A 72,089-nucleotide genomic window follows, 5' to 3' on the forward strand; every position below is an offset into this window, starting at 1 on the left:
CCTGTGAGGTCGAGTTGTGTGGGCCCCACCGTGATACATGTTGACCATCAACACCGTGCATTTGATGGGTACCCTCTAAATTATGGGATATCCCAAAAATCAGCCATATACGGAACTCAGGTGGGCCATACCATCTAAAATCATGTGAAACACCGTTAAAACATATAAAAGCACTTGGTGGGGCCCACCTGAGTTTTTAATTTTGCTAAAACTTGGTATGAACCCTCATGCAAGTGGGACACACATAACGGATGGGCTGGATTTGCAAACCACATCTCTGTGGGCCCAAAAAACTGATTATGAATGTTTTAATGATGCACAACCCCTCCCCACTTCTGTATGTGGTGTGGCCCATACAAGTCACAGATTGACTTGATTTTTGAGACCTAGGCCCACGATGGAATGGTGCATCTAATTGATGGGTTAGATGTTCGAAACGCATCACAGTGGGGCCCACACAGCTCGACCTCATGGGGTGGACTTGCGAGGTTGAGGGCATAGTACCTTTTCCATATATATATATATATATATAATTCTCTTAATTAGATGTAGTTCTCAAGTCCAACAAGCTGGACCACAAGTTACAGTCCAACCAGATGATAATTCCCAAGTTATTAAGTGCATATGACATCCAATCCTGTCAATAAATTGGCCCTACTATGAGCATCATAACTCCCAAGTTATTAAGTGCATATGACATCCAATCCTTCCAATAAATTGGCCCTACTATGAGCATCGCCTAATACAAATTTCGGCCATATCCGCTTAACAATTGGGCCACACCAAAAATAAAAAAAACAAAAAAATAGTCCACCTATTCATAAATAGAAAAACACGAGTGTGGCCCACTCAATGAATGGCTGTTTTTGCGCTTTCCATAATTTGGTCCTTTGATCTGTCCTCCCCGTTGGACGGCTTAGATGTCATATACGCATGGAAGGTTGGAAGTTACAAGCAGGTTGGACCTTAACTTATAGTCCTTGACATGAGACCTCTTCTGTGATTATTAAAGAAATTTATTAAAATAATAGGTGTTTGCCCAAAAGAAAAGAAAAAGTGCACTATCAACTCCCATTTACTATGGTGTTGGAAAAAGGTTCCATTACGGTGGGCCATCTTTGATGATTTAATCTGATGAATGGATGGATTTAGGTCTACTTAAACTTTTAAGTACACCCCTTTGGTTTTAAACACATGGGCAATCCAATCATCGATCTGAATCGTTCATTTGGTCAGGTCCAATCTCTACAGCCTATCATGAAAATTCCAAACTGATTGGAGTGTCCTTCCTACCCGAACAGTGTCCGACAAAATCAACAGCATTGATTGTTTATTGGTTAAAAAGGTCCAGTCATCAACTCAGGACATCCATTCTGTAGGTCCCACTTTGGGAATTCTCTTTCTAAAGAACCACTTTAAACGATCGGATCGTGGCCACTATATCTGTATTTTGAAAAACTGATGGTTATAAGGGGAGCGAAGGTTGAACGGCTAGGATCACCTGAAGAGTATGATTTTGCCCTCAGTCGATCCATCTACTCAAAACTTATGATTTGAAAGATTGCTCCCTAGTGATCCAGGCCGTTCACCTAGATCTGACCAACATAGATGGGCCGCATGACAAAAATCTCACTGATCAGAGATCCTCATCATCCATATAGAAGTGTGATATAAACAACGGCCAAAATTTGAACACAGAATATGAACGGTGAAGATCTCTAATCAGAAATATTTTCAGCATGATAACCCATCCACGTGGCAGCTTGAGAGAGCCCTTGGAGAAAACAGGATTTCGGTGAGGTTTTAACATTGGATACTCCCTCATTATCGTTACTTTTATTTAGTGGGAATGTTTTAAGTTTGTATGCGCACTGTGTCCATCCAGACTCTGTGCGCACATATCTCCCACCTTCTAATAATGGGTGGCGGGAAGAGGAACGTTAATTGCACTTTCCTCAAACGTGCAAATGAGGCAGCATACGTGTGACAGATCAAAGCTGTTCAGCTGCTGATTGTAGCACTTTAAATGCCATTTCTTCAAAATCAGGCCTATCTGAGGATCAGATGACCCACAGGTATGGAAGGTAAATGAACGGTTAAGATAAATTTGACCATTGTTTTGAATTTTGTGTGCACGTGTGGACAACCTGATGACCATATTTTCCTTATTTTGAATGCACCTAATCTACAAAGTAAGGATGATGACCGGATCCGATCATACACACGTGTGACTCGTTTGCACAGACAGCGAGTTGCAATTAGCATTTCTAAGGTAGAGAATCCACACATCTTTAAAAACTGAGGCCGGTGAGTCTGCAACTGCTAATTCTACAATCCCTGTGGACCCCACCGCTTTGATGAATGAAATCCATTCCGTCCATCATGTGTTCCCCTCATATTCTCCTCTGATCCCCAGATATCAAGCAGATCATAAGCTCAGGTAAGCCACACCATGTAAAATCATGCCTAAAACCTATAAAACCACCTGGTGTGGCCCACCTGAATTTATGAACGGACTAATTTTATTGGGAATTTCATTCATTTGGATACTGATATTATGAATTGATTTGATGGCATATAAAAGAACAGTGATAGCGACAAATGATCTGGAGCATTTTAAAGGTGGAGCGTCCCCATCCTGACCTTTTCTTACGGTATGACCCACCTGCATTTTGAAACAGACTAATTTCTTGCATTCCAGCATAACTTGAAGAGTTGCAGCTGATGGACGGAGTGGATGTGGGCCCAACATAATGGTGGGGTCCACACAGGAAATTTTATTAAGTAGTTGTAGTGGAACTGGTCTATTCAAAAATTAGCTTTTTGAAATACTGGGTAGATTCCCGCCCACCATCTTTAAACGATGAGAGATGTGTGGCCACCGACTCTCTCAATCTCAATCTCAAGTTGCAGCTTTCCGGATGACAATGAGCAATACTGAATTTTGGGGCCCACCAAATAACCAAAGTACATGATGGGTTATGATGACTGGGCCCACTTAGTTGGGCTCAAATTCCTTATAAATCATAAAAGTATGTTAACGTAAGAGTGACACGTGTCACAAAATGATGCCAGGAAAAGCCCTTTTTGAGGTGACAAATCCCTACCTTCATCCGTATTCTAAAAGGTGTGGTGCTTTGCAGGGTGACAATGGGCCGGGCTGGGCCGGGCTGCACTACAAGGACCAAGGGCTGAGGCCCAAGCCCAAGCCCAAAAAAATTGTTGAACCCATCTGAATGAAAATTGATCAAAATTTATCTTCTCCACTTAATCTTCTTAATTCATTTATTAGTCAATTGAAAAGAAGTAGACATTTAAATGAAACCACGTCTCTAAAAGTAAGATCGTTGGAGTATTGGCTCATTTTCACACCACTACAATGTGAACCTATGCTACGACGAACCCGTATCAAACCTAGGTATTAGAATTTGGATATAACACTAATATTAAACTGTCAATTCATGCACTTTTCAAAAGCGCGTTCAACTAAGGTATAACAATGGAATAAAGTATTATAACTAAACAATAAAACAATTAATTACAAAATACAAGATATTTTATATGGAACACTCCTGCAAGAAAAAACCACGGGACAAAGTAATAGAACTCAAGTATAATCAAAACTTAGAGTTTACACGCTCACCTTTGTTAATTATAGAAGTATCCGATCTCCCATTGCGATTCACAACCCCTTAAAAAAAATCCTTTCCCAAGCCTTTACAAGTATTTAGAAGTCCTCTCAACTCACAAACACTTGCTCTTAGAGAGAAAATGCTTGATATAACAAACCTTAATCCCAAATAAGACTTAAATAGCCCGATTTGTGCTAATATATGTAATAGGTCATATTGGACCGAATGAGACCTTCGGTCGAACCGGACTAACTTTTCAATCGAACCAAAATATGCAAATCTTCACAGCGTGCAACCAGAGAATCCTCCATTTTTCGTTTGAACCGAAAATAACCTCGATGGAACCAAGACATGACTCCTCTGCATAGCAGATTTGTAAAATCCAAGGCATCTTTTACAACAATCTTTAACTTAACTTGCATTCAACCAAGTCGCCTGTACACCTCTCATGTAACCTCCACCTTGAGCGTATACCTTTCCCTACATTCTCCACCTGGAACACAACTTTATCTGCACACCTATGCAAGGGTGCTCAATTCAATCAATGACTAGTGAGATTGATCAAGCCCAAGCAGTGTTTGAACTTCTTTATTGTCATTGGCTTTGTCAATATGTTCACGACATTCTCATTTGAATAATTTCTTTAAAACAGAATCTCTCTTGAAGTAATGAGTACTCGTATCTTGTGGAACCTTACGTTGATGTACTTGGTTAACACGTGATACACCCAATTCATTGTTAGATGGATATCATTCTGATTATTTCAATGTAGCTGAATTGCCTTATGGTTCAACCCGAGTTCTTCTATCAGACCTTTCAACCATAATGCATGATTAAGAGGGTTTAAGCATGATTTTAGGTTGAGAGTGAATGTTACTATATAATTGAAGAATTTGGTCAATTTGAACATATAAATAAAATAGATTTATAGACATCTAATGGTTAGCGCATACCAAACACTCTCTAAAACCCCTCATTTCTTATAAATAAATACTATCTTAAGAGAGATTGAGCAGAAGAGAGCTTTGAATGTCCTTATTATTGCAGTCGTGCCTTAGAAAGTCATTGTGCACCCTAATTCATTGGCAATACAAATGTGGTGTGATTGATCTTGATAACTATTATGAGAAAAATAGATCAACCAATAAGATAAAGTCAGGTCGAAACTTTGTACGCTTCGCCAGGTCGAACAATGAAAAATACAACTGAAGATTCGACCTTTGACCCCAGACCGAGCAGGAAATGAGGTCAAGGTTGGTCACTTGTTAGTAGGTCAGAAGACCCATTAATTTCCCGATGCCGAAAGAAGCTCCATTACTACTCGCCAAAGGAGTCGGGTCAGCGCAACCCCAGGTCAGCATAACTCCAAGTCGGCATAACCCCAGGTCAGCACAAACACTTCTTCTGTTGGTTCCGACCTGGTTCCAACAGTGTCTACCCAAGATCCCAGTCGAGGAACTAGGAAAGTGATCGAGCTGACTTGGATCTGCTCAAGATCCTAGCTGAGAGTCTCGGAAAGATCCTCGTGACGTACACGGGATACGAATCTTACTATAACACATCCCTATTAAACAGGGAGATCTCCTCTATGCCATTGCCTCTTCTTACCTATAAATGAGAGCACATCCAATCGTGAAAGGTATACACAATCTTTAGCCTCGAACCTCGTTTACGACCAGACTCAGATTCCTTACCTGAGGTCCAGGGAAAGTTAACCAGATTTCTGCATCAACAATAACCATGAATCTCCTTAACAATGTAATATGCCTTAAATAATATCCAATGTTCCTTAAACTTAGATGAATTAGGTTACGTGAAAAGTAAATCCTCTGTTTTTTAAGAAAATAAGATTAGACAGAGTAGTTATCTATTGGAAAAAGTTATTGTAAAGCTTCGAAAATCGGCACCCGAGTACGTATACTCTAATTGATCTCAAGTTCCCGGGTGTTAATGTAACGCCCCGACTTTTCAGGACTCGAGTATGTTACCCGTATCCCAAAAACCCGAGTGTTAATCTTAAAGGATGGTCAAATCCGAGTATACATTTTTTTTTCAACTATCAGAGTAAGCAAATAAGCGTAGTATGGACAAATCAAAAATAAAGGAAAGTTTGCATTTAAATTTAGAATAAAAATATACAAAAGTTTACCCATAATGACTTATACAAACCAATGTCTTGATATAACAAATACACAAATTCACATAATTTAATACATGAAAAATAACAGAAGAATGTAAACATAAACCGCAAGAATGTGCAGTTCCTCTTAACAATACGATCGTGCATCCCTGGCACTTGTACCCAGCTCCTCATCCGTCTGAACCTGAAAATCACTTAAGCCACCTGTGATACCTATACAGTTATATATTTGATGGATGAGTGGGTAACTAAATGTGAATTCTCCTCAAGCTTACACACCGCTGCATTAGGTAAGCATAGTTATAAAGCAAAGCATACAAAACAATACATGATGCAAGTCTTATTAGATGCATGGATGCGTGAATGCAATCATCACCCTGGGGATGTCATCCATACGGACAGTGGGCTCGTCACCCATGCAATCATTGTCCCATGTAAAACATCCAGACGGACATTGGGCTCGTCGCCCATACAATCATTGTCCCGGGTAAAACATCCAGACAGACATTGGGCTCGTTGACCATGCAATCATTGTCCCGGGTAAAACATCCAAACAAACAAAAACGTACATTACGTACGATAGCAATAGATGTTGGTCTGTGCCATGTATGTATGATTAGCCAACCCGTTAGTAGTCCAATTACAACCAGCCAATTTAAATAAGCTCAAAGGTCACTATGGGAGCTTGTCACCAGCGTAGGCCGACAGCTCGGGCATAAGTCTCATACCACCATCCCCGGCTCATGACACTACCATCTTATGATGTTTAATGGAACCCCGTCGACTAATGACCAATCATATTACAATATATGAGGCTTACCATCGCAATGTTGCACAGTATAAAACATTGAACCCATACAAGGAAAATACCAAAACAAAGCCACGTAGGGCCAATATCAAAACAAGCCACATAGGGTAAATATCAAAATAAGCCACATAGGGCGAGTATTAAAACCATGTGATAAAAGACCATCCTTGAAAATCACTTAAACACAACAACCCCAGATGGTAAGCCCACATCTATGATCCATCTAAACCACCACTCAATAACCACTAGATCGACGGTCCATTGCAATCACCGTCAATCGAGTTATATCCCAAGTATGGGTGTACATTTATAAGTAGGAATTTTCCACCAATGTACCAGTTTAAATTCCACAAGCAATCCACAAGTAATCCAATAGCATGAATTAAATATACATAATAAACAGTAAGCATGTGATGTAGCAACTCAATTCCAACAATTAACACATGTGGTTACAGAATGGAGATATCATTTATAAATTAAAATAAAACTATAACTTAAGCTAATGGGAAAATGGAAAGCTCAAGGGGAAGAAATCATCACCTTGTGTATCGAATCGCTAACTGGCGTTGCTAAGAAAAGCGTGCACCCGCAGAATTGAATCCTACAATGGATTGTGAAGTTGTACGTGAGATCAGGTTTCCACAAAGTCTTTATGGTCAAGGTTAGTATGACCTAAGGTTTAGATTACTTGTTTTTAGGGTTCTAATGTAGGAATTAGGGTTTTATCCTAGGTTTAGTTAAATGCTCAGATTCTAGGATTTGAACGTTAATTGAAGTATAATCACAATATCACCATTATCCTTAATGATATGATTAAGATTAGCTATGCGACGTTAATAATCCTCGCGATGTAGTAAATAGTATGATCTACTATCAATAATTATACATACGATTGATAAATAAAGTACTAGTATTTAGTAACAGTGGTCTTCATTTGTAATAGCAACTATTAGTATGGATAACCTACTAACAGTTAGGATCACAACTTATGTTTTAGATTACTTAGGTCTAGGCTAGATTTAGGGTTTGGACTTTAGTTGGTGTGAAAATAATTATAATATAAATTTTAATGATTATAAAATGTTGTTAACATTAGTGTTATGACTTATATTAGCCTACGTGACACTAACAGTCATTATGGTTGATTGCTTGCCTCCAAGTGTAGAGGTTCGTAAGTAATATCCTGTGAATACAGGGTCGATCCCACAAGGAGATGAATTGCGAGAAGGAAAAAATCAAATGCAAAACAAACTAAATAATAAAAACTAAATTGATGATTTGATTTTGAGATTTTTGAATGGATGTAATTCAACTGAATAAAATAACACCCAAGCTTCAAAGTTCCACACATAGGTTAATGTTCTAAAATCATGATGACTTGGATAACACAACTAGGATCTGAGCACTATGGTCAGCCTAATCGGAAAATAAAACAGTTTAAATATTTTAATAAATGATATAAAAGATTAGAAAATAATGGATTTGCACCATTGACATATATTCTCAAGCGCCAGTGATTTTAAGTATTCAATATCTATAGGATAATGAATATTAAATAAATATAACAGGTTGAGAACATCTCCTATCTAAGAAATCTGATTGATCTAGGGTAAGCCTATCCATCAATGTGGATCTCATATGATGGAAACATATGGATCTCACAAGAGGTTACAAAACAAAACTTAAATAATAGATAACATGCATACACCATTCTTCTCATCATTAAAACAATCAATCATCATAACTTAAAGAATTATTAAACCCATGTGCTTCCCTTCTAGCTTGGGCTAGAAGGAACTTACAAAAACATAATTAAAATAAAAAAGAAAAAATAAGAAGAAAGAAATAAATACAAATAGAAAAGATCTAAAAAAAAACTTATAAAACTCTAATAAAATTAAAAGCTCTTAAAAACCCTAAATTTTGCTTTGAGATGCCTTGAATGATACTTAGGAATGCCTTAGGAAGCCCTATTTATAAGTAGGGAACTCCAATTTTCGTACAAAGTTGAAAAACTCTAGAAACTGCCTCAAATATACATATTTTTTCAAAATAGACTTCTCGCTGCATAATTCGTTTAAAACAGACTTCCTGCTATGCAGTTTCCCAAAATAAACTTTACAACTTCAGAGTACACTTTTTCAGGACGATTTCACGATTCTTCACTTCAAATCTTCGATTCTCTTCATTTCTCACTTGGTTTTCTTGGATCTTTGGTATGTGAATTCTTCAATCTTGGTCTCCTAAGATCCATCCCTTGCCTTGGTGATTTTTTAGCATCAAATTCTTACTTTTTAGCACCATTTTTCAATCCAAGCTCTTAAATTCACCTTACAACATATATATGAGTAAAATAAAATATTAAGATGACTTATGTTTATAAAACCAAGATATACATGGGAAAAATTATGCAATATTTGAGTCTCAATAGTGGTGAAAATACATAGTATGTTCTAACATCAATATTAATATTTTAAAAACGGTAAAATAAGATATTAGTATTTTAACAATGATAATTCTTATGTGTATTAACCAATGTTAGCATGGATAAATTACTAATGGTTTATATCAAAATTTATTAATCTTAAAATGATGATAATAATCACAATGATAATTGAGACAGTTTCAGTTTGGAAAGAATGTGCGGGCTCACCTAGGTCGACTCAGTGGTGTATCTCGGCCTTAGACTTGGATCCATCATGATCAGGAGTGACTTGCTCGAATTGAGCGTTTGCATCAGTCACTGTGAATCCGGGATTAAGTTGAACCATTTGCAAGAGAGGTGGCATTACAACACCAATGTAAGGCAGAAAATCCTTTCCCAGGCACATGTAAATGCGGGCCCACGCCTGAAGCATATAACAAGCAGTTGGATCATTGTCGTTGTTGCTTAGAACACTTGTTTGAAGACCCTTAAATACATCACTAACCTCCTTGACATCATCGTTGAACTTATCCTTGCTAACAGCCAAACCTATGACACTAATGCACTCTAGAGACTTTGCACGAACCATTCTATCTTCACTGTCCGTTGCATTACAGAGGATATGCTTCAAATAAGATATCACAACCTCATAGTAAACTGGGAAAAGGGACTGAGCTGAATAGGCAACAGTAGCCCAGGTCGTGAGTCGTCAGCTGAGTCAACTCAGTGGAGAGTTGCATGTCTTGGGCCCAACTCGAGTTCGGGCCGAACCCAAATGGCAGCTAGATCATCTCCCTCGCTCTCTTCTCTCTCTTTCTGCTCCTCTTCTTCCTCTCTTCTCTCACAAACTCCTTTCTTCTACTGCTTCCCAGGGATGAACTGGGCCTAACCAGGCCAGTACGACCTGACTCGAGTCGGGCGAGTCGCGCCAGCGACCTGGTTGTGCCGGGTTGCTGCTGCACACACCCACACTCCCTCCTTTTCTCTTCCTTTCCCCTCATTGCACCTTTCCTCTTCCAAAAGGTCCCACAGCACCACTAGATGATCTGACTCGAAGGCAGCATGCCTGAACCGAGTCTGGCTCGGTTTGGAGTGGCAGGGAAGACAACAGGCTTCCAAGACAGACTCCCACCCATTTTTTCTTCCTTAATCCAATAGCATGGGGTGGTTCGCATGAACCCTAGGGAGCTTACGGGTAAGCTCTTTCAAAGCTTTAGGACCGTTTGGGTGGTGGGTTCGGATGAAGAAGGTGGCAGCCATTTTTTCTAGATTTCTTTGCAATGGACGAGAAAGAGGCATTTATGCCTCCTTCACATGGAAACCCTAACTCTTCTAGTCCGTTGGATGAAGGATGAATGGCCCGGATTCCACTGGATTGAAGTGGTTTCAAGATTTAGCTTGTAAGGCTGAAACCGGCCATGGTTTCGATTTTCTGTGGACGAAAATCCTCTCCCACGTGGGGAGCTATTGGATGGCTGAGATTGCTCTAAATGCACGGCTGAGGTTTAAAGAAGGGTGTTCATGCGGATCGTGGGGAGGAAAGAGTCCTTTCCCGCTATGGTTTCCGTTTCCGAAAATGCCGCACGCAGCTCTGTTTGGCCTCGGTTTGAGTGCCCAAACGTATGGGAAAAATTGTGAGACCGATGTGGTTTTGGTCAAGCCCACAGTCTGAATTATTTGGATGGTTTGGATTGGACTTAAGTGGCCCACATTATTCACAACGGGCTGATCTTGGGGCGGCTAGAAGCACAAATGCGCTTATACGCTTTCCCACTTACACCTGTCCTCGTGAGCACGTATGTGAGTTTCCACATACGGGTATTTTTGGTCAACCTTGCACTGTGGACGCGATAGACGGTTCAGATCACGCGTCGGGGTGATGGAGGTGAGCCAATGATCGCTCAAACGCAGACAGTCTGTTTTAAACGGTTGCTAGCGGGAAGCAAAAAGGAAGGAAGAAGTTTCCTTCTTTGGAACTAGCGGTTCAAGCCGGTTTGACCAACCCCTTTGGTTCAGTGCATAGCGAGATCCCCTACACCGTGTATACATGCAATCAAATGTGGGGGGTCCACAGATGGATTTTATGAAATCCACAACGTCCATTCTCTCTGGGGGTCTCATTTGGGACGTCGGGACAATGATCAGACCGGTTCAAGGTTCAAGTGGGCCATACGAGTTGATTCCTAGCTCTGACGGTGGCTTTCCGTTGATCTAACAGTCGAATCATCCCGAGATTGAACATCAACGGTTAAAAGGTCTTAATGGGTCATTTGTAAGGTTCTCATAATGTATTACTAACCAATTCTAATATTAATATAAGTTTTATTACTATTGTATATTACTTATAATTATGATGATTAAGATCTCATACACATACATAAACATAATTTTAATATTAATGTACTACTATATACATGCTATTGATCACATGTTTATCAGTATATAATTCACAATATATAATATTATATTATACATATGAATGAATTTAAGACTGTACAATATACCTTTAATTAAAATCATATTTGTATTTCATAATATTGTTAAATAATATAAAATCTTATTAAAATATCTAATAAATTTTATACACATATTTATAGAAAATATTTAGTACTACATCAGTATTTATAATTCAATTATACATTATAAAATTCTCACTTATTGTAATATTATTTTCATAATATTTTGTATACGTTAGTTATATACATATCACTCTATTACAACACATTTTTGTACCTTATTTATATGATAAGTAAATTATCAAGTACATCCATAATTCTTTTGATCTATGTATGTGTAAAACTTATAATATAACAAATTTTATATATATATATATATATATATATATATATATATATATACTTATTAAATATTACTGGATGGTTTGATTCTTCTATCAAAGTGATTGAGATCCTAAAATAGACGTCTCTGGACTATTTTGAAAATTAATCAAATTGATGGCTTGATATACGAATGAATGTTATACAAGACGGCTGAGATGAATAGATTGAGGATTTCTGAGTGTCGGTATGCATGGATGACCACATGTGTTTCTACACACGTGTAAATAGATTTAGACTTCCCTGGTGACACCCGTGTACTGAAAAGTAAGGGGCGTTACAGTTAACCAAATGAAAACGCATGTGTGACCTCGTTCATATTCACATTTATTTCACGTACTAACAATCAGAGTAGCGTAATTCAATTTAGTGGATCCAAAGTGAGGTAGAGATAACAACAATTAGAAATATAGGGCTAACAGTAAAAAAAAAAATACAATTATAATAGTGGTGATCGTCTAAAATGAGAATTATACAAGCCAAATGAATATATCCAAGAGGATTAAAGTGTAAAGTTTTCAGTTTTCGCCCAATCCTCCAAAACATGATGGAGATGGCATAAACTGATATAATCTTAACTGTCTAAGGTCTCGCAAGTACCTGCATCAATAATATGCCCGGTTGGTATTTTAGACTACCGTCCCAGGTGGGAGTGAGTAACTAACTCAGTGGTTCCATTAGTTCTAAGTTACACATGTTATTGACTCAATCAGCGCAGTTAATAATAAAATAATAAATCAAGTACTTCTTAAATACTCTTGTTAAATATATAAATGAGATTATGAAATGATGCATGCACCTTTCAATCCAACACTCTCACACACGTGACTTTAACGCCTATTTCGTAAATGCCAACACTCCCTCATTTAGCGACTCTAACGCCAAATCATCACATCATATCTAATGCAATGCGATTGATGCGTATGTTAACCAAGTAACTATTAAATTCCATTCATCCAACATATTGGCGAAGATAAGATACCGACGTTATATCACAAGTCCTTATTTGGATCACGTGGCTCATTGCCACACATAGCAGTTCCTTACCAGTGTTTTTTATCCAACTTTAGGCATCGCCTGTTTATCTCACAAATAAACTATTTCAAAAGTACGACATGATACCCAAAGGTATGTGAATCAACTCGGCATGAGTTGTCACCCAAACACTGAGTATGATCACTCAGTTCTGAGGTGCTGACTTGTCACATAAAATCAAACCACTACAAAGGAAAGGTCTCGTCACCTAATCTCATTCACGCCCGGATCGTTCGAACGGTACTCTGGCACGAAACTATCAGCCGGGTAATTTGACGAGGGTCGTTCGAACAATGATCTATCACCTCCATTAGTGCTCGTTGGTCATTATGGGGAGGCTCGTCACCCCAGCGTAGGCCAACAACTCAAACAAGGTGTCTCATACCACCATGTCTGGCTCATGAGTCTTAGTTGGATTGTATCACACTAACGTTTATGAATGGACCATCAACTGAGAATGGGGTATCTTAGATTCAATTTGGTTATGTCATAAATTGTGAACATACATGATGAGTTGGCTAGTGGACTAATTCAATTGATCTAGTAGAACCTGACACAACCGACATTAAGTCCAAGCAACCCGTGTAGTCCAGCTATTGTCAGTTGTCCATGTTCAACCCGGGTCGATCAAATAACCCTATGGTAACTGACCTAACTTAGGCCATCCTTTTAGTTCAGGCGGTTAGTTAACTGACTCAACATCGTAGCAATCCTAAGTATCACTATGGACTAAACACTACATCACACAATTATAGCATAGGTTCTACTACACAACCACTTAGGCATTTCATCGAACATGTAAGCATACATAGGATACTACATTCACTGAGGCATTAAATCAAACATATGAGTATGCATAAAGTAATACAATCACTTAAGTATTAAATCAAGCACATGAGCATCGAAAGAGCAATACATTTCACCATTCAAGCATTTCATCAAACATGTGGGCATCCATATCCAACAAATAACATATATTATAGACAAATCAAAGCATTTATATATTAGCATATAAAAATTCATCTACAAGCATCTAATTATTAACTGAGACCCTCAAGGGTTGATAAATGATAACCTAGAGATAATGGTCGACATGCACCTTGTGACGATTTGCCTGACTCATGGTACTCGTAGGGTTAGGGTGTTTGGGAAAGATCGTCGAAAGGCCTAAACAAGCATACAAGCTTATGAGATTAGGGATAAACAACTATTGAACCCTATAATACAAGTACGATTTAAAACTTATCCCCAATCGTTACCGGGAAAGCTCTGACGATGGCTTTGGTTACGGCGAGGCGATTAGAGAGATGATGAGAGGGTGGATGTGCACCAACACTCACACCCCAAACTCTATCTCTTCTCCTTTCTCCTCTTTCTCTTCTCCTTTTCTCCCTTTTTCTCTTACTCTAAGGCATGAAATTCGTATGAGATGAGGGGGTGCCCAAACAAGGGCCTTATATAATATCAGATTTGGTGAAAATGACCCTAAGGTTTGAGTTTTTACTATACTAGCCCTAGGGGAGTGTGTTTCTATCATTTGGGGCTCACTATGGGGGTGTAGGGGTCGATATCCACCGTTAGATAATTGGCCCTAATGATGATTTACGCATAAACACAATCGGTCTGCCATTCAGACACGTCAATTGATGGGTATGATCAGAAGTCTATTCAACAGTCACTAATGGTCGATCGAGGCCGCGGCTATAGGGATATGTGCAAGATATTAACTTAGATTATTGCCATAAATTTGATCATGATCTAATGGTCTGAAAGTCATAACTTGGGCAAAGACCAAACGCAGATAAGTGACTTAAGTTCTTGGTTAATTTAAAGAATATTCGCACAACTCATTTACTGACCTTACAAGTCCAAGTTGAGTGATTCGAGTCACGATCTTGACTCGATGTCTCACGATGGATGTCAAGCCCACTAAGACGAACATATTTCTATAGTTTCGGGTTTAGTGGCCCACTAATGAGTAGTTTAGAACTCGTTCAGATAATCAAAAATTTTCTAAAATGAATTGGGTAGTGAGATTTATCGTGCACAATGATTAGGAATTAAATTAAGTAAGTTCATAGTGTGGCTATTCGCAACTAATGGACATGACAATTCGATTATAATCACTCTAAACCGTCGGTTCTTAGGTTAAAAGGATACTGAATCAGTTTGGTTTGTTAATTAAGATCCGACCCCTAGTTGTCTCAACTTTAGGTGGGTCTTTATTTACTTGCGGTTGCCTTGATTACTCAATGATATGTCAACTAGATTTGGGCACCATGTAAACAAATTATGTGGTTAAATTTGGTGTTTAAGTAATTGGGCAGATTCGTTGGCTTTCTACAGTTGATTAATCGGATTTGGACGGTTCTTTACTAGTACCACTTATGTATAGGCTCACCTTGAGCGTTAAGGGTCAATCAGTGATGACGCAAGCTATTTATATTAAAAATTTTCAAAGATTTTTTTTTGAAATCCAAAATAGCAAAAAATTGGGACGTTACAGTTATGGTCAATGAATTTTAGTACTCTGTTAAGTAATGACGGACATGTATGCTTATGATACACTTATAAATATCATTTTTGAAATATACGATCATCTTTTGTAAGGAGAGTGACTTGGATTAGGATGAAAGGTCTCCACCATTAAGAATTGACTAAGTTCAGTAGTGCATTTGCCCTTATCCTATGTAAGAATATAAGTGTGTTACGGATATAGAATCATGATATTGGACGTTTACACCTTGTATTAGAGTATTGACGTTCAAGTTAATAGTCTAAGGATCCATTAGCCTGGACTATGAATATGTGATCAAGTACTTAATGATGCATGATGGTGATCAATCCTTAGACCTAAGCACATATAAGAGTTGTAAATCTTGACTTGGTGCGTTTGGTTCATTTTACAATGTTTTATAGATGCCATTAAAAGTGAATGATGTTGGATGAGCTTATTACGATTCATTAATTCTTGTGTGGGCCAACATAGGATTTGGTTAAAATAAAAAAATGGTTAACGGTTTAAATTGAATAAGAAAATGTACATCAATCATTGGTTAGGATTTCATTTTGAGTGCATGGCCAGTCTACAATTATTTCCACCATGAGGTTTATATTTAAGTCACAAACTACATGTGTTTACACCCATTTTTAACGCGCGCTATTGCGGACTAATAAGATGCTGCCATGTGTTGGTATTATGGGACTAATAATGATGGAATCGTACTCACGTCTGATGATATATTTGTCCTTTATTTTATGACAACACGTTACCTGCCAAAAGTAAAGTGGAGCAGAACTATACATGCACCTTAAGAGGAGACAAAGCGATGAGTGACACATAGCCCTAATTCGTGTGGCACATGACTGAGACAACGTAAGTGATAAGTCTATAAAAGACCCACTGTGGCAAGGATCCTATCACAAATCTAGATATACTCTGCAAGGTCATCTCTCACAATCTTTCAAAAAATGGGAGATCTTCCAAAAGACATTAAAAACTTCCGTAATGATTACGAAGATTCAAGAATGGGACCAATATCTAAGAAGATGGGAACCAATGGATTAGGTCTCGCAAAAAAAAATGAAAATATTATCTGATATATAAACATCTCTTCATTGTGAAGGAATGATTATAGAACAATTGAGCATCGTGGCTACGAAGAATCCTAAACTGAAAGGAAACCTATTAGGGATTTTATTGCCCCTGAAGCATTAAAAGGAGAACACAATAAAGAGCTCCGGAACCACACCAAACATAATGTATTTTCAGAAATTTATCTTTTATCTTAATTTAGGTTTACTCTCTTTACTTCTATCCAACCATCTACTAGAATATTTGATAATAGATTAAAGTAGATCAATATTGTTTAGCGTCATCGCTACAATACGCTTAGGAATCTAATAAATATCCGCAACCTTTCGTTCTCAAATCTCACTCAACCGAGTCCTTACTTGAAAAATTAAATATCTTCGTCATATTCTGCTAACCATTTACTTAAATTATTTGTCCATACAGCCGATTCAGGTATTTATCTCTCATTTTATTTTTATCTTCTGGTTTATTTGATTTATCTGTCTATTGTAATGAATATCATTTATAAATTAATAAAGTTTGATATTATTTTAACCATTCTATTTTAATATGTTCATCTTCTTTTCGTTGAGAAATAAACTCGCTACAATTACTGATTAAAAAAAAATATTCTTAAGACAGAGTGTAAAAAGAATTAATCAATAACGATTCACCTCAGTACAGGGGCATGGGTGTTCAATCAGATATTGAGGCGCTGTCATGCCTGCACCTTCCCAATCACACAACTTAATTAAATATTAACCTGACTAATGTTGGATTGAATTGCACTAACAACGTGTATGGTAGAGAGCCTGACCCGCATCCTATCTACAATTCTTCCTAGTACCACACACACTCAATCCGTAAGCAACACATGTGCCAACTTAATACATGTATGCTGAAATTACAGTAGTACGACTACCAGTGAAGTATGGATACATATATAAGTGTCTTAGAGGGGGGTGAATAGGACTTTTAAAACTTTAATCATTCTTAAATGAAAATTCTACCAATTTTTAATATGAGTTAAGTAAGATTATCAAGAGTTTATACACATTAAACTTCTAGGATAGTAGAAATCTAGAGAGTTTGAGAAAAAACTCTGAAACCAAATCCTACACAAGGAAGATGCTTCAGACTCTTTGGACTTTTATACCTACTTGTAAGTGAGTGAGCCCTATGTCAGCACATGTTGAAAAGGATCTTCAGCTCCGTTGAACCGCAACTGTCTGTTTGATGCTCCAATCAATACTCTGAGGTTGTTGATTTAGGGTTTGGTTTGATCTTCTCTAATAATTGATGTCTTTGGAGTTTAGAGAAGATTCCCATGAGCTAAGCATTTAAGAGTTCCAGCATAATGATTTACCATTAAAGAGTGCTACTGGAAACTCAATGAATGCCAGAGTTCATAATTCAATCTAAGTAAAAAAAATACAATAAATGCATGTGCTATGATTGAATGATGAACTCTTATAGGAAAGAAGGCTTGAGGATGAGGGTATCAACTATCATAATAACTCTCTCAAGCTCTTTTTAATTCTCGTTCATTTTACCAAGAAGTAACCTATAAGTTTATATAAAGTTGAATTCCAATGGTAAAAAAACAGGCAGAAATTTGACATTGTCGATGCTATCGAATGGTCTTCGATTTCATTGAAATTTGAATTTCAATGTTATTGGACCTTCTCCGATTGCATTGACTATCTACACTAAGAGATTCATTTGGATGTAGACCAAATTCTGTTCGATCTTATCGAGCACCTTTCAATTTCATAGACGTGCACTTCGATGTCATCGAGGGGTGTTTCAATCTCATTGATTTTCTTTTGAAAAATTACCCTTTGCTTACCGAAAGTTTTTGTCCCATTTTTCGATACAATCGATCAACCTTTGATGCTATCAAATTTTGAAGTTCGATGACATCGAAGAGTATTTGTTTTGATTGAAAATGTTGAATTTTCTTTGATAGATTGCTGGACAAACTGGTCCCATATTTCGATGTAATCGAACATCTTCGATGTCATCGATAACTTACTCTCAATGTTATCGAAGAAGATTCGATTTCACCGAGGAACACTTAGAGAGTATTTTATTTGTAGCGGGAGTGCTCTTAGTCGATTTAATCAAAGTGGGTTCGATGCTGTAACATCCTGAATTTTTACTGTTTTGGATTTCCAGAAATCCTTGAATATTTTTTTTATATGTAATTAACTTATATTATCACTTACTGACCATTAACACTCAATGTTAGTTTATACACAGGTGGTACCAGTAAAGAATCACACAACTCCTATTAATCAACCGTAAGAAGCCAACAAATTCGCCCGATCACTTGAACACTAAGTTTAGCCCCATGATTTACTCATATAGGATCCAAATCTAATCGACTCATCGTTAACTAATCAAGACAATCATAACTAAATTAAAGATCTAATCGAAATCGAGTCGGATAAGGTCTAGATCTTGACTAATAGACCAAATCAACCCCGTTACTCTTTTATCCTAAAACTGACGGTTTAAAGTAATCATGACCAAATCTCCACTTTCACTAGCTATAAATAAGTCACACTGTGAACATAGTTAATCCATACCTTAATCATTACTCACGAAAAATCTCAATACCTAATTCATTCCAAAAATGACTCGATTTTTCGAACAAGCTTTACACCGCTTGTTGGTGGGCCACTAGTTCCAAAACTATAGAATAATGTCCGTCTTACTAGGCTTGACGTCTATCGCGGGAGTCGGACCTGGGTACTGTCTAGAACCGCTCAACTTGAGCCAAAGGACAAGTGCATGAGAAGTGCAGATACCCTAAAGGAAGAGGCTGAAACTTAAGTGAATTGGGTCATCCACTCTTATGTAAAGTTGAGGATTTTGGACCGTCATTTTACAACCAAACTTCACACATGGAGTAGACATATTTCCCTGCTCATATCCGTATAGTCGTAGCCCCGATCGACCATCAGTGACCGTTGGACAAACTTCTAATCATATCTGTCGATCAGCGCACCCAAATGGCGGGCCGATCATATCCCTACGTAGATCATCATATGGCTAATTATCCTACGGTGTATATCAATATGTACGCCCCATAATGAGCCCTATAGCTTAGAAAGACCCTCTCATAGGTTTAGTATAGTAAAAACCTAGCCCTTATGGCCATTTACACCAAATCTGGCCCTATATAAGGGCTTCTTTGGGGCACCCCTCTCCCCATACGAATTTTTCCTAGAGAAAGGAAAGAGAGAAAGAGAGAAAGAGAAGAAAAGGAGAGAGAGTGAGAGAGAGAAAGTGGGAGCCACCACCTTGCATGCACCCCGGCGGCCGGGTCTCGTCTATTCCGACCTCTTTCTTCCCTTCTCCCTCAAAATCTCTAAATTTCTTGTTATTGGAAGAGGGATCTCACCCTAATTAAGGTAATTTGGTGATTCTTCCTTCAAGTTTCATGAATTTCAACTTTATCTTTGATCTTTGTGCATTCTATATGATGTAGGGCACCGACACTTCAAGCCTACGGACCCGGCGCCATTAGGATCGCCTCTTCACTCTCCAATCATAATTAGGTGCGGACTATTATTCTTAGGTGGTCTAGCACCAATTTTAGTATGAATCTAATGATTTTGTTGGTTGGGTGATGTATTTAAGTAATCTAGAGAAACATAGATAAGATTTTATACTTTAGGTCATCCCTAAATTAATATGGAATGATTATGGATTGTTTGATGTTTCTCAACAGGATTGGGTATACATTTGATGATTGCTTGTACTGTAACGCCCTGAAAATCGGGGGTCGCGCATCCGCTCGACTCCCGAGTTCCCGAGAGTCACTATTAACAGATTTTCATTAATTTGTATTTAGTCTGTTTAAGTTGCGCAGCCTGAAATTCTCTGAACATGAACATGAACATGCAAGTCTGCTGAAAGGAAAGAGGTCGATGTATATATGTACAAGTCCAAAAATAAATGGGTCGCACAAGGCGTTGCCCAATCAAAACTACAAAAGAATATAATGTCCAAAAGAATGAGACTGAGCCCATTGCCCAGCCATCCTATCCCGCCCCTCAAGCAGGCGGCGAACCCTCCATCAGCTGGAAGTATGATAGCTTGTCCTCCTCATCCAAGCTCGGCTCGCCAGGCTCCTCCAGTCCCAAGTCACCTGCATCTATAAAAGGGTCTGGTTGGTGTTTTAAAACACCGTCCCAGAGTGGGAGTGAGTGATCAATTCAGTGGGTGCTATTAATCTCAAGTTATCACAGGCAACAATTTTAACATGATTTTAATGAAAAACAGACAATCACATACGCCTAAGTAATCTTATTAATGTGCATGTATGCAGCATGACATGATGCATGCCCTCACCACAACGCTCCCTCGTGCGACACCATCTAATGATCGCCAATGCCAACACTCCCTTAGTGCGACCTCGACTGCCGAGTCGCCAACCTAACTAATGCGATGCAATGCGGTCGTGTTAACAAAGTTCTTAGTTAGGTTTATTCATCCAGCAGATTGGGAAAACTGGTACACCCCACCTATTAATGCCCTGATCTGAGTGCGAGGCCAAGGCCTCCCAATGCGTGAGGCCGAGGCCCCACGGTCCGTGATCCCGTCGGGTTCCTCATCCCCAACTTCAAGCACATGAAGAGTGCCAATAGAAAGGGGATCGCTCGCGGTCATTACGGGGAGGCGCGGTACCCCAGCGTAGGCCGACAGCTCGTACATAGTGTCCCATTTCACCATGCCCGGCTCACGAGGCTGTGGACCAAATTCAAGTAGGTTATCGATGAGCTACAATGGTTGTAGGGTGTCCCAGGTTCCATACAAGTGTGAGCAAATAGGGTTAACAATCAAGGTTGGTCAGATAGTAGGCTAGACCGCACGAGCCCAGGCAAGGGCGTGGCGGAACGACATCGGGTGCAAGCAACCCATGTAGTCTGACTACAGTCGCCCACACGCTCTCGCCCAGATCCATGGGATTAGCCTCAAGGCGGTCCTACCAGCGAGACCGCCTTAACTCTCCTTGTTTTCTTGACCAACCCTAGGTTTTGGAAGGTAGTTCACAATATGTCAACGGACAGAGCCACCAACTAGTAAAAATCATAATCATGTTCTCACACCTAAATCATATAAATCAAATCGTCTAATAAGCAAGTTAACACAGTTTATGAGCAATGGTGCATGTGTTGTGTGTGTTGGTGAGGAAGTTGCTCACTTCCTACAACTCATAGAAACAACAACATGAGAATTGATAAGGCACACATACTATAAGGCATCATCATATGAGCAATCCAACATATCATCCACAAGTGATAATCAAGTTTCAACAAGTCATGTGAGAAGCAAGAATAGCATCATGCGAGGAAATCAAATAAACATACTAATCCATACCATTAAAATAGACATAAATTTTTAGGTTTCCTCTACACTCTCTAAATGCATCAACCAAGCAATCATAATCATTAAACTCATATTCAAATTGGTGCTAGGCCACCTAGGAGTAATATTCCGCACCTATGGCTCGTTGGAGATTCGGAAAAATGCCCTAGGAAAGAGGGCTTCCGGGGCGATCGGTCGGAATCCCTAAACCAAGCTATTGCATGTTAGAATTCCAAGCCAAATCCACATTACTACATGAATTTCAAGAAGGATGAGTGAAAACCTCACCTAGGCAACCCATGGACGGTTGTTGAAGCTAAGGAAAGGAGTTTTCTCCTTGCAAGAGAGGTAGGGAGTTGGAAGGGTTGGCTCTCTTGGGAACCCACTTGTTCAAAGGTCCACCTTGGATCTCTTTCTTCTCTCTTTCTCCTCTTTACTCTCCTTTACTCTCCTTCTCTCTTGGTGGTTGTAGCAAATGGGAGAGAGTTATGAGAGATAAGGGTTTATTCCCTAGACTAGGGTCCTTTGGCCTTAAGTTCCCTCAAATTCCCAAAGTAGCCTACAAAGTCCCCCTTTTAGAGTTGGAATGACCCTACCACTCCTTTGGCCACCAAATTTGGTGGGTAGGTGCCCTATGGTCCGATTAGGGCCCGTGTAAAATTTGGGAGCAAACGGATGGATGATTGTGGGATTTGAGTCAACGGTTTTGATCTTTAAACGGCCCTGTGGGATCCATTTTGGTGATTTGAGTAATTCTAGTGGTCCTCAGGCTATGAAATTTCTAGGATGGATGCTTCATGGCCTGATGAAGGGCCGTGTAAAATTCAGGGACGATCGGACCTGGGGTTTGATCGTACGGGTCCGATTTGTGATCGACGGTCACCGACCCACGATCGGGTCCCAAAGTTGGTGGACGGGTGTAGGAAAATCCATTAGACCTCCACCGTAAATATGGAAGAGATCCGATGGTCGGATAGCCTGGAATCTCAGTTTCATTTGCAAGTGCCAGATTTTGGTCCTGGCATAGGTGGGGTGCGCTTAGTCAGTGCCAGATCCCACTTCTGAGTGTCCGCTGGGTCCGCGGTCCGCGGTGGTCCACAAGCCCAGTGAGATCTATGGTTCCCTAAATTATTAGATTTTTCTGACCTTTCGGCGTCGCGGTATAGCCCGTACGGGCTGTTGCTCAGTGTAAATGGTCATCCAGCTTAACGGCCCGCACTTGGTCTTGCCAAGGCCTGTCTGGTTTATTCAAATGGGCTAATTCTAGGTTAATTAGTTTATGGTATCCCTGCCATGAATGTTTTAAACGTTCGGTCCTACGAAAAATCCTACGTGGACGCCTCAGGACACTGTACCGATTGGACGGGATGTTACAATCTACCCCCCTTACAAATAAATTTCATCCTCGAAATTTGTACCTGATCATATTGTTGAAGCAGGGATGGGTAATGCTCGCGGACTTCTGCTTCCGTCTCCCAAGTGGCCTCTTCTTCATCGTGATGGGTCCATAGTACCTTGACCAACCGGATGACCTTGTTGCGTAAGACATGCTCCTTCCTATCAAGTATTCGAATGGGTCGAAGAATGTAAGTGACGTTTTCCTTAAGTTTCACATGTTCCCACTTGATGATATGCGAAGGATCGGGGACGTACTTCTTCAACATTGATACATGGAAGACGTTATGCACTCCGGCTAGAGGTGTGGGTAGGGCCAAGCGATAGGCGACCGTACCCACACGGTCTAAAATCTGGAATGGCCAGATGAACCATGGCGCAAGCTTCCCTTTCTTGCCAAAATGCAAAACGCCCTTCATTGGGGAGATCTTGAGAAATACGTGGTCCCCAGCTTCAAATTCCAAGTCCCTTTGCCTTGTGTCGGCATAGCTTTTCTGTCTGCTTTGAGCCGTCAAGAGGCAGCGCCGGATAATTCCAATCTTTTCGGTCGTGATCCACACCAGATCCAGTCCTAGCAAACCCTTCTCGCCAATTTCCTCCCAACAATGTGGGGCTCGGCAGGGACGCCCATACAAGGCCTCATAAGGCGCCATGCTGATGCTAGCTTGGAAGCTATTGTTGTAGGCGAACTCTGCATATGGGAGGCAATCATCCCAACTCTCTTGGAAGTCCAGAACACAAGCACGCAACATATCCTCCAAAATTTGGTTCACCCGTTCGGTTTGCCCGTCTGTTTGTGGGTGGAAGGCGGTGCTAAATTTCAGTTTCACTCCCATAGCTTCCTGAATGTGGGTCCAGAAGATCGACGTGAAGCGAGTATCCCAGTCTGACACAATCTCCAAAGGGACACCATGGAGCCGCACTATCTCCTTGATGTACAGCTTAGCCAAGTCATCGGCGGAGCTAGAAGTCTTGATTGGCAGGAAATGGGCTAATTTGGTTAGCCTGTCCACAATCACCCATATCGAGTCGTGCCCCTTTCTAGTCTTGGGTAACCCGGCTATGAAGTTCATAGATATGAAGTCCCACTTACATTCCTCTATAGGCATGGGCTGCAACAAGCCCGGTGGTCGGCGGTATTCAGCCTTAACTTGTTGACAGGTGAGGCATCGGGATACATATTCCGCTATTTCCTTTTTCATGTTGTGCCACCAATAGGTTCCCTTTAGGTCCCGGTACATCTTTGTACTACCAGGATGCATCGCTAACTTGGAATTATGGGCGGCATTTAGAACTTCTTCTCACAATCCCTGGAGGTTGGGAACATAAAGGCGACCTCTGTACCACAATTCCCCATCGGTGCCGACTCTCCATTCGGACTTCCCATCGTTATTAGCCCCTTCCCTCATTTTCTTCAATAGCTTGTCGCCCGCCTGGGCTTCAATGATTTTACTATCAATCATTGGCTGGGCTTGAACGTGGGCTATGAACTCATAAGGTTCCTCCACTGTCAGCTTCATGTCGAAGTCCCTAACGAACTCCACCATGTCCCACTCTCTCACCATTAGCGGGGCCGCAAACTCGATTGTCTTCTTGCGACTTAAGGCGTCTGCCACCAAGTTGGCCTTGCCAGGATGATATGAGACGTCAAACTTGAAGTCTTTCAAGGTCTCCATCCAGCGACGCTGTCTCATGTTCAGGTCTTTTTGGGTGAAGATGTATTTGAGGCTCTTATAATCAGAGAAGAGCTCAAACTCCTCACCATAGAGATAGTGCCTCCATATCTTCAATGCGAAAACTACCGCCGCAAGCTCAAGGTCATGAGTAGGGTAGTTTTCCTCATGCTTCCTTAACTGTCGAGACGCATAAATAATCGCCCTGTCTTTTTGCATGAGTACACATCCTAAACCCACATGGGAGGCGTCGGTATAAACGGTGTACTTGACCCCTTGCTCGGGTAGCACAAGCACAGGTGCTGACGTCAACTTGTCCTTCAACTCTTGGAAAGCCGCCTCTGCCTTTTCATTCCAGGCAAATTTGAGGTCCTTGCGATTTAGATGGGATAGCGGTCGGGCTATCTTCGAGAAATCTCTAATGAATCTGCGGTAATAGCTTGCAAGGCCAAGGAAGCTTCGCACTTCCGTAACCGACTTCGGTTGCTTCCAATTCTGTACCGCCGTCACCTTGGCGAGATCCACAGATATCCCTTCCTTAGACACTACATGACCCAGAAACTTGACCTCCTCCTTCCAGAAGGCGCATTTTCTAAACTGCACAAACAGTCGATTTTTCTCTAGGGTTTCGAAGACTGCCCTTAAATGCTCTCCATGCTCTCCACAGCTCTTTGAATAGATTAATATGTCGTCGATAAACACGATGACGAATCTGTATAAGAAGGGCCTAAGGATTCTGTTCATGAGGTCCATGAAAACCGCTGGAGCGTTGGTGAGTCCAAACGGCATAACTAGAAACTCGTAATAGCCAAAACAGGTTCTGAAGGCCGTTTTCTGAATATTCTCGTCCCTAACTCGCAACTGATGGTACCCTGATTTTAAGTCGATCTTGGAGAAATATTGAGCACCCCTCAACTGGTCGAACAAATCGTCGATTCTAGGCAACAGGTATTTGTTCCGAACCGTCATTTGGTTCAGCCTTCTGTAATCCACACATAGTCGCAAAGAGCCGTCCTTCTTTTTCACGAATAGGACCGGGGCTCCCCATGGCGACACACTGGGTCTGATGAAGCCTGACTCTAGCAAGTCGTCGATTTGAGTCCGCAATTCTTCTATCTCACATGGAGGCATGCGGTAGGTAGGAAAGGAGATGGGCTTGGCTCCAGGAACCAAATCAATCGTGAAGTCTATCTCACGTCGAGGGGGTAGTCCAGGTATGTTTTTAAATACATCCCAAAAATTCTGGACCACGGGTGTGTCCGTTATCGAGGGTCCAGAGTATCCGTCCTCCAATGAAGCATAACACATAATCTTGCGTTCGTAGCTGACCTGGACCGGAAATGTGAGGGAAGAGCCGTCGTCCTCATATATCTTCACGGTCTTTGCATCACAATCAATTTCTGCTTTCATCATTGTCGACCAGTCCATGCCCAGGATGACGTCGTAGTGGAAGATTTTGGTCACCATCAAATCCACGTGGGCCACCTTGCATCTCAAGTCGATGGGGCAATTATAACATATCTTTGTCGCCTCTGTAAAAGTGCCAGCGGACGCAATGATCTTTACCCCCACGAAGGGGCTAGGGCGTAGCCCTAAATGTTTGACAGTTGCGTGAGATATGAGGGAAGCAGTGGACCCGGTGTCCACTAAAAGGAATATGGGAGTACCTTGAATGTGGGCCGTCACCTCAAAGGCCGTAGGAGTAAGGATTGCCGCATCTTGGCCCTCAACCGCTAGGGCATGCACCCGAGCCTGCTATGGATAATTTGGCCGCTGCATGGGCCGCTATGGCGGTTTAACCTGAGGCGGTGGTGGATGCCGAAACTGCTGATTTGGCCCCATTGCCCGCAAGGGCGGAATCTGTAAGGCCGGCTATGGAGGCCTAATGTTGCACTGCAACGATGTGAATCCGAGGTCTCTCATCCTCGTAAAACAGTAGGGCTTGGAATGTCCCGCTCTCCCGCAATAAGTACATGTCTGGGCCGGTCGCGTAGAAGGGGCCGGTGCGGTGGCTAGTTGGGGTGGTGAGCTAGGACGGGCCCTTTTTCCTGCGAAAGAAGAGGACGGTCCCTCCACCCTGTTTCGTGGCCCTAACTGTGAGCTGTTTCGGGCAACCCGCTCTTCATCCTGCTCCGCCCTGATGGACATCTCGACAAGCTCGGCGTATGTCCTAATGTTGACGCAACATATCTTGGAGCGAATACCGCTCCTCAGCCCTGCCGTGAACCGCCTCATCTTGATTACTTCGTTTGCCATCATTTCGGAAGCATAGCGGGAGAGTTCCGTAAAACAGTTCTCATATTGGGCCACGCTCATCCCCCCTTGCTGAAGACGGAGAAATTCATTCTCCTTCTCATGTTGATACGTTTGAGGGAGATAATTTCCATTGAAGCGGGCCTCGAACCCCCCCCCCCCCCCCACGTCGATACGTGGCCCTCCGGGATGGAGCGGAGAACGCTTTCCCATCACAAGTCTGCCTCCTTCTCGAAGAGGTAGGAAAGAAGCTCAACGCTCTCTGCCTCAGTGCAATGGAGAGGCCTAAGTAGCTTGGTGACCCGATTGAGCCAATACTCCGCTTCCTCGAGGCGGTGGGTGCCTGTGAACGTAGGCGGTCTGTACCGTTGGAACCGCTCAAACGAGTTACCCACGTTATTTACGGGTGCGGTTAGACCGAGTGGCGTCGGTTGCGGCACTCCCATGTTTTGGGCCATGGCCCCCATCATAGTGGCCATCATCTGCTGTTGTTGCTGCATGTTAGTGACCATCATCTGTTGCTATTGTTGCATGAGGAGCAACATTTGGTCCACTCGATCCATAACCGGCGGCGGAGGTGGTACAGATGCCGCGGGCTGCGGTGGCGGAGCATTCGGGGCCGTCTCCTGGGTAGTGCTACCCGTATTCTGAGATCCATTTCCGCCAAGGGGGCCTTACGGATCGTCAGGGAGGAGGTCCCTCTCTACTAGGCCGCCATGAGATAGGCGGATGAATCGGCCCTCTGGTCGAGGAGGCATCCCTGTAAAACATCCTTGGACAGATTAGGTGCTAAAACATCTATCGCACTCAGACTATGCGTGCATATGCAAGATTTATACACAATTCATTGGAGCATATAGGCGTCACTCATACAAGCATTTCCACAGCAATAAATAAAAAAACTTTCCGAGGAAATCCATAACTTCACATTGATTTCAAAATACCATGAGTATGGCCAATTACATGTGCAGTATGGATTACAAGCATTACAATCACGCCAGACGAAAGGAAAATGCAAACTAGTCAAGCAAGGGTCCTAACAATCTCCTAGTACCTGAGTTTTGACCTAATTAGCTTAAACAACTACTAGTTATCAGTACGAAGGCGGGCTACTCGTCTGAGTCGGGCGACAACGGGGGCGCTTCTTCCCCCTTGCTGCAGCAGATTAGGGCCTTTATGGCTCGGTACATCTTCTTGTTCCATTTCTCTTGCCTCTCCTGGTTCCTTGCTTGAGTCTCCCTGATCTGTGTCACCTTTACCTTAAGCGCATCCAAGCGCTCACGAACGTCTGGGATGGTAAGCGGTTCCCTGCCAGCTCTTTCGATCTCATCTGCTCCCCGTTCCCCTTCAGCTTCTTCCTCCCCTTCGTCCTCGTCTTCGTCCCCTTCTTCCTCGCTTCCGCCACTATCACTTTCTTCTTCGATTGGATCCCCATATCGATCAATGTGGGCCTGTCGCTGTTTTGGGCCTATCTTCATATTATTCAACATGTCGTCTCCCAAGATCAGCGTCGGTATATAATTCTCGTCCGATCCACCCACGCCATACTGCTGAGCCAGCCGACAAACTAGACGGCCAAATGGGAGGCATACGTCTTTCCGAGTTGCCCTGGCGGCCCTCACGATCTGGTGGAGTACTATGCTAGGGAGACATACGTCTGCTCCCTGGCCTACCTGGTATAAGAACTCCACCATATAACGGGAGCACGGTGCGGTTCTTCATCCTTGGATAAATATTATGAGTGCCAATGCGGTGAAGTATGCGGTATTCTGGGGTCAAGTAGGCCGCACTCAGGCCGACTTCTCGCCTCCATTGGACAGCCTGCCCGCAAGGGAAGCGTGTCCGCTCGTCACGGGCCTAACTCGTATCCAGGTTTCCTTCCTCAATCTGCACCTCTCCCTGTGGCACGCCCAGCACGTCTACAATGTCCGCCACCCCGAACGAGAACCTCTTACTTCCCATCACAAGGTCAAAGCCTAAGGGCTTGAGTTTTGGATTTCTGATCCGCACGTAGAAGGCTCTAGCCCGCCCTTCATCCGCTTGGGAGTCTCCATAGAATATCTGGCCCCATCCCTTTTCCATGAAACGACCAAGTAGGGCGATATTATCGAACAAGTGCTCCTCTACGGAGGCTTCGTAGGCAACCCTGTGTACTTGAAAATTTCTCACGTCTTCCACGGGCGGTTGAGACGCTTGCCTCGCAAGAGCCCCTTGAGAGTCGTTCTTCCGCTTTGATCGGGCTTCCGAGATTTGCTTCCCCTTTGTGTCGGCCCTTTTCTTGCTTCGCCTTTCCCGGCTCGGTCCGGGCTCGGCGGGAGCCGGCCTCTTCTTACCCATGAGTGATAAGATCACCGGGATGGAGAAGAAGGAGATAACGGTTGCTAGAATAGTCATTTCCTTTGGCTAAGGTGGATTTGGGGTCGAGAGATGTAGGTGGATCGTTGGAGGAACGGCCTTATAAAAGGCTTGAGGGTAGGCCTAGGAATGGGTTTAATGTTGGGCTTGAGAATGGATGTAAGGGTGGATTTTTGGAAAATGATGGGTTGAGGGAAGTGGAAGTGGAGAATGGGAATGAGTTGAGGAATGGGGTTTGGAAGAGAAGATGTGATGGTGGAGAGAGTGAGAAGGGACGAAGGGTGGAGGTAGTTGAGAGGGAAGAAGAAGAGGTGGGATTTATGGAAGGATATTGGAGAATGTTGGGTTGGAAATGAATTTGGGAGTGAAAGAGGGGAAGAAGGAGGGTTTTTTTGGTCCCTTAGGTTGCATTAGAGTGAGCCTCACTCTAATTTTTAAGGGCCCAAGGGAAGAGATCCCGTTTTTGGGTCTGGGCGGGGCCCACGCCGGATGGGTGGGGTCTCGCGTGCACGCTGGAAGGTCGGGCGGGGTGCAACGCCGAGCGGGCGGGGTCCCGGGCAGCTGCTGGACTCCGGGCGGGGTGCAACGCCTAGCGGGCGGGGTGCTGCACCGGTCGGGCGGGGCGCTACGCCGAGCGGGCGGGGCGAGCGCGAGCAGGCGGGGTGCGCGCGGGCGACAGGCGGGCGGGCGGGGTGCGCGCGTGCGCGGACAAGGTCGGTGCGGTCCACTTGTTCCGCCATTTCCCGGCCACCCGTATGACCCCCGAAAAAGTTCTATATATGGATTTGGGGTAGAATGAGCAGATCTACGCATTGGGCTCAGCGGCGTCGTGCGATTCTTCCCGGTTTGGATCCAAAATTTAATTTTTTTCTACCTCCTCTCTAGTTCCCGCAGTCTCGCGTTCGCCCCTACCTAATTTCCCCCGACTGGACTGGAGTTAACACATTAGGTCCGATATTAGCTCCTTCGGACCTGGGTGAAGGCTTACACAGCCCAAATCACTCAGCCTACGGTTCGTCTCTATTCCGCCGACTTGGCTAGCGGCACTACGTTGCGCTAACTTAGGTAGCAAGACTAGTTCCCTATTCCCCATCCGGAAGTGGGAAGGTTCCTAGGGTTTCGTAATTCCTACTATGTAGCCTCTCAAGTCAGCAAATGCGTTAGCGGGTTCATGATCCACGACCCAATTAATTCCAAACCTTGCTCTAATACCAACTTGTAACACCCTAGAAATCGGGGGTCGCGCATCCGCTCGGCTCCCGAGTTCCCGAGAGTCACTATTAACAGATTTTTATTAATTTGCATTTAGTCTATTTAAGTTGCGCAGCCTGAAATTCTCTGAACATGAACATGAACATGCAAGTCTGCTGAAATGAAAGAGGTCGATGTATATATGTACAAGTCCAAAAATAAATGGGTCGCACAAGGCGTTGCCCAATCAAAACTACAAAAGAATATAATGTCCAAAAGAATGAGACTGAACCCATTGCCCAGCCATCCTATCTCGCCCCTCAAGTAGGCGGCGAACCCTCAATCAGCTGGAAGTATGATAGCTCGTCCTCCTCGTCCAGGCTCGGCTTGCCAGGCTCCTCCAGTCCCGAGTCACCTGCATCTATAAAAGGGTCTGGTTGGTGTTTTAAAACACCGTCTCAGAGTGGGAGTGAGTGATCAACTCAGTGGGTGCTATTAATCTCAAGTTATCACAGGCAACAATTTTAACATGATTTTAATGAAAAGCAGACAATCACATACGCCTAAGTAATCTTATTAATGCACATGTATGCAGCATGACATAATGCATGCCCTCACCACAACGCTCCCTCGTGCGACACTATCTAACGATCGCCAATGCCAACACTCCCTCAGTGCGACCTCGACTGCCGAGTCTCCAACCTAACTAATGCGATGTAATGCGGTCGTGTTAACCGAGTTCTTAGTTAGGTTTATTCATCCAGCAGATTGGAGAAACTGGTACACCCCACCTATTAATGCCCTGATCTGAGTGCGAGGCCAAGGCCTCCCAATGCGTGAGGCCAAGCCCCCGCAGTTTGTGATCCCGTCAGGTTCCTCATCCCCGACTTCAAGCACATGAGGAGTGCCAATAGAAAGGGGATCGCTCGCGGTCACTACGGGGAGGCGCGGTACCCCAGCGTAGGCCGACAGCTCGGACACAGTGTCCCATTCCACCATGCCCGGCTCACGAGGCTGTGGACCAAATTCAAGTAGGTTATCGATGAGCTACAACGGTTGTAGGGTGTCCCAGGTTCCATACAAGTGTGAGCAAACAGGGTTAACAATCAAGGTTGGTCAGATGGTAGGCTAGACCGCACGAGCCCAGGCAAGGGCGTGGCGGAACGACATCGGGTGCAAGCAACCCATGTAGTCTGACTATAGTCGCCCACACGCTCTCGCCCAGATCCATGGGATTAGCCTCAAGGCGGTCCTACCAGCGAGACCGCCTTAACTCTCCTTGTTTTCTTGACCATCCCTAGGTTTTGGATGGTAGTTCACAATATGTCAACGGACAGAGCCACCAACTAGTAAAAATCATAATCATGTTCTCACACCTCAATCATATAAATCAGATTCGTCTAATAAACAAGTTAACACAGTTTATGAGCAATGGTGCATGTGTTGTGTGTGTTGGTGAGGAAGTTGCTCACTTCCTACAACTCATAGAAACAACAACATGAGAATTGATAAGGCACACATACTATAAGGCATCATCATATGAGCAATCCAACATGTCATCCATAAGCGATAATCAAGTTTCAACAAGTCATGTGAGAAGCAAGAATAGCATCATGCGAGGAAATCAAATAAACATACTAATCCATACCATTAAAATAGACATAAATTTCTAGGTTTCCTCTACACTCTCTAAATGCATCAACCAAGCAATCATAATCATTAAACTCATATTCAAATTGGTGCTAGACCACGTAGGAGTAATAGTCCGCACCTATAGCTCGTTGGAGATTCGGGAAAACGCCCTAGGAAAGAGGGCTTCCGGGGCGATCGGTCGGAATCCCTAAACCAAGCTATTGCATGTTAGAATTCCAAGCCAAATCCACATTACTACATGAATTTCAAGAAGGATGAGTGAAAACCTCACCTAGGCAACCCACGGACGGTTGTTGAAGCTAAGGAAAGGAGTTTTCTCCTTGCAAGAGAGGTAGGGAGTTGGAAAGGTTGGCTCTCTTGGGAACCCACTTGTTCAAAGGTCCACCTTGGATCTCTTTCTTCTCTCTTTCTCCTCTTTACTCTCCTTTACTCTCCGTCTCTCTTGGTGGTTGTAGCAAATAGGAGAGATTTATGAGAGATAAGGGTTTATTCCCTAGACTAGGGTCCTTTGGCCTTAAGTTCCCTCAAATTCTCAAAGTAGCCTACAAGGTCCCCCTTTTAGAGTTGGAATGGCCCTACCACTCCTTTGACCACTAAATTCGGTGGGTAGGTGTCCTATGGTCCGATTAGGGCCCGTGTAAAATTTGGGAACAAACGGATGGACGATTGTGGGATTTGAGTCAACAGTTTTGATCTTTAAACGGCCCTGTGGGGTCCATTTTGGTGATTTGAGTAATTTTGGTGGTCCTTAGGCTATGAAATTTCTAGGATGGATGTTTCATGGCCCGATGAAGGGCCGTGTAAAATTCGGGGAGGATCGGACCTGGGGTTTGATCGTACGGGTCCGATTTGTGATCAACGGTCACCGACCCACGATCGGGTCCCAAAGTTGGTGGACGGGTGTAGGAAAATCCATTAGACCTCCACCGTAAATATGAAAGAGATCCGATGGTCGGATAGCATGAAATCTCGGTTTCATTTGCAAGCGCCAGATTTTGGTCCTGGCATAGGTGGGGTGTGCTTAGTCAGTGCCAGATCCCACTTCTGAGTGTCTGTTGGGTCCGCGGTCTGCGATGGTCCACATGCCCAGTGAGCTCTATGGTTCCCTAAATTATTAGATTTTTGACCTTTCGGCGTCGCGGTATAGCCCGTACGGGCTGTTGCTTAGTGTAAATGGTCATTCAGCTTGGCGGCCCGCACTTGGTCTTGCCAAGGCCTGTCTGATTTATTCAAACGGGCTAATTCTAGATTAATTAGTTTATGATATCCCTGCCACGAATGTTTTAAACGTTCGGTCCTAAGGAAAATCCTACGTGGACGCCTCATGACACTGTACCGATTGGACGGGATGTTACATGTACGTTCCTTGCTCAATTCTTGTATGATGTTTTCCTTATAACATGTTGGATGCACTAACCCTTGTGTGTTTTTTTTGTACTATGAGATATATGAATGTTTGACTACCTTACTAACCCACACAACACACATGCATCTTTATTTCATAATATTATTAGCATTTACATTGTAAAAAAATCTTAATTTTTATGTTTGGAAATATGAATACACGATATCACTTGTGTTAGTACATAAACCTTGATTGTTGAAGTATTATTGAATATTATTAAACCCCTGGGTTGGTCAGGAATCTAATGTGAGAGACAGTGGTCCCGTTGGTAGGACTATCCTGAGGCTAAACCCGTGGAATTGGGCAGGTGTGCATGGGCGACAGTAGTTGGATTACATGGGTCGCTTGTACCCGATATCGTTTGTCACGTACTCGCCTGAACTCGTGCGGTCTAGTCTACTCACTGACCAACCATGTATGTTAACCCTGTCTACTCACGCCTGTATGGAACCTAGAACACTCTTCAACCATTAAAGTGCATTGATAACCAATTGAAACCGATCCACTGACTCGAGAGCCGAGCATGGTGGAATGGGATACTGTGTCCGAGCTGTTGGCCTACGCTGGGGTGACGAGCCTCCCCGTAGTAACCGCGAGCTGTCCCTCTGCTCAGCACTCCCCATGTGCTTAAAGTCGGAGATGGGGAACCCGAAGGGATTAAGGATCGCGGGGTCTTAGCCTCACACGTTGGGGGGCCTTTGCCTCGCAATCAGTTTAGGGCATTGACATCGTGGGGTGTACTAGTTTTCTCAATCTGCTGATTGAATGGACTTAATCAAAAACCCAAATAACACGATCATGACCGCATCGCATTAGTTAGGTTGGCGACTCGGCAGTTGAGGTCGTAATGAGAGTGGTTGGTCATACGTGATCGTTGGATGGAGTCGCTCGAGGGAATGTTGTTGCGAGGGCATGCATCATATCATAATACATGCATATGCATAACAAGATTAGTTAGGATGTTATGAATGTATTGTCTTTCATTAAATTCATAATATAATTGATGTTTGTATAACTTAAGACTAATAGCACCCACCGAGTTGATCACTCACTCCCACTCTGGGACGGTATTTTAAAACACCAACCACTCTTCAGTAGATGCAGGTGACGTAGAGTACAAGGAGCATGGTGGCGCGAGTCTGGATAAGGAGGACGAGTTATCCTATTTCCAATTGATGGGCGGCTCGCCCTAGTTTTGCCGGCGGACTTGGATCGCTAAGTAGGAGACTTGACGAATCATTCCTTTGGACGTATTATTTTTTTGTACTTTTGTTGAGCAACACCTTATGCGACCCATAGTTATAATTTTTGGATTTGTAAACATTTAGCCTTTTCCATTACAGTAGACTAGCTGTGAATTGTAATTCATGTTTCAAGTAATTTCATGCTGCGCATTTAAACCTGATTAATCATAAAATAATAAAATTGATTATAAGTGATACTCGGGAACTTGAGAGTCGAGTATATGCACAGCCCCCAATTTTCAAGGCGTTACAGATGACATTGAAATTTGAATTTCGATGTCATCAAATTCTATTTGATGTAATACTTAGTTTATGTTCATTTTGTTACTGGACTGTTTAGGTCTATTTTTCAATGCTTGTCCTTGATTGCATATCGATGCAATCGTGATTTTTTATATATAGTTCATGTTTTATTTCCTTTGATACTCCAAGTTGTTAAAACTAAGCTTACCAAGGATATTTTGAAAATTGTTATAGGTAAGATTAAGTTTTCCGAAGTCATATACCTCAAGGGTTTGGTCAGGGAAGTGAGACTTTAGTTACCTATGTGGAGTGCTCAGACTTCTTCTTGGTTGGGTTCTTGGTCTTGTAATCTTCAGCTTGGGGCTCACCTGTGAGACTACCTCAACACTCACGTGATTTGACAAACTAGGGTACTTTCATGTGAGACATTTCATCAGTGTATATTTTGCTGCAGATGAGATGGCACAAGTGGACCCATAGATCCATCAGGCGTAGAAATTGAAGTGGCACATATTCATTGAATGTGGACCGTTGGTCAGTCCTTTAATCCGTTCATGTTTTCCTCCAGGGCTGGCCCACCTATTTCTCTCGAGTTTGTTTCCACAACAAGGCTCACCAATGAATACATTAGCGGCGCAAACACGTGCCTTGTTGGTATGAGTAGACAAGACCAAGAGCGTTTATGCTGACTCATTAATTTTACACGTGGCAAATGTGCACGAGATCTGAACCGACCATCATGTAAGGCCCACTTCTTTTAGGCCAGTTCCCATAAATCCCACCGATTGAACATTCCTAACAGACAAATGAACTAGTGCTAGCTTTCTTTCATAGCCGTTTACCTTTTTTAAAAAATCCCATCAGTAGAGCGGTTAGGATTGCAACTTGGATCTTTTAAAAAAAATAAAAAATAAAAAATCTGGCCCATTGAAGGTAGAGTTACCTGATGATCGGTTTGGATACGTGGACTAGATATCATTTTTATATAAACAAAAACCGCAGCATTCACAACCCAGGGCATTTGGTCTAGTGGTATGATTCTCGCTTAGGGTGCGAGAGGTCCCGAGTTCAATTCTCGGAATGCCCCATGTGGATTTTTTTATCTTTTGTCTATCATAACCGTTTATATTGTGGGCCAATCATCGATCACAACCGTTTATATTGTGGGCCATGGATTGGTTAGGGTATATGAAAATCGTTTTGGGAATAAATCCTCGTCCCATAACAGATTTTTTGTGTCGATCGGGACCGTTGATATGGTGGGCCATGGGAATCGTCGGATATGCAACCTTGGCTGCTCAATCAAGTGCATTTCGGTGATTGGTGGGCCAGACAAGGCTAGTAGTTCAGCAGATGCAATTTTTTTATTGCCATTATTTGGTTGGCTTCGTTCAGCCGTCCATTTTCCAGATGAAAAATTGGATGGCTGGGTATTCCAGTTGTGAGGATTTTTTTGGGTATCGTCGATCCTCATAGTGGGCCAGCAGATCGTCAGTCGCAATCACCCCATACACGTGCACGATTTGATACTCGGGCAGGTTGTGCTGATTGATACGCAGGTTATCAGATATTGTCCCACGTGGCATACGTAACTCAAATTAAACCGTTCGAATTACGTGCACTGCTTGGTAGGACACAGACTCAAAATCAGATGGAATGAACGATCCTAAACATTGATTGGTGAACTGGTTTTTTGTTGGAACATCCTATACGTCCATCCACTAAATGTTCGGCAATAGTCTATTTAAGAAGCCCAATCAAAGTAAATTTCGAGTTTTGATTTATCTGAAAGAGGCCCTTGACTTGGACGGCTAGTTTTACTTTGCTTGCATCCCTACTATAGAATTTCTGATTGCATGCATATGGACCACCACACTCTGCCAGAGTATCAAAGTTTTTCTCTTGTGGGACAGTGAGGGGAGGGAGATGATACGGTAGAGCCATCTCCCGCAGGACACGTGGCAATGTGATGTATCGAAAGGGTCCAACCTTGGATGGATGCATGCGTTTTAAAAACAAAGATCATGAGATAATCCTGTCCGTCTCGTTTTATACATTTTGTCCCAATGCATATTCTCACTGTTTTTAACTGTTTTTTTTTTTTTCTATCGCCACTTTAATGGTCGCAGATTGGATGGATAGGATTGTCCATAGCCATGCATTTGGGGGACCTGATTTGCACATCACAATGCCACGTGTACGGTTTTTCCATTGTCCACGTCTGTGTAACCTTATGAACTGGTTGGATGACAAATAAACATCAACCGTAGGCCCTAAGAAGGTTTCGACGGTGGATGTCGTTATTATGGTGTGGTACACTTGAGACTTAGATCTACCTCATTTTTGGTGTTGCATGCTAAAATGGTATGAAAAAATGGATAGACGGCATAGATAATCACATAAATCAAGGATTGCCCTCGCAGCCACAGCCTGTTCCGAGAGCTAGAGACAGTTGGGGTAGTACCTAACCCGACCATCCCACGAAATTGGTGGGGCCCACCTTTAAAATGCTACGGGCTACATAGTAGCAAGGCCCAGAAGAGCTTTTAAGCCCATTCCAACCCCAGATGCCATGATGACATGATCCAACGGTTAGATTTTAAAATTTCTTTTTCTTTTTTTCTTTTTTTTAATTTTAATTCTTCCTATAAGTAAGATGACCTTTATCCAATCTAACAATGACACCCAAGGTCTCTCTATTCAAGGCCCACTTGTTCGGAGCATCCAAGCCGTCCATCAGCTGGTACCGTGTACATGCCTGGCCAAAGGCATCATGGGCCACAACCATCCAAGCCGTCCATCAGCTGGTACCGTGTACATGCCTGGCCAAAGGCATCATGGGCCACAACCATCCAAGCCGTCCATCAGCTGGTACCGTGTACCTGCCTGGAAACGGATTGGCTACTCCCCCTGACACCAGCCCCGTGGCTGGTGGTCGGTACTCTGTGGGCCCCGTCATGATGTATGTGTTTCATCCATTCCGTTCATCCATTTTTGCAGATCATTTCATGGCTTGATCCCAAAAATGAGAGGAATATAAATCTCTGTTAGACCACACCACATGAAAACAATAGTAATTGGATATCCACCATTAAAATCCTCCTAAGACCCACTATACTGTTTATTTGATATCCAATATGTTGATTAGGTCATACAGGCCCAGATGAAGGGAAAAAAAACAAGAATCTGCTTGATCCATAACTTCTATGGCCCCAAAATGTTTTTTAATGGTCGACGCTCATGCAACACTGTTTCATGTAATGTGGTCCACTTAAGATTGAGATATATCTCATTTTTGTCTTATAATGTAAAATGTTCTGTAAAAATAGATGGACGGCATGGATGAAACACATACATCATGGTGGGGCCCACAAAGCACCGTCAGGGGGAGTAGCCAATCCGTTTCCGTACATGCCTGACCAAAGGCATCATGGGCCACAACCATCCAAGCCGTCCATCATCTGGTACTGTGTACGGTCAACAATTACAGCCACCTTGAATTGGATTTGCTAATGACAATACCACACCTCTCCATCACACATTCTACACACCTCACACGCGCCGATTTGGCATGCGTGTGGGAAATCTAAGCAGCAGAGAGAGTGGCGCCCACCGTAGAAGAGTAAGGACGAAAATCAGGACCGTCCTTCAGGAGGTCCGTGTGTTCGCGTTGAATACGGACGGCTGCCTATTCATTTCGTTTGACACTGAGTGGACGAGCCCTGTTTTTGTCTATACCACAGAGGGGCCCACCTTATGAACGCCTACAGATGTTCCAAAGTGCCACGTCAGCAGCTATTCCGCGTGTAACCGGAAAGCATGCGCGCGTGGTACAACAAACCCAGACAAACAGCAATACACAAAGGAGAACTAATCACCTACAACCGGCTGTATGCTAACTTATAATGCAACCCCATCTTTGCCGCCAAAATTTCACTTGTCTTTAACATCAGATCCAAGTAAAAGGTGGGCCCAATAGGAATGATCGCCTGCCATGAAAAACAGGCCAATCCATTCATCAGGCAGGCCACACCATCCACGCATGATTTCCAAAACGGGAGATCTTCATTGTGGAGTCCACCGTTTGTATTGGATTTTCCTGCACAAGAGACGCTTTGGCCGCCACCATGAAATTAGCATGCAGCTTGATGTAGGTGATTAGCTCTCAAAATAAAACAAATCCCATATTACTCTGGTCACCAGTTTATCATAAGACACGTGGCACAATCACTTTAATTAAAAAAAAAAAAAAAAAAAAGGGCAAAAAAGTCAAGTTCCCACATCGCCCATTTTCACTTTCAAGGACCGGGAATCTGTCAACTACAAACATTTGGATCTTTTTCTTTCTCAAAAAAGAGGGTGAGAATTTCAAAAATCTACTCCCAACGGTCATTTTTCTTTTCTCTCTTACTCTCCTCCCTACTATCATTTCTGATTTTTTCTTTTTTTTTCTTTTTTTTCTTAGAAAGGGCTTTCATTCTCCTCTAATTAATTTCACAAAATTCAGTCAGATCAAAGCCCAAAATCCATCAAAAGGGTAGAAATTACAGATGATTTTTGTTTTTTCACCTTGGATTGGTTGATTTTTCTCTCTTTCTTCAGCCTTTCAGTCCCAGTAAAATGTAGTAAACTAGAGTGATGGGGAGTGCTATTAACATCCCAAATATAACTCTGCAACCAATTCGAAATACACAAATGAACATTAGCTTCTTCTTCTTCTTCTTTTTGTGTGTGTGCGCGCGCTTGTGCAAGAAATCTAGGCTGCTCATCAGATTGGCCCAATAAGTATGTATCATGCATGGCCTGAAAATTGGCAGTCGGGCTCACACGCACCTAATGACTGGATTGGGCCTGAATTTCTAGCCACTGAAGACTGAGGCATGGTTTGCCATAACGGCTCTTACAGGGTCATAAAACAGTTACATGTTACCCGGTCGTAAAGGTCATAACAGCCACTATGGAAATAAATGACCCATAACGACTACTATAGCCCCCTAGCAGAGCCCGTTCTGCCCTCCGTAAAGGCCGTAATTGCTCCATAGCAATTCATTACAGAGCCAATACAGGTTTTCCATTTTTTTCCCCAATAAAAGAGAGACCGTAACGGCCATTATGAGAGTTGTGATGGCCGTTATAGCCCATATCATAAAGGTAACGGTGGTGGCTGTTACAGCTGCCGTTATCGTTACGGAATACCTTGGTGTGAGGCCACCTGATGAGAGCTCACACATACGCATGCAAAATCCATTCTGATCATTGGATGGGACCCAATGGATGGTGTTTGTGGCCTGAAAATGAGGGGGTGTGGTCATCACAGTCACACATGCACAGATATATGGGACGGTTATGGAATTGATCAGAAGTTCACATTCGCCATACATGTGTGGTCCACCTATTTTGAAACACCATAGAAGGTGAGGCCCACCTGATGAGCTAGGATTCATGATCCTACATGCAAACATACATGGGGATGACACTATCAAAATGCATCCAGTAGACACATGCATACCTGCGTATCATTCCATATCCTCCAAATCGTGGACCCCATTATGAATGTAGGCATCTCAACCCATCACCAGTGGTTTGGAGAATCCTCACCATCCGATTGCTGGAAATTAACTGGGTGTGTTGTGATCAACAGTTCAAATTTAATAGGGCCAAACCAGATGGTTTAGACAATCTGATCAGTGTGACTTCACACGCCATGATGGGCACCACGAGATTTAGAAATTATATGGTCTGGCATAGAAAAATGTAGTCACTTGCACAGTTGATGGCAGGGCCACCATGCTTAATCAACAGTGATGTGTGCATGTGCGTACTTCATATGTATGGATGGATGTAGAAATCAGAAATGAGGCAGAGATTAAGAGTTCTAACCCAGTGCTCAGTATGTCAGGATGCACATTGTATTCCTTAGCAAAGACAAAAGGAACGATTCCTTGAGGAAGAGCAGCCTGTAAATTCAAAGATCAAAAGATCAAAACCAACAACAGCAGCCTGTAAATTCAAAGATCAAAAGATCAAAACCCACAACAGCGGCCTGTGAATTCAAAGATCAAAACCCACGACGGAAAACTCCAGCAAACACTTGCATTTCTCTAATCTTGTTAAAATGAGTTTTCTCTTGGATCTGTTCTATATAGCTCTATTTGTTGAGGGGTACTAGGACTGGTAGGACAAATGGGAAAAACCAACCTGTGGGGGCCAGCTGATGGGTCCACATAAGCAAGGGTTAATACCAGTGGACCTTGCTTTGCTTAGTGGACTGATCGGCAAGATTAGGGAAAGTCGAGGAAAAAGCTGATGTAAGTGGTAATTTCAGTGGGATTGTACAAGTTAATCAATACAAAAATGCTAAGAGATGTTGAAAGTTTGATCAGGTATCCAGTCTATAAAAATGGGCCACTGCTCATTTCAGTGGGCCCCACTCAAGATGGCTAATGGACCAAAAATCTCAAAGACGGGAGAGTCCTAACCCTTAATGGAAGATCTACGGATAGACATTTAAAGGAAGTACATCAAATATCCAGACTAGAATTGAAAAAGGCCAAAGATTTGGTTTGATGCTAGGGCTTCAAAATCTATAAAAGTGGGCCACACACCCATGGGACGGCTTTGATACCACTTGTAAGGCCCGACCCAACAGCACAAGATACTGTCTGCTTTGCCTAAGCTCACGGCTTTAAAATGCGTCTTTCCAATTAAGGACTGATATTGTCCGCTTTGGGTCTTGATCGACTGGTAGCTCGCCTAGGCCCGGTGCTCCGGTGGCCCCTCCCACATCAGCCCAGCCAACCCTCACGGATTTGTTCCTGCACAACGGAAGCATGGCCACACACCCACAGGACGCGTTTTATCTGTTAAGGAAGGAGCACACTTATAGCCACCACAACTTAGGATAGCGCTTCCGATGTGGGACAAAGTTTCACCTTCACTATGTGCACAGTAGCCTGCCAACCACCTTTAAGGGTCCGCCCACATGCGAGCCCGCCCACATGTGACCACAGTGATGGGGCGTCACAATAATCCTAACCCTTCATGGAAAACTAGCAAATAGACAATTGAGAAAGGAAGTACATCAAATATCCAGGCAAAAACTGAAACGGCCAAATATTTAGTTTGATGCTATGACTTAAAAATCAGTGGGATTTTGGACAGTTGGGTGCATCCACAGTGATATGGCCCACCCCATCATTGGCCTTTATCACTAACCCATTGGCCCCACCTGTACCAGTTGAAAAACACAAGCAAAAGTGTCTGGCTGAATCTACTCAGCTAAGTCAGACATCCAATGCCGGCGATCTAAATTCCAACACAAGTAATCCCAAGTTGTATGTTTGATCATTCACCTCTGAGAGATTAAATGTCACGATACAACCATTTTTCTCAAATATCGCCACTGGTTTTCAGGTCCAAACTGTTGATAGAATTCACTCACCATGGATAGAGGATGTCCAAAAATGTTCTAAGATCAAATAATCTTATCCATCCAATCGATTACAGTTAACTTGGACAGTACAAATGTTTTTTCCCTAACCATTTTATTTTTAGGCCACCGATCCAAGGGTCAACAACCATCTAATCCAGGAAAGTTTCAGACATTAACCATCCATTGTGGATTCCTTCAAACAAATGGTCGGGATCTCTGACCTACATGTTACTTGTGCAAACTGGCACATAATGAAACTATTCACATTCGGATGTATCAAGACCTTGTAATTCTTCTTTAATGCTTGCTGCATGAAGAATTTCGGGTTTGATTTATCAATATCAGGTGAATCCATCGTTTCCATCTTATTTTATATTTTCAGAACATGTGGTTGTTGGAGTTGGTTATGTTTACCTGAACAATGGCAATGTGTAAGAGAACCCCACGCAATCCAACAGCAATCGAGGCTGCGGCCATTACTGCTGGGCCCGTGAGGAATCTGACGGCCATGGCAAAGGCCGCAACCGAATTCCCACATGCAATTATACGCGGCTGTAGTGCCATGAACAAACCTGCAGTTACCCAAAGATGACTGTTAGTTCCTCAAATGCACAAGCATAAGAATGCCGAAATTTTTTGAGCTTTGGGGAATGGGACCACACCGAGACTGAACATGGCCATTCCAAGACCCGCATCAGAGAGAATCGCTATCGAGCGGGCCACAATCGCAGGCATTACAATCCCCCATCTGTAAAAGATAAGCTGTAAATCATAATGACGAAGAGACAAATGAGGAAATACATAATATTTGGTTGATCATATAATTCAGCCCATGACATGTAGTCCTTGGGCCCACCTTAGTTATCCATATTCAAATTGTTGGTCCCATAGTAGATTGAGGCGCCCAAACAAAATATCTCCACCAAAGAGATTGTAAACGTCCAATTGGAACTTGTTGAATGTGGACTAAGCATTGCAAAAGCCCACTCCATCTAATGGTGGGATCATCTGATAGGTGTTGAATGAAAAAGATCTCGTTCTTTCAATCAATCATCATGCAATACCTCCAACGGAAATGAGATGAAAGAAAAGGCAAGCTCTAATAGGAGGGATTCATACTTGTAAGAAACTAGAGACCAAATTAGGCCAATGAGGCTCGAGTAAGTGTTTGGGTTCCTGATGAGCTTCCTCCAGACCATGATCAGGATGAGCCGGGTCATCACGCTGGCAGGCGGCATCGAGGTGGGCTTTGTGTCCACATGGGCCCCACTCTTTGGGTGAAGCTCTGCAGTGGAGCTCGACCCAAGCTTCGAGAGGCTTGGGCCATCGTGGTCTTTATGAAGAGACTCACCACCCCGGCCCACGGTCCTGTTTCCAAAGCTGAAATCGTCGCGACCGTACTCATCATAGGCATCATGGTTACAATCTAAAATCAGCAGAATAGAGGATCAATGCATAAATCATGCAACAATGAAAGGAGAAGATGAGAATAAGAAGGGGAGAGTGGAAATGTGCAAGTTCCATCTGCTCATCACGTGGGTCACACCATTTATGTTCCTCGGAGAAAAAATCAGGCTGGCATGATCATCAGTTGGGCTATACATAAATGAGAAGAGTGGACCGTTGAAACAAATCAATAAAATATCCACATACAGCATACACATGTGGCCCACCGGATAATGGACAGGGGATGCCAAGTTCTGTGGGGGCTCACTGTGATGTTTGTGTTAAAACAGTCTGTCCATCCCTTTCACCTGATCATTTTTGGACATGAAGTCAAACATGAGGGAGATCCAAAATCAAGTGGGCCACAATAAGAAACAGTGAAGATTGTATTTTCCACAGTTGAAACCTTCTTGGGGTCCACGGAAGTTTTACATCAGGCTGATATTTGTGTTTTCCCTCCATCCAGGTGGAAATCACCGTATGAACGCATGAGATGGCATACAAACATTATGGCAGGCCCCAAAAAGGTTCCAACGGTGGGTGTTAAAATCCCCACTATTTCCTATGGTGTGGTCCACTTGAGTCTTGGATCCCCCTCATATTAGGCTTCATGTCCTGAAATGATCCAAACATCATGGTGAGTCCTGTAGAGCTTAAGGTTACAAGGGATTCCTTAACTCCAGGTTACAGGCAAGTTGCGTCCTTAGACACCTCATCTTTAGGTCAACGCATGCTTACGGCGGGCCCCACTTGATGAATGGCAGGGATCTTGTAACAGTGCAAGCAAAGAGGATCATCAATACCAGTTTGCAGTCAAAGAAATAGTTACTAAAAATATTAAAGATAAACAAAATCATGTGAAATGCTGCACTACAGAAACAACAAACAGATCAACATAAGCTGCAACTTTGAAGATTGGAGCCCTATCCAAAAACAAGAAAATAGAAAAATCACCAAAAATCTAAAAAGAAGACATGAGGAACACAAGATGAAAGAAATAACAATAATGCCATTATAACAGAATAAATAAAAGGACAGAAAAAAAAAAAAAAAAAAAAAAAAGAGGGAAGAAAAAAGCCCATATGAGTAGGATTGGCTTAGAACAAAATCTCATTGAAATCACAGTAGAATCTCAGATGGAAGAAAGAAAACGACAATAGGAAAGATGGAAGAAAAAAGCCCCATGTGAGTAGGATTAGCTTAGAACAAAACCTCATTGAAATCACAGAAGAATCTCAGATGGAAGAAAAAAGCCCCATATGAGTAGGATTAGCTTAGAACAAAATCTCATTGAAATCACAGAAGAATCTCAGATACCAAAATAAGAGAAAATCCAAAAACCCAACAAAAATCACTTCATACAAAAAAACAAAACAAAAGAAAACAAGCATTCCAAACATCAGATTGCATCAGACAAGCCCAACAACCTGACCTCCAACACATCAGCATTCAGAATAACAGAAAATCCCAAAAATCCAATAAAAATCAGTTCATCTAAAAACCAAAACAAAACAAGCATTTCCAACATCAGATTCCACCAGACACGCCCAACAACCTGACTTCCAACACATCAGCAATACAAAAAACAAAGGGCCCACAGGAAAATAACACATACCATTTACAGGAAAAATCCAATCCATGAAATCAAAATCAAATCAGCTCCAATCATCAAAACACACCCAACATATTTCAATAAACAAACACTATAAAATCAATAATACCAATCAAAGAAATCAAAACAAAGATTCAAATGCTGACCTTTTGAATGGTGATGATCAGCTGAATGAGGTACCCCACCCAGCTGCTGCTGAGGATGCTGCTGATCATTCCCAAGTTCTCCTCCTCTAAACACATGAATTCCACCTTCGGAGACTGGCGATGCACTCGAGCTCCACACAAACATGTGAAGATCCTTCCCACCACCCTCATTGCCATTCACCTTCTTCTTCGCCCCAGCAGGCGCCACTGGCGAAAATATCCCTGCGCTCGGCGGCACGGGGTAGCCGCTCCCCTGCACTGCATTGCTGGGCTGATAGACCCCGTTCGCCGCCCGCCCGCTCTCTTCATCATAGCCCAAATTCGCCCCGAAATTCGACTGTCGTGGGCTCACATTGCTCGTATTCCTCCCATTCACCATCGAATAGAAATCCGTGTGGTTGAAGCTCGAACCCCTTGGCGTCGGATTCCTCGACGATTGCAGTGAGTATATTTCAGCATTTGTGAGATTCGACGGGCGAGGCGTTAGAGAGACACCTGAATTGAGACCGTGAGATCGCCGCGAGAAGATTTCCGACCGTGAGCTTGTCGATTTCCGGACTGTCACATGAAGCTTCCCATCTTCGCCGATTTCAGCTTCTGTTTGGAGAGGCTCCTTCCCATCCAACGAAATGATATCAGAATCGACTCTGAAGGAAATGATCGAACCGGCGGTGTCTGGAAACTGCTCTACTATCAGCAATCTTGCGCCTCTGTATTCAAACAGGAACAGCATCAAAGTATACCAGATAATGCATTGGAGGACGACGATCTGAACCATCAAACTGCCTGAATCTGCGCCGTACATTCCCTTCAACAAGGGAATTCCCATGACGAGAGTGTTTGGGAGCGTTGAGAGAGAAAAGAGTGTAATTGTCCATTCAAGGCAGCCTCTTGAGCTGGTCTTAGTCCAGATTGCAAGAACAACTAAGACCATGATCTTCTGAAGAGTGTCTGCCGCGATGAATCGTAAGTTCATGGCGTAAGGGTTGTTTGTGGAGATGAAGTGGAAGGAGAGGAGCGGGACTGCGAAGAGGGCGACGAAACGGTTGATGCCGGAGCATTGATCGGGTGTGAAGATCTTCCACCATTTCACGGAGCCGTAGGCAAGGATCATCGCCACGTAGAGTGGGACGACAGCGGTGAGGACGTGGTAGAGGTCGGAGCCGGTTATCATCTTCAAGAATCCTTCGGATATCCGACGGTTGGGATTGAGTTTGGGGAACTTGAAGGAGACCCAAGTGAGGAAATGGGGTGAAGGAGAAAACCCGGATGGGGAATTCAAAGAAGAGAAGGAAAGTGCTGGTTTTGACGATTTTCTTCAAGTATCGGAAGAAAAAACCAGTTAACCCTTTTTTTTTTTTTTTTTTTTTTGAGAATTTGGACTAACACTCAAGTGAGGGAATGAGGTGAGGAGGAAAAATCTACAAGAGAGATTTTTCAGAACAGATTGGAAAGGGCAGTTGATTTTGAAGAAAACAGAGGAAGAAACCCCAAGTGAGCAAAAGAGGTGAATAGAAGAACCCAGATGATGGGTTTCTTTCTTCTTCAAGAAGAGAAAATTTTCCGGTGAGAAATGGCCAGAAAACCGGCAAGGAGAGAACAGGGCGGTTTTCCGGCGAGAAGGCCAGAGAAGGAAATGAGGTGCAAGTGAAGAACAGGAGAATGGGAAAGAAGGGAAAGAATCACATCAACCCATTTGAGGGGTTATGGATTCCGTTTAAAATAAGCCGGAAAATGACAACTCCGGTGGAAATCAGTTGTTTTCCGGCGAGATTATGCCGGTGCAAGGATATGTTAGGAATGCGAGTTTTGTAGTTAGTGGAAGAAGAAGCAAACAGTAAGTAGGGAAGTTTCACATGAGGCTGCCGGAAACAACTTCTCCGACGAGCCGGTCGTCAGAGAGATAGAGATAGAGAATGGAGCTAGAAACTCACATGGAGTTTGAAAGCTTTAAACGGAGAGAGAGAGAGAGAGAGAGAGAGAGAGAGAGAGGGGGGGGGGGGGGAATGAAGTTGTACAGAGAGTACGGAAGGTTGAGAGAGGGGAAATGAAGTTGTATAGAGAGTACGGAAGGTTGAGAGAGAGGGGAAATGAAGTTGTATAGAGAGTACGGAAGCTTGAGAGAGAGAGAGGAATGAGAGGGGGGAATGAGGGGAGTGGTGAGAGGTGTTATATTTATGTGCTTTTAATGGCAGACAAGAGAGAAAAGAGGTTTGATAGCTTTCACAAGCAAAATCTCTTTCTTTAAAAAGAACTGAAAAAGAGAAAGGAGAGAGAGAGAGAGAGAGAGAGAGAGAGAGCATTTTTTTTAAGATGGGGAGGGGCACTCCTTCCTGTTTGTATACTCTGGACGTTGGATACTTTGAACGCTACTCTCTCACTCTCTCCCGCAACCGAACTCTCTCTGTCACTCTCTCTCTCACACTCTCTCTCTCTCTCCTCATCCCTGTTTTCTGTTATTTTGCACCCTCCCCAATGGGTGCTTTGGTCATTGCAAATTCAGGTGTGCTTTTGTCACTGTTTCCAAACCGGTACAAACCTTGTGGGTCCATCATCAAAGGCCCAACATGTGCTAGCCCGACTATATAAAGCCCAAAACCCAAAACCCATCCTACAAAAATTAGTTGGGCCCAGCTCCAAAATAAATCCCAAGGCCTGTTTCTCATAATGAATATTCATAATCCATCTCTTGATCAGGTGAGCCACACATGAATAAAGAAACAAACATTTAAAAACAAATGAAATTACAAAATGCATATGTTGCTTAATCAATGATTCAAACGTCATGGTCGGGCCCAGCCAGGCCTGGCCACCTAAAATTAAATAAGCCCAGACATAGCCCGATAATCGGTCAAGCCATCCCGTGGTTCGATGCATGGTTAAATGAATCGGATACCCACCCACAAATGAACCAGATGCCCCTGTCTGGTTGTTTTTTAAGTCTTGACTTGACTTAAGTCATTGACTTGACTTAACTCGACTCGAATGCAGTCGACCCGACCCGAGTCGAGTGCAAGTCAAGTCAATGACTAACCTAGTAGGAATAAATTGACCGGGCTCGGGGCACTGAACTAGATCAATCCAACTGAGTCCAAGTTCACTTAAATGAGTCCAATGATAAAACCATGTTCCAAGCCCAGTCTAAATTCAGATTGAGAGACATCTACTCATCACATGTCAATATTTAGACATTTGATTTAGACCATTTGAATGGTTAGGATTACATCATGAAGGAGTTTGTATATTCTACATCCAAGATGGGCCATGGTTTTAGATGGTCTGGATTTAGTTATGGTTATGCACTCTCTTAAATTGGGCTATGATTGTTGAACTTAGTCAGCTGGTTATCATTTTTCTCTGTTCTTTATGCAGGTGAGGATGAGGCCCAGCTAACAAGTGGATTACTGCATTTTGGGCTCAGGCCCATTCATCATGGGGGCCAACATATGAACGTCTCAAATCTTATATAGGTAACGTGTGGAGATCTGGTTTCTAGCTCTTGAGGATGGGGCTCATCAGATTATCATTGCTGGTCATGAAAAGGTGCACATAAACATTTTAACTTGGCATGCAAGAGGTTTGCTGTTTCTGAACCCAGGAGTTTTAATTTTTGGACTGATGTCCTAAGTATGATTAAGTGCACATGTTATCAAGTGGGATGTCAAACACCCACAGAGAAAGAAAGAGAGAGAGAGATGCATATCGTAATATTTTCAATGGTGGGCTACCCATCCTACTGCTGCGGCCTGCAAGAGTTTTAAATCTAACTTGTTTTTTTATCAGTGTCCTAACACGAGTGAGTGCACACAAATGTTATCATGTTGGATGTTACGTTATCAAACTTCAAGGGTTGAAAACCTTAAATGCAGGGCTATAACCTAGTAATAATTCAATAAGACTGAAGTGCATCCACATAAAATTTGATGAGAATATACTAAAAGCTTAATATTAAAATAAAAATAAAATAAAATAAAATAAATTAGTCTGAATTTTTAATCCAGCGGAATAAAAGAGTTGTGAAAACAATTATAAAAAGTAACTAAGGGTTCAGAAATTTGTATTTAATAGATTTTGAATTTAATTTGTCTTCTCGAGTTGCTAACTCAACTATAACTGGATTCTAATCCGTTCTAGTCGGAAGACAACACAGTAATATTAATAAAAAAAACAAAACATCCAACATATATTAGAATTATGATGGGCTTGATCTCTTATAAAGATATAAATGATCACATCACAGAGAATTGAAAGCATCTCATGTACCCGAAGGTGACAATAAATCAAACAACTTTATATATTGATTTATTCCCCAATTTAGGAATTCATTCACATCAAATCATAATTCAACATAAAAAATTTAACTTTAATTGAAGAAATGAAATTAACTAGCAAATGTCTATTAAAAGATTCATCCCTTAACCTTAACTAAGAGATTAGCTAAGCATAATTAACATCTTAAATAAAACATAAAGAAAAACTAGAAAACACAAAGTAGAACTGAAGGAATAATGATTCCGAAGAAACTCTGCAACTCTTATATCTCTCTACTTTACCCTAATTTGTACTTAGAAATGCCTAAAACCCTCTGTAAATACGGAAAATACAAAATGACTTGAAACCGCCTTCAAATTTATGCACTTTATTAAACTTTAGTCGCATCGATGGTAGCCTTCAGTTGCATCGAATTTATTCTCGGTTGCAGTTAAATTTCTTCAATATTCATTTGAAGTCTCTGTCTCCCTTAGGTCGCACCGAACTCTTTTTCGGTGACACCGAACTTATCTCTAATTGGACCTAATTTCAAGTCAAACTATCTCTGAAAATCACTGTTTGTTACTAGGTTGTTCTGCGCACATTCAGTCAGACTGAACCAACCTCAAGTAAGGGTTAGGATGATCTCCCTTTGTTGGCCTCATCAGGCCTCCCTGGTACAGCCGATAATGGAAGAAAGGCCTACTGAATATGAGAACGGTAACAAAAGTGTTCCCATCCGTCATTCAATGGAAGAATATAATCTCATCACCTCTACTAAAGACACTATTCACCCATCAATAAGGACAACATTAACAACAACAACAACAGTCAAGATGGAACCCGCAGTACCCCAATCATAGGTGGCAAATGGGCATGGCCTGGTAGCCTAGGTGGTTTACACTGATAGATCGAACTTCACAGAGACTTCTCGAATCCACGAGGAAAGAAAGCAGAAAATAGAAATAAATTCTAAGAAATTCGAAATTGATTAATTGATGAATAAAAACGAGTTCACAACCCTTTAAATAGGAGTACCAAGCAATGGGAAAGAAATCAGAATCAAACTACAACTCAAACTCCTAGAATCTGCGACTTACTATAAATAGTAAACTTACTATTTATAGACGGTCGTGATATCTACTAGTGCGCAAGGTTTTCAGTCAAAAATAGTAAGTGTCCTATTTGGCTTCACCAAACCGTTCTCCTAATTATTCTAAGTTCTTTTCACGTTGGGCGCAACTCCTAAAGCCCGACGGATGAAGAGTTATAATCAAACTAAAACTTACTATTTATAGTAAAACGAAATTAAAACAGGGAAACGACCGTCGATCCAGGGGTTTTTCGTAATTCCGGGCTGCGTAACCCGGCATAGCGGGGTTGGCTGGCTAAAGTAACCCATCAATAAGGACAACATTAACAACAACAACAACAGTCAAGATGGAACCCGCAGTACCCCAATCATAGGTGGCAAATGGGCATGGCCTGGTAGCCTAGGTGGTTTACACTGATAGATCGAACTTCCAATGAAATGTTAACAGTGCCCATCTAAGGGCAACTCCTTGCCCCATTACCACCTAGGCCCCCACCAAGTCATTTACCACCAACATATCATGAAAACGAGTATTGTGCATATCATTAACTCAATGGTCACACAATGAATCGTTGTTTCACCTTAAAACACGCAGTCCAAAACTTAATTGACTAAGAAAAAATTACCATTATGACTCCTGACACAGCTATGGAAAATACACTTCAGAATCACCTGCAACAGCATCAAGAGGGTCCCGGTACATCGAGCACCCATACCATTGATATCATTAGAGAAGAATCTCCTCTTCATCAAGTCCAATTTATCCATATCATTAACTCTCATTCAGAGTATGAACCCCTCATCTTGCAAAGGTCACCCCCATCCAGTCCAATCATTGTGCCCATTAATATACAATGAGCATTTTCAGTCAATTCAGTCTTCTCAACATCAATCAATCAAGGGGACAACCACCCCATTCTAGTAATTTACCAGGGGTACACCATGCTAGTTTTTGCACCCTCAATGAATCAAGGGGAAAACTCGAACCTTGCACCTATTGGTTAGGTTTCTACCGAGCCTGGGTCATCCAACCTACTTAGTCTTTGAATCCCTACGTTAAATCTTACCCCCTAGAGCTATGGTTTACCGAATTTACTCGTTCTAAGTTAGAATAACACACACTCAAACACTTTGTACACGATAAAACTAATAAGGCGGTTCTTATGTTCATAATTTTTATATTTAGGTTCAAAAGCATCACAAAATCCGGAATTTAATCCTATTGTTCATCATTTTTAAGTTCAATTTTCTACACTGTTGGATACTCCTAAAACTAGGGAGATCCCCTTAAGGTTCGAACTTTAAATTTTAACCGTCTCAACACCTAATTATTGTGGTTTGTATAGTTTGCATTTCTAAGGTCCTGGTTATCACAATACTTCGCTCTGATACAAGTTATAACGCCTCAAAAATCGACACCTGAATACATAAACTCCGATACCAAGTTTCCAGGCATTAACTTAATAAAATACTCATGTGTCTTCATTCAGATTCACATTCATTTCATACACAAATAATAAAGTAATATGTTTCAACTTAGTGGAAACAAAGCGAGTTAGAGATAACAAAATCTGAAAATATAGGACTAACATCCAAAAGTTACAGTTGCAAAAGTAGTGATCACCCATGTGAGAATTATACGAACGATAATAATTGCAATAAGAATAGAAAAACAACTACTAAGAGGGAAGAAACTAAAGATCTATTGGACACCCCGAGTGCACCACTGACTGATCCTATTCCTGAATTATCTGCATGCGTCAAATAGGAAGTGTCAAACACCAACATAGTGAAGAAATATCCCCAAGATTGTTACTTGGGACATTTTGGTGATTAGTAAGTTCATAACAGATACATATTCATATATACATGTAATACACTTAAGTACGTTACTTTTAACGTACAACTACTAAGCAAGTTAGACATGTTACCAACACAACCAAGCGTAAGTAATGATAAAATAACAAACAAACAACTTTCTAATATATTTTATAAGTATATTAATGTTATGATGAAATGATGCATAGTCCTCACAATCCAGCACTCCCTCACGAGCGATTTCAACATATATTTCGTAAATGCCAACACTCACTCACGAGCGATTTCATTGTCAAATCGCAACCTATCTAAGATATGCATGATTAGCCAAGTGATTATTAGTTTCAGTTCATATAGTAGGTTGGCGAAGCTAGGATACCGCTGTTATATCACGAGTCATTACCCGGATCACGTTGCTCATTGTGCAATGTGGCGGCTCCTCACCAGTGTCCCTTGATCCAAATTAAAGGATCGACACAATACAGGTCATCACTCAACACCAAATATGTTCAGAGGTGCGGGCTTGTCAACCAAAACTAAATCAATACAAAGAAAAAGGCTCAGCACCAAATTCCATTTACACCCGATCATTCGAACAATACTCTGGCATGGAATTATCAACCATGTAATTTAATGGGGACTATTCGAACAACATTTTATCACCTCTATTAGTGCTCATTGGTCACTACGAGGAGGCTCGTCACCCCAACATAGGCCAACAACTTAAATACGATGTTCCATACCAGCATGCTCAGCTCATGAGTCTCTGTAGGATCGTAACACACTAATGGTTATGAGTATACTAAATCAATGATAATGGTGATATCCTAGATTCTATTAAATGTTATACAATCACTAATCATAAGAATGATCAAGCTTACATTAGACTGATGTGATCGACTACAGAGGACCTCGGGTAAACTAGCATTGGGTGCAAAGCATCCCGTGTAACTCCAACTATTGTTGATCGTCCGTGTTCACTTCAGTCGGCCATATTAGCCTGGTATAACATCCTTAAAGCAGGCTATCCGTATACCATGCTCAGCTCATGAGTCTTTATAGGATCGTAACACACTAATGGTTATGAGTATACTAAATCAGTGGTAATTATGATATCCTAGATTTTATTAAATGTTATACAATTACCAATCATAAGAATGATCAAGCTTATATTAGACTGATGTAATCGACTAAAGAAAATCTCAGGTAAACTGGCATTGGGTGCAAAGCATCCTGTGTAATTCCAACTACTGTTGATCGTTGGTGTTTACTTTGGTTGGCCGTATTAGCCAGGTATAACATCCCTAAAGTAGGCTATCCGTATATTTAAATAATTTACAAAGTTCGATCCGCCACAACAACACAGTTCAATCATATTAACATTTCTTAGCATTCGACGTCGAAGAATTCTAATATTAAGAGTTTCATGTCATTCAAGTATTCCATCGAGCATGTTATCAACCAAATAGCAAAAAGACATATTTAGTTATTCTAAAATGTCAGATAAAAGCTTGAGGGTAGATCTTCACCTTAAAGTGAAAATCCTCAACTCGAATACGGCCTTAGCATCGAAAATTTGAGAAAAATACTTCAAACCTAAATTAAGATACAAAACTATCATTATAATGTGGATTTAATCCTAGTTAAATGTTAAATAATAAATTATGGTTTAACTTACTCGATTGGAATGATTCCTCAACTCTGTTCGATGAGTCGGGACTTAAAATTGGTGCACAACTGAAATCCTAACGGAAACCAGTTCGATTATGGTTCCCACAAGAGTGGGGATCGTTCCAATCGATAATTGAAACTCAAAACCCGAACATACTCAACCCTGACATTAGGATTTGTGAGAAACGAACGACGGAAATGAAATGGAGTTTTTAACTCTAGTGGCTCAAAATATAGGAAATAAAAGAAAGACAAGTAGGAAACCTATTAGCTAGCAATGGGAGAAGAATTTATCCCAAAATCGTCAGATTTTAGCTGTGAAAAATGTGAAACCAAGCTTAGAGGCTAGACCTTGCAAGATCCGGCTAGCATAGGGATCAGATGGTGAGATCTAGCACCGGGCTCCGTCATTTCTCCATTTCCTCTCTTCTTCTCTTCCTCTCTTTCTCTCTTTCTCTCATTTGCTAAGGCAAATTCATATGGGGAGAGGGAGAGTGAAATAAATGGGTATTTATAGTGCTAGATGTGGTGTTAATAGCCCTAAGGCGTATGTTTTCATTATACTAGCCTTATGAGATAGTGTTTCTAACCTCTGGAGGCCGCTACGAGGCGTATGGGTCGACACCTACCGTAGGATAGTTTTCCTTAGTGATGATCTATACATGGACACAATCGGCCCACCATTTGGATCCGTCGATCGACATGTATGATCAGAAGTCAATTTGACTGTCACCGACCATCAATCGAGCCCGTGATTATACAAATTTGCGTAGGACATTATTCTAGGTTGTTACCCTAAATTTAGTAGTGATATAACGGCCCGAAAGTCACAACTTGGGCAAAGACCAGATACAAACAATTAACTTAAATTCTTTATTAATTTCAGGAATATTAGCACATCTTATGCACTGACCTTATGGGTCCACGTTGAGCAATTCGAGACACAGTGTCGGCTCGATGTCTCACGATGGACGTCAAGCCCACTAAGACGAACGTCTTTCTATAGTTTCGAGTTTAGTGACTCACTAACGAGCGATATAGGGCTTGTACGGATAATCAAGGCATTTATGAAATGAATTGGGTAGTGAGATTTCTTATGCACAATGATTAGGGTTTGGATTAACTAAGTTCATAGTGTGGCCTATTCGCAACCAATGAAAATAACGATCCGATCATAGTCACCTTAAACCATTGATTCTTAGGTTAAAAGAGTAATTGGATTAGTTTGGTTTGTTAATTAAGATCCGACTCCTAGTTGTCACGGCTTTAGGTAAGTCTTTATTTAGTTATGATTGTCTTGATTAATCAGTGATAGGTCAGCTAGATTTAGGCCCCTAGATGAATAAATCATGAAGCTAGACTCAAGGTTTAAGTGATCAAGCAAATTTATTGGCTTCCTACGATTGATTAATTAGATTTGTGTGATTTTTTACTGGTACTACCCACGTATAGGCTCGCCTTGAGCATTAAGGATCAGTAAGTGACAACGTAAGTTAATTATATCAAAAATTTTCAATGATTTTTTAAAAAAAATCTAAAATACCAAAAATGCAGTACACTATAAGGTCCTAAGAAAGTTTTAGCTTTCAACAGTAAACATTATTAGTCTCATAGTTTCCTTTAGTATAGTCCATTTATTTGCTTTACTTTGTTGGCTCTTACCTTAAAATGAACTTACAGAGTGTATGGATGGCCTGAATAAGACACATACATCACATTGGACCATAAAGTTCTTTCACACTGATTTCAACTAATGCCATCACGACAATCGAGATGACATTATTAAGGGTAATGTAGTGTAAACTCACATCATTGTTCTTTTCCTTTGATTGGATGTTCCTTACCATCAAATTATGGTAATCCTTTTGAATCACCCCATGATATTGATTGGCAGAAGTGTGTTGACGTTACATACTTCCATCAGCTCCATCATAATGTATGTGCTATATCCACACGGCCCATCCCTTTTGCATGATCATTTAATGAAATGGGACAAAAAATGAGGCAGGTCCAAAGAAGACATGGGCCACACCATAGCTAGTATGGGGATTAAATATATGCCAATGAAAACTTCTTAGGGCCATAGAGGTGTTGTATAAACTTCATTTTTGGGGACACCCTAAAATGATTTTTGCAAAATGGATGGACAGTGTGGATATAACACATATTAACAAAATCACATCTAAGTGTATATAGCCAGTGAAATTACTTTACACGTGGAAAGCAGAGATACCATACTAGTATTGTATATTGTCGTCATCATTTTGCTTTCCTTTGGACTACAGTAATCATGATAATCATTATTAATTTTACCACAATTTACAACACATTACTATTGGAATCACTAATCCAAACACGCCCTAGCTCTTTTTTCCTCTAACCAGCTAATAAAGGTAATTATTATACTTTTACAAATACTTTATATTTTTCCAAAATCAAACATTCCCTTCATAAAGTTTGAAAACCTTGACTTGATTTAACGAACACTTGGGTTAGGTTAACTCAAAGAATATGACCAAGTCTTGGCTTGAATAAACTTGATATTTACTAATTAAAGTAAATATGTGTAAACAATAATAGATATTTTAGAAAGGAGACATGCACACATACAAATAGCTTCCATCAAACTAGTGGCTTGTGGGGCCCATGCACCATGGTGTTTGTATGACATTTCAGCCGCCTCGCAAGGTTGTCCTGACATTAAAATGGGATGCTCCAAAAAAAAAAAAAAAAGAAAGTTGATCCAACCATCAGGTGGGGAACACCATATGAAAATGACACCCACCTGGAAAAGCTCCACATTCACAGCAGACCACATAATGATTGAATTCACTTGATTCATCAAGCATCCTATTTTCATGGTGAGACAATATTGCTGAACATGCAAAATGTCATACAAACACCATTGTGGCCCTACATGTTAATTAGTTGGACTTACAACTAATTTAGTGTGGATAACCTAACTGGACGAACAAGATGTCATACAAACACCATGGTGGGCCCACACGCCATCATACTAGTTCTCTGTGACCATTCCTCTTTAAAAAGCTATTATTTGGACTGTTTTTCGAGAACTCAAAAACTGACGTAGACTCGAAAAGAGTACCGAGTCGAGTAACTCTGATGAATCTCTTCCAATTTCTCAGTAACATTTACTGAGTTGAGTTGAGTTAGGTCGAGTTTAGTCGAGTTTACTTGAATTTTTTTTCAAGTTATCAATCGAGTGGTTTTTTGAGTTTTAACTGAGTCATGACCTAGTCGAGAGTTTTCAAACAAGTCAGAATGTAAAAGTAGACCACATATAACACAGGACCTCATCATCCCTTGTTTCAGACAATGTGGTTTACCTGATTTCTTCACATGGTGATGTTTATGGTCGGGCTAACCTTTTGAACGGCTTGGATGTTCTCTATTCATGAGACGCTGGACAGGAACCGTAAATGGATAGTAGGACCCTACATCAACATTCCTTCAGCCCCATCCATCACTCGTTCTAGCAAGGTATGCTTTTGTCGTTTCCTATTCAGTGGTCCATTTGTTTCAACTGTCCACTTAGGAGGCCAGATTCTATAAAAGATTTCTATGTTAGTAGATATCTACATGTGGGGCCCACGTTGATGTTTAATAATACCACATCAGTCCATTTGGAGCCATGTTTTTCTCTTTTGCATCCAAAAACAGGACGAACCTAAGCTCAAGTTGAATACACGACATGGAGCAGGGACAGGAGAGCTTTCCATTAAAAATCTTCCAAAGTAGCTCCTTAAAGAATTTTTTTTGTTTTCAATCTAACCCATTCAGAAGATGCATCTAGTCAGAATGAATGGACACTCAAAAAATCAAGCCATTCCAAAACCCAGGTGGGCCACAAATTATGATTTCAGAGGTTTTAGGCATGATCTTACATGGTGTGGCCCACCTGAGGTAATAGATCGACACGAGTTTTGGGAGACAAGCAAAATCAAAGAAGGGGCACACATGTTAGATGATTGGATGTCATTAAAAAATTATAATGGGCCCTACATATAGATTTATACTTCAAGCTTATAACTTACAATAGTTTGAATTGGATCTAAAAATAATAATAATAATAATAATAAATCATGAATAAGGTGAGTTTTTTATTCATGATTTTTTTCAAGACGAGTTTCTTGACTCAGGTGAATCGTATACTCTTTTGGACATCCTTCTTCCTTTTTCTTTATTGCTTCATTCTCTCTCTTTCTTCTCCTTCTTAAAAGATGAATAAATGATAATTCAATGGGATAAATTCAACAAACATATGGCCATTACTCTGAAGAATCAATCTGTTTTTTTTGAGATGATAAAATATCTATGGTGGGTCTTACGTTTTGGATGGTTTGATTTGTTGTGAAAGATAGGTTGGTAAAAGAATCACCACCATTTTTAATTGGGTAATGTGGCAGTAGGTGTAAATTCAAAGAATATGAGATGATTTCTTTTCTTATTTCATTAATTTATAATGGATAAAAATATATAAAGATGGTAAATATATAAGTAAATATGATAAAGAGTATAAGTGGTCCACATAAACAAACAAAAATATGAACTGACAATAGGATTACCCCCACTTTGCAATTAGGGCTTTATTTGCTAATTTGGCCAGGGTGTGATGGTTGATATGACACAAATTGTAGCTTAAAGTGGGCCACCCCACATTTCCATGAGCCCAAACATGGAACAGTTCCAAATCTGAAGTGGACCACACCATAAGAAAATTTGGAGATTGAATGCTCACCATTAAAAATTTCTTGGGGGCTCTAGAAGTTATAGATCAAGCCAAAAATTGTTTTCCCTTCATCCAGGTTGGAACAACATTATGAATGGGTCAGATGGAAAATAAACATCCGGTGGACCCTGGGAATGTTTCAACAATAATCTACAATATCCCCACGGTTTTCCCATAGTGTGGTTCACATGAGCTTCAGATCTACTTCATTTTTGAGTTCATGCCAGAAAATCGGCTTACAAAACAGATAGAAGGTGTGGATATAACACACATGCATCATGATGGGCCATCAGTGCCCAACACATCACCACACCACCGGTGGGTCCACGGTACGAATTTATGTGGTAAAACACCCAAGCTCTATGAAGCCCACCATGATTTATATTTCAAATCATCTCCTTGCATCATGTTTTATCCCCAATTTTAGGAGCTGAGGAAGCAAATCATCTCGATCAACAACTCATGTGGGCCACATCACAGGGAACAATGGAGAAGGGATACCAACCATAGGTTGTTTTGGGTGAGCCCACCATTGTGTATGCCTTTCATCAAAACCGTTAATCAGGTGTAGCCCACTAAGATTTTTTTTTTTTTTTAAAAAAATTAAATTAAAAAAAAAAAAAAAAAAAAAAAAAAAAAAACACTGATACAAAACTCAGGTGAGCCACACACCATGTGAACTTAGTGGTTTTAAGAATAAATTTTCAATTTTCCCAATGATCACGGTTCAAAAAGGGGTTATTCACCTGATAGACAGAGTGGGCCCCACAGAGTTTGGGTGTTATCTGCCGTGTGTAAAACAGGCGTGTAGACTAGTAGGGTCTGATGCAGATGGCATTGTCGTAAATACATGCAAATATCGACCATCACGTCATGAAAGCCGAAAAGGGGTAAACATGTCATGATTGTGTCTTGTGTCCACTCTAAAACCTAAATCTCGACAAAAGCCATCACCAATTTCAGAGAGTGAACGTCTATACCTGCGCATTTGATAGAACCGCCCACCTTTCACTTGTTGATCCACTTGCATTACCAAAAGTAGTAAGGATGGGTGTTACTATCAGTTAGGGGGGGGGGCACTACAAGGGATGCAAATCGACTTCCCCAATCCCAGTTGGGGATATCAGATTGGGGATAGGATAGAAAAACACTGAATTTTTCTATGATCTGGACCGTTGGTGGTCGTTTGGAGCAGATGGTGGTAATTGATTTGAATTAGTGGTAATTGATGTGTTCCAGGGAGTGTATTTGATGTGGATTAGTAAAATCCTGTGATTACATGCTACCAAACACATGGGCTCGAATTGGATATTACCTCAGCAGGATTTAGCTAAAGATGGACGATCTTAGAGGGACTTCGTCGGATCCACTGTTATGTATGTATTTTATGACTGTTCATCCATTTTGACAGGTCATTTCAGGACATGAGCCTAAACATAATGCAATTTAAGGCTTGAGTGGACCAAAATACATGAAGTACTAGTGACAATGATGCCTGTCATGTTATTTATTTGCCATCCAATATATTGATAAGGTCAAATAAACTTGGTGAAGGAAAACTATAAAAATATTAGCTTGATTTAAAACTTATGCAACCCTCAAGAGGTTTTCAGCCATAAGCATTTCAACTCCAATTTTGTGTGGTATGGTACACTTGAGCATTAGTGTAACGTTTTAGAAATTCACTATTTTGGACTTCCAGAAATTTTTGAAAATTTTTCCTATAATTAGTTTATGTTGTCGCTTATTGACCCTTAATGTTTGAGGTGAGCCTATACGTGAATGATACTAGTAAAGTACCGTACAAATCCGATTAATCAACCGTCGAAAACAAACGATTCCACACGATCACTTAAACCTCGAGTCTAGCATCATGATTTGTTCATATAGGGCTCAAATTTAGTTAATCTATCATTGACTAATTAAGACAAGTACAACTAAATAAAGACCAACCTAAAGTCTAGACAACTAGAGGTCAGATCTTAATTAACAAACTAAACTAATCCAGTTACTATTTTAGCCTAAGAACCAACAATTTAGGGTGATTATGATCGAATCACTATTTTCACTAGTTGCGAATAAGTCACACTATGAACTTAGCTAATCCAAACTCAAATCATCGCGCACAAGAAATCTCGCTACCCAATTCATTCAAAAAATACATTGATTATCCAAACAAGCTCTAAACCGCTCGTTAGTAGGCCACTAAACCCAAGAATATAGAAAGACATTCGTCCTATGGGCTTGACGTCTATCAAGTAACATTAATCCGAGATTGGATCTCATTAACCAAGAACTTAAGTTAATTGTTTGTATCTGGACTTTACCAAAGTTGTCACTTTTTTACCATTATATGATGACCAAATTTAGGGCACCGATCGATATTATTACCCTTCTCACATCTGTATAGTTATATACCTTATCAACGCTCGGTGACAGCCGATCTGAGTTAGGGTTTCCCGGTTGATCGACACATCCAATCTTCGGATAGTTATGTCTAAATATAGATAGCCTAGTGGGACACTGATTTCATGGCTTATATTGACTCGTACATCTTTCGTTGGGTCTCATTGGTTGGAAGCAACCTCCCTTAAGGTTCAAATATTGCATATTAGACCCCAGTTATTACTTGATTTTATGAACATGATAATGCTTAACGCTTTATTTTAATCATGTTTGTGTTGCAAGGTGAATTTAGGAGCTTGGATTGAAAAGGATGATAAGAGCGGGATTTAACGCTCAAGAATCATTAAGGCCAGTAGACAGATCAATCACGCACCGTCACAAGCCATACTCATGCCCCAAATCTTTAGGTCAGACTTGATATAAACTATTGAAACAGATCACGGGATTAGATCCGTCAAGATTCCCTAGGTGGACCCCACTTCAAGAGGTGCGTGCACACACCAAAGATGCACTTGCGTTGCATCGGATTAAAGGGAGTGGTCAAAGAATGTGGACCTGTGAATTCACACCTGATCTCTGGATATGCCTCAATTTTGGACTTAACCCTCTAAATAAGATGGGAAGGCAGATAGACGGTGTGGATTTATCAGAAACATTGATGTGGGACCCACACAAGTGCTACATGTGCACCACAGCGGAGCACTTGCAGTGCACCGTCCGCAACACCGGTCAAAGTCGGTTTGACCCAATCGAATCTGTAACCAAGAGAGATTTTCTCTCTCCTCTCTTACACAGCAGCGGATGGGCGTCCGCTGTGATGTGTCGTGGCCCACCACCTTTGACCAGATGGACAATCCAAACCGTCCACTGTGTCTGAATGGTGGGGCTGACTAAACCCATGGCCTCCATATACCACCATGCACGTGCACACACGAAAATCACAATCAAACGTAGGATGGACAACGGGAAACAAGACTCCGTGGGCCATACCGAATTCGAGATGTATCGCGTCATCTCTAACCAAAATTCCGCCACGAATGCAATGGACGGAGCTGATTCTTTAAACACCATAGCATGTGGGCCCCACTGGGTTTAACGCAATCCGCTTTACGCAGGGAACATACGTGCAAAGCAACCGGACGATCCGGGCTGTTCTACAATCATGGCCAAGATCAGATCAATGATCCTGGCTGTTCAAACCTCTCCCAAGGGACGTCCGACTAAGCCCAAGAAGGTTGATCGGAACAGATCCTGCAATAAAGCCGTCTTTGTGTTGAAACTGGTTGCACCAGATGGTTTCGCTAAGCAGGAGAGCTGCGTAAAAGCCTAACCGCTTCTTGCTACGTAAGATTATGCACGTGTTGCCGACTTCCAACCGACCTACAGCAAGGCTATAAAAGAGAAGGAGAAAGAGGACGTGAAGGCATCCAGGGACGTGTGAAGCGAAGGAGAAAGAGAGAGAGTGTGTGGACGGCTGGTTGCTAGAAAGTTCTTCCTTCTTCCTTCTTCTTTAGTTTTCCTTTGATGTTTTTTAAGGGATTTAGTTTAATCATGTATGTGAATGGCTAAACCTCTTAGCTAGGGCTAAGAGGTGAAACTTGTAGAGTGCTGGGGTGTTTTCTATGCTTTGATTCATGTTAAGTTGAAATCTCTTTGATTTTGGCTTGATTATAAGGAATATTCATAGTTTTTAATAGTTTGTTGTGACTTAAATTACAATGGATCTGTGATAGCTTTGAGCATGTTCTTTTCATTGTTGTGATTATAAACTTGGAAACCCTGTTGTTTACCATTGTCTCTTGGGCATGGTTGGATGATGAAATCTTTCCTAACGTCCATAACTTTATCAGATTGGATGTGGATTAGTTAAAGTCTGTTGTTTGCTTTATCTCATGGGCATGGTTTTGTGATGGAATCAATTCTAATTCTCATACCTATCTTCTATTAAAAATTAGATCAAAGGAAGTTCAGATTTGATTTTTAATGAAATATCTTCCAACTGGATGAAGATGGGACTCTGAATCCAGTTGTGTTTATGAATCAAGCATAGATCTCCCCGATCTCTACAAGTGGATCCTTGGAAACCCTAATTTTTCACCTTTGAATTTTACAAGTTTTAGTTTAACAATTCACCATTATTCTCTTAAATACTCCTAGTTTAAATTACATCTTCTTCTAGTTTTAGTTCTAGTTACTTTCAGATTATGTACAAGGTTCAGTCCTTGTGGATTCAACCGTGATCTTATCGAGATTATTACTACATCGCGACCTTACACTTGGGGTTGTGAACAAGTTTTTGGCGCCGTTACTGGGGATTAACAGTTATATTTTTCTGAGATTAGCTAGTTGTAGAATTAGGTTAAGATTAGGGTTTTTCTATTTTCTATTTTTATATTAGGGTTTGTTTTTTATTTTTAGAAACTTTCTAATTCTAAGAATTCTTTTATTTTTAGAAACTAACTTGTTTTCTAATTCTAGGTTTAGAACTTTCCTAATCAGTTTTTAAAAAATTTCTATTTTTAGTTTTTAGAAACTAGTTTACTTTTTATTTTTATTTTTAGGAACTTTCTAATTTTAGAATTTCTGTTTTTGGAAACTGACTTGTTTTGTTTTGTTTTGTAGGATTTTAATTAGGAACTTCCAATTTGGTAACTTCTTTCTAATTCCCTCTCTCTTTCTATTTCTAGATTTCTATTTCCTTTCTTCCTTTTTAGGTTTAGGTTAGAATTTGAGATTGAGGGCTGAGAGTATTTTATGCCCAAGTGGGTTCGTGACAACACTGAACGTCTTTTGAGGGAAGGTAGATTGGTCGAGGGGTTAACTATCCATCGTAGGATTAGACACCATTCGAGATCCCCAGAGTTAATTGATATTATGGCTGCAAATTAACCAAAAGGACAACCTCAACCTTAGGTTGGGGAAGTCTAGGATGTGAATGAGGTGTATCAAGCACCCCCGCCTCGAACTTTATGAGATTATTTACAGCTGGCGAGGGTGAGTACACCCTCATGCATGGTTTTTTCAAAAAATATAGAATATATGGATATCAAGCCAGAGGTAATCTAACTCATTCCAAAATTTCATGGGCTTGAGTTAGAAAATCCATATTTACACTTAAAAGAGTTTGACGAGATTATATCCACTCTATACTTTCCTAACATGTTTGACGACACGATCAGACTGAAACTCTTTCCCTTTTCTTTGAAAGAGAAAGCTAAGACGTGGTTGCATTCACTATGTCCTCGATCTATTGGTAGATGGAATGACATGACAAGGGAGTTCATAAAGAAAATTTTCCCATACCATAAGACGAACACCCTTAGAAAGTCGATCATGAACTTCACCCAAAAGGAAGATGAAACATTCTTCCAATGTTGGGAGCGGTTCAAGGATCTTGTCAGTTCATGCCCACAACACGGTTTTGAAATGTGGCGCATCACGAACTTTTTCTATGATGGACTGACATCCCCATGCGTCAATTAGTCGAGACGATGTGTAATGGGGAATTTATAAATAAAAGTGTAGATGAGGTGTGGGACTACTTTGATAAGCTTGCTGAGAACACACAATCATGGGAGAACACACAATCATGGGACATCTCCCAAATCCAAGCACCATGTCTAGGCCGACTCAATCCAAAGAAAGGGGTGGAATGTATCTCCTGAAAGAGGACGATGATATCAGTGCTAAAGTGGCTAACCTTACCAGGAAACTCGAGGCCATGGAATTAAAGAAGGATAAGACTAAGAAAATTGTTTGCAGTATTTGTGCTTGCAACATTCACACAACTGAAAATTGTCCAACAATACCTGCCTTTCAAGAGGTATTGAATGAACAATCCAATGCCATGAACAATTACTAAAGACCTTTCAATGGACCTACCTCCAATACATTCAATCCTAGTGGGAGAAATCATCTAAACTTCAGTTAGAGGAATGGACAAACTGCTACCCCTTAAGGTTTCTTCAATCAAATTCCACATCAAGAGAAACCTCAAGAGGACCCGGTTCTAAAACATCTTTAAAAGTAAGAGCTTTTCAATTAGGGTATGCAATAAGCCTTTTAAGACCTCACAAAGGCCAGATAAGGACTTGAGACTAAAAGTACGATTGGGAATAAGGGGAGCCTTCCGGCTCAACCTCTTCCCAATCCAAAACCACAATATGAAGTCAGTGACCCGAGCTCTTCAAATTTGAACGAGCAAGCTAAATTTATCACCACTCTTTGGAGTGAAAAGACCATTGACAAAAACCTAAGAACCTAGAAGAGGACAACAAGGATAGACCTAGCATTGCTCCACAAGAATTAGAATCAGAACTTCAAGGCAAGCCAATTGTGCCATCCCCCTAACGATTGGTTACACCAAAATCTCTTTCTAACTCTTAGGACATTCTAGAAGTGTTGAAACAAGTGAAGGTCAATATTCTTCTACTAGATGTGGTTAAACAAATACCTTCATATGCCAAATTTGTGAAAGACTTATGTACGACCAAAAGATGGCAAAACATTCAAAACAAAATTTTCTTGACTGAAAAAGTGAGTGTCATCATAAAGAAAGATGTGCCATAGAAATTCAAAGATCCTGGTAGCCCAACCATACCTTATGTAATCGGGATCTACCAAATTGAGTACGCACTTCTTGACTTAGGAGCAAGTGTTAATCTGATTCCTTACTCGGTCTACAAATAGTTAGGTTTGCGTGAATTGAAACCCACACTAACTACACTACAACTTGTTGATCGCTTAGTTCGTGTACCGAGAGGGATAATTGAGGATGTGTTGGTCCAGGTTGATAGATTCTATTATCCTATAGATTTTATCGTCCTGGATATGGAACCCATCAATAACATGAGCACTCAAATTCTCATCATCCTTGGTCTCCCATTCCTTGACACTTCAAACGCAATCATTAATTGCAGGAATGGAGTCATGAGTATGTCTTTTGGAAATATGACATTAGAGTTAAATATATTTTTTAATACGGGCAGCGGTTAGAGGATGATGACAATTTCTACGACATTAACATGAATGACTCTTTCGTGGAAGATAGAACTTTGATGACCTTATCCTTTGACCCTCTAGAGATGTACCTAGCCCACTCCCATGATTTTGATGATGACATGATTACGGAGACGGGTGTTATGCTTGATACTATGCCGGTACTTGAAGTTAACTGGTGGAGACCACATTTTGAAAAATTGCCCAAACTGATGTGGTGCCTCTACTCGGCTCCCAGCGTATATACGCCAGATTCCGATCCTGGGATCCTACAAGGAGGATTTTCCAACATACATTTATCTCGTAAGAAGCATAACCATAAGTTTACCCAAATCACAAAGGCAACATCATCATCACATGTCCACTAATATAAATTTTGAATATAATATAATGAAAATAACCAAAAACTCCAAAAGCTCGGCTACACGCTCCAACTCTAACGAGCCTATGGCTGTGTCCTGTCGTCGCCTGCATGCATCCATCGTGCATAAACTTATAGAAATCTTAGAGGTTGGTGTAAGTGTGTGCACAAGATAAGTGTCAAGTATTCAATACAATGCCTTAATCATATAATATCAGAATTACTGGCATGAATAATACGATATCAGAGTAAGCGGAAATACTGCAAGTCCATAAAAATATCATTAACCTCATCTAGGATATGCAATGAAAAAATATTGCAAGGCAATATCATATACTGAGAAAGTAATGTAAATCGGCTAAGTCTGTCTAGGCCATATAAGTACAAAAACATAGAAACCCAGAATACCATATGCCATGGATGTAATGCAATATGCGGTGTGAATGAAATGACCAAGCTGGAGTGTGAAGTTGGGATGATAGTATGTAGTATCGCAGGCTACGGGGTCCATCAAAGGGACTTCTATGCAAACCAATCCCATACCTAAATTTGGATAGTCATACTCACAGATGGGAGCTTGGATTACATTAAAATCATTTCAACAGTTGTAGGTGTAACATGTGTACCATGTACACAATTATTCCATGGGGCACATGGCCCACTAATGATGATTAGCACTGTCCAAACATTGTCCAGGTAAATCAGCACCATCCAAACATCGCCTATGCAAATCAGTACCATCCAAACATTGTCTAGCACCGTCCAAACCTTGTCCAGCACCATCCAGCACAATCTGGACAGTGTGGATAAACAGATGGATGGTTTGGATATAATACACATACCTCATGATGAGGTCCACGGAACTTCTGACATCCGTGCAGATGGACATTTTGGATGTAACACATATATCATATGGGACCCACATCAGCTAGGAGGGTTACTGGCGCACACCGTTCAACAGATGAACGGTTTGGATATAAGACATACCACATGTGGGTCCCACAGACCCTGTTGACGTCAATACAGGTGGGACTGATAGAACTCGCTGACTCACGCCCCGAACTCGGAAACCGGGCTCACAAAATTCCCGATCGCCGAATCCGGCGCTGACAGCCTCCGTAGAACCCCATTCTCGAATCCTGGCACCCATTCACCAGATTCCGATCCTGGGATACTACAAGGAGGATTTCTAATCATCAGTCTGATTCATAATGAGCATAACAAAAGCATAACCCATAATCAATAACCACAAGAACACCACCACAAAATCCACTATGATCAAAAACTTTTTGTACAATACAACAAAAAGGGAAAAATACAATGTAGTGCAAAAGATAGAAACTCCAAAGCTCGTCTGCACGGTCCAACTACGGTGAGACTGCGTCCTGGCGTCACCTGCACGCATCAATCGTGCATAAGCTTATGGAAAGCTTAGAGGGTGGTGTAAGTGTGTGCGCAATATAAACGTGCTCAAAATGCAAGGTCAGAGTGATGCGGAATCATGGTGATGAGCACATGAATGCAATCAGCCGTACCAAGGCTATGCGGTGCAAGATATGAATGCTATCGGCCATAACACAGCCATGCGATGCGAGATGCAACTCAAGCATGCCAATCCTCATCAAGAATCAGTACAGTTCTCATTCGAATCACCGGGGTTCAATACACCCCAAATGGCACTGTCGCTCTCCTAGCCGCACGTCCAAGTGAGCGTAAGAAACCTCACTATCCGCCGACCAATATTCGCCAATACCTATCCGGCAAGTCGATAGCGGACCCATTCGCGAGCTGGTCAAACTCGGCCTAGTATTGTCCCCTACCCTCGGGCGAGTAAGGCCACACTCCTTTCCAACCGACCACGACACAGTGGGAGACGCGGCCTCCTGGTATTCGGCCCTCATGCGCTCGTATATCCACTCGGTCTCGACGTTGGAGTCATCCTCTGGTACCATCGGGTTTAGGGATTTTCACCCAGGGACATCTATGGTGCCCGTATGCTAGAATCAAATATTTTCAGTGCTCAATCCTGCCATCCACGATGTATCTGTGGAGGCTATGGCCCCGATGTCACTAGGGCATATGGTAACTATAATCACACAAATGCAAGTGCATGAGTCACATTATCGTCATGCAACAATCTGTATGTACCATGCACTTATATGGGGCAACTCAGCCTATCAGGGACCCATAAACAGTCCGCCCAAAGGCATATGCTATGATCGGTAACTCCTAACATCATGCATACATATGATGCGAATGATCATGAACCATGGATCTATACTAAACATGTTATGTGGTGATGGGCTCTGATCAAAATGAAGATGGGCCTGGACGGCCTATATACTACAGGTATGGGCCTATTAATGGGCCTTAGGGAGAATCATAATGCGGACATTTAACCGACATTATCCTCAGAATGTGGACATCAAACCAACATTGCTCCCAAAGGATGGCCTTCCACGAATCACACATTTCAATGGGCCTTTTGTACATCTTATTGGGCCTCAACCCATGGGCCTCTAATACATCAAATGGCCTCATACATGGGTCTCACAGATACATATCAAGGTGGGCCTCAATGACGGGCCAAAATTGCATCAACATGGGCCTAGTCACACGGGCCTTGCATACATCACAGTGGGCCTCAGGATATGGGCCCTAATACAAATCAAGGTGGGCCTTGACAAGGACCACCAATGCATGAATATGGGCCACCACAGTGGGCCTTAATTTATCTCCAAACGGTTGGACTGTTGGATGAAACACATGCATCATGATAGAGCCCACACTAATGGAGGGTGTGGTTTACAATACATACATAAGCGGGGCCCACCATAATGCTTGTTTTCCACCCTGCCTAAGGCCCAATATAATGTTTATTTTCCAACCACTGATCATAAGGTCGTGTGGACCAGGGTAGGGCCCACCAAAATATTTATTATCATCCAATCTATTCAAAAAGTCACGTGGGCCTGGATAGGGCCCATTGTAATATTTACTTTCCATACTACCTGTTGATGGGGCCGTGTGGACCAAGGGCCCACTGAAATGTTTAATTTTCATACAACCTGTTTACAGGGCCACGTGGTGAAGGGGCCCACCGTAATGCTTATTTTTCGTCTGACCTGTTGGGCCGGTCACGTGGGCGGGGAGCCCACTGTAATGTTTATTTATCGTCCAACCTGTTGAAGAGGTCATTGGACCTTGGGGCAGATGTGGGGCCCACCGAAATGTGGTTCACAAATCCAGCCCATTCATTGTGTGTGTCCCACAATTTTAAGGGTCCAAATCAAGTTTCATTTGCATCCAAAACTCAGGTAGGCCCCACCAACGATTTTATATGCTTTAGGCATGTCTTCACATGATTTTAGATGGTATGGCCCGCCTGAGTTCCGTTTAAATCTGATTCTTGGGATGGACGGTTGGTCCATGGGGACCCATCAAATGCATGGTTTTGATGCCCGAAATGCATCACGTGGGGCCCATAGCTGGGGCCGTGAGCCCCAGCCCGGTCGCCCGTCCATCACCCGCTGGCAGGGCTGTTGCATGCGCTGACAGCAGCAGCAGCAGCTGTAAGTGTTTCCTTCTTTTTTTTTTTGAAAATCAGTTTGTCCACGGTTTTCCTGAGGTAGGGCCCTTATCAGATCGATCCAATCCCGCCACTGGTCCCTGTAGGTTGATTCAATCCCATAGAGTCCAATATTGGGATATTTCAGACATACAGGAGCATCAGGGAGGTATTTTAATGGTAATATCGTTATTTCCTTTGGTATGGCCCGCTTGGTTATCAGATTAGTTCAAATTTTTGGTTCAACGGCTGAAATGAACTGGGTAACGGAATAGACGGCTTAGATTATATATATACATCAAGGTGGGGCCTGCATGAGTGGCCCACCATTTGGCTAGCTCATTAGTACCGCCCATGCCATTTACACTTCCCTACTTGCCAACGTCCAGCGTCCAGGGACGCTGGACGGCATGCATGAACACATTATCATGGTGGGTCCCACGTGGACGTGGCCCACCATCATATATGTATATATATATACATACATAATATATATTATATTACATATATATCTTATATACATATTATATAAAATAAAACATGTATAGAATGCCTTGGGCCCATCTAAACAGTGGATGGTGTGGATCATCACCTGTAATAGAGCGGGCCACACCGTCTGATGTAGATGGACGGAGTAGATGTAACACATATTGGTGGGATCCATACCATTATAAAGAAAGAGAGAGAGAGATAGAGAGAGATATACGGTGAGATAGAGGAACCCCGCCACTATGGGCCCTCTTGATTAGATCACATACATCCAAATGGGTCCCACCAACAAGTGGGCCCTAAAATTTAAAATAATGGAAAATCACCCACCTTATCTTCCTTTTCCTTGCTCCCTTGGACTCCTTAGCTCCTTACCTTCACTTTTAATGGAGGTTGATGAAAGATGAATGGTTGAGATTGGAGATGAGAGGGTGTAGATGGAAGATGAAAGGTGGACCACACTTGAGAGGGAGAGAAAGCTTGGACGTGTGGGGGGTTGAGTTGCTTGGGAGAGATATGAGAAATGAGAGAGAGAAAGAAGATATGGATGGGTGAGGTGAGGTGATGGAGTGATGGGTTGGGTTGAAAAATTATAAAGGTGTATGGTTGTTGTTGAAATTTGGAAAAGAGGAGTGGTGAGGTGGAAAGAATGGTAGACTTTTGGAAAAAGAGGGAATGGGTGTAGTACTTGATGTATGGGATGCATTTAATGTTGATTGATGAGACTTATTGTGTAGAGATTCCCTCAAAATCCGCAACGTGCGGTGTTTCTTCGGAATAAACGCTGATCGGCATCTTCTTACCTG

The 72,089-nt window shown here is 41.7% G+C and overlaps 2 protein-coding genes and 2 non-coding genes across 4 annotated transcripts; 1 reads left to right on the top strand and 3 right to left on the bottom strand.

Annotated features, from left to right (window-relative positions):
* Window positions 1–26,770: 26,770 nt before the first annotated feature.
* On the bottom strand, window positions 26,771–27,364 carry LOC131226824 (uncharacterized). Its single transcript, XM_058222546.1, has one exon. It carries the CDS (start codon window positions 27,362–27,364, stop codon window positions 26,771–26,773), a length of 594 nt encoding a protein of 197 aa, XP_058078529.1.
* Window positions 27,365–36,257: 8,893 nt separating this feature from the next.
* On the top strand, window positions 36,258–36,329 carry TRNAP-AGG (transfer RNA proline (anticodon AGG)). The gene has a single exon. It is a non-coding gene; the product is annotated as a tRNA-Pro (tRNA).
* A 3,116-nt stretch (window positions 36,330–39,445) lies between these two features.
* On the bottom strand, window positions 39,446–47,859 carry LOC131227183 (probable auxin efflux carrier component 1b). The gene is made up of 6 exons (XM_058222926.1): window positions 45,879–47,859; window positions 43,794–44,100; window positions 43,337–43,422; window positions 43,089–43,246; window positions 41,123–41,199; window positions 39,446–39,913 (listed from the first exon to the last, which is right to left on the bottom strand). The coding sequence occupies exons 1-6, from the start codon at window positions 47,050–47,052 to the stop codon at window positions 39,841–39,843; spliced, it is 1,875 nt and encodes a 624-aa protein (XP_058078909.1). The 5' UTR covers window positions 47,053–47,859; the 3' UTR covers window positions 39,446–39,840.
* A 17,323-nt stretch (window positions 47,860–65,182) lies between these two features.
* Window positions 65,183–65,289, bottom strand: LOC131228300 (small nucleolar RNA R71). The gene has a single exon (XR_009162810.1). It is a non-coding gene; the product is annotated as a small nucleolar RNA R71 (small nucleolar RNA).
* Between the last annotated feature and the right edge of the window lie 6,800 nt (window positions 65,290–72,089).

The sequence above is a fragment of the Magnolia sinica genome, chromosome 15, assembly GCF_029962835.1.
Source record: "Magnolia sinica isolate HGM2019 chromosome 15, MsV1, whole genome shotgun sequence".
Lineage (NCBI taxonomy): Eukaryota > Viridiplantae > Streptophyta > Magnoliopsida > Magnoliales > Magnoliaceae > Magnolia > Magnolia sinica.

Excerpts from the sequence above, each read along its gene's own strand:
- LOC131226824 (XM_058222546.1), bottom strand. The coding sequence starts at position 27,364 with ATGGGAAAGCGTTCTCCGCTCCATCCCGGAGGGCCACGTATCGACGTG.
- LOC131227183 (XM_058222926.1), bottom strand. The coding sequence starts at position 47,052 with ATGATAACCGGCTCCGACCTCTACCACGTCCTCACCGCTGTCGTCCCA. Across the intron at positions 44,101-45,878 it reads TGATCATCACCATTCAAAAG|ATTGTAACCATGATGCCTAT; the intron begins GTCAGCATTTGA and ends TGCTGATTTTAG. Across the intron at positions 41,200-43,088 it reads TACACATTGCCATTGTTCAG|GCTGCTCTTCCTCAAGGAAT; the intron begins GTAAACATAACC and ends TTGAATTTACAG.